This window comes from Euphorbia lathyris, chromosome 2 (genome assembly GCF_963576675.1).
Source record: "Euphorbia lathyris chromosome 2, ddEupLath1.1, whole genome shotgun sequence".
NCBI classification, from domain to species: Eukaryota; Viridiplantae; Streptophyta; class Magnoliopsida; order Malpighiales; family Euphorbiaceae; genus Euphorbia; species Euphorbia lathyris.
This window is the reverse complement of record NC_088911.1, coordinates 59391069-59463157: the sequence shown is the minus strand read 5'-3', so window position 1 is coordinate 59463157 and position 72089 is coordinate 59391069.

Here is a 72089-nt window from a genome sequence, read left to right as displayed (position 1 = left end):
AGTTTAACATAGTATTTATAAGGGAATTTGTGTGTTTTATTATGTCATTTGGTAAGAAATAAGGGCTAATTACTGTCCTTGTGCAGATAAGCAAAGAGAAATGCTAAACTCGCTGGAAACAGCTTGTTTTGCTAAAGCCAAGAGGAGTGGAGCTTTACTTGTATCCAGCGGTCAAACGCCGGATTATCCAATGACGGACAGCGACAGATCATGGTGGCAGTGGCAAAGAAAGCAACAGAGCGGCAGGTGAAAGTATGTGGTGATGGGATTGCCTAAAGAAGCAAGATGACTTGAAGTATCACCCCCTTGAGTGTTCAAGGGTTAATCAAAATTTAATCATTTTAGTTTATTTTAATCGTAGTTGGTAGTTGACTTATTTTGTAGAAAGGGTACGAAAGTTGTACCGATTTTGGCCTCTGTCTTTCCCTTTAAGTAGGTGAAGTAGAGAAAAGTTGAGGAGTTCGGATTTTTAGTATTTTTTTAGTAAGATAGAATAGAAGAAAGAGGAGAGCTCCCATGGAGTCTCAAGCTGTATCAAGAACCATCGAATACTCACTGCTTGATGTGAGTGAGTAGTCCATTTTGAACGGGCACGGCCTGGCCGACCCGGTAATGTAAATGTTACAATGTTTTAATGAATATTTCGTATTTTGCCAATGTTGTGGTCAATGAGGGTTTAACCTTCATGCTTAAGCATTTATGTATGTGTTAGATGAATGATAGGACACTGCTTTCATCTTCACTGATATCTCTATTGACCTCCCAACTTCGAAGCTGACAAGTTAGAAGGTTGTGTCAAGGGTTTTCTCATCTAGAAATGCAGTTTTGTTCTTAATGCTAGAAAGAACGTATCTTTAGGACGCTAAAGGTGTTAGTAAATCTTAGGAGTTTAAGAACACACGAAACTTGACTCAAACTCACTTCAAACTGAAACTTTGGCTTCATTGGCATTGTCTTGTATTCATGGAATGTTGTAAGACGTAGCACACCGTGTTCGGCTATGTCGAGCCTGTTCTATTCTCTAAAATCTTTGCAAAGTTATTTCATTTTCTTGTTTCATCAGTCTGCCTAAATTGTTAAGTAACCAACATCAAACAATCAACGATAAAAGAAGACACTGTTGTGACACACACTGTTTAGCAACGATTTCTAATATTGATTTGAATCACAATCCCTGTGGAGACGATACTCACTTATCACTTTATTACTTGTATCTAGTGCACTTGCTAGAGTCTAATTTGAGGACAACACCAGCTAACTGACGCAATATCATGGCTAAGTAAATCACAGGAATACATACTCAGCATGATCAGCGCATCTGTTCGAGTCCCCGGTTCAGTTCTGGATGATGGAGTCCCAGTGCTTGATGGGTTATTTGAAAGCACGAAACGTCTCAAGGCGTATTCGGTCAAGCTAACTCGTGTTGCTCTCAATGAAACCTTCATCCCTCCTCCGCCTAATGGTGGCAAAACGGGGGAGAAAGAACAAGCTGATGGAACTCAGCCAAAGGCAGGAGAAATTTCAGGCAGTCAGCAAAAGAGGAAAGACAAAGGCAAAGGGATAGCTCAAGTCAATAGAAAATAGATTAGCTTTAAATTGACTTGTGTATTTTGTATGCTGATCATTTATATCATCTTAAGCATCTTTTCATTCACATTGTTTTTCATAAGTGATGCTCACTATTATGCTGATCTGTCTAAAATTGAACAAACAAATAAATTCAAATTAAAAATATACTCAGTACACATTAACTCTGATACATCCACACATAAACTCTGATACCAAAACTATTCATGTATCAAACTGAGTAAACATTAAACTCTTCTGAAAATTGACCTAAGCTCATCTGAATTAGATCTTAGAAGGTCTATAATTGAACTAAGTCAGTATAAATATGTCTTCCCTTATTACTCAATTAAATCTTAGAAGGTTTAGGGTTAAGTTAAGACAATATATGCAACCCTTACGGGGGAGTAATTTCAGAAGAATAAAAAGTAATTCAATCATGGGAATTTCAATACTGAGTTCCATAAATTAAATATTTTGCCAACATCAAAATGGGGGAGTTTGTTGAAACACCTTTCCACAAGATTTTGATTTGACAAAATCATTTAAGTTTAATCCATGATTAAGAGACAATTAAATTTAAGTGCTTTGATTTAATTGTACTAATTCGTTTGTTCAATATTGAGTATAAACATAAATGCAAAAGGAAATAAAAATTAAGACAGGACAAAGTCAGCATGAGAACACAACACAAGCTGAGTGAAGAGCAACTCAGCACAAGAGAAGATAAGTCATCTTCAAAACAACAGCTTAAGAATGAAGCTGATCAAAGAAGCTGAGTGGAACGAAACTCAGCATAAAAGAAGTATGCTTCAGAACTAGATCTTGTAGAACGAAGCTGGCCATGGAAGCTAAGTGAAAAATAACTCAGTATAAGATTTGGTGACAATTAAAGACAATGACTATCGAAGTGAAGCTGAGTGATCTTCAGGACAGCATGAATGATCCGTTAGCTAAAAGACAAATCCGACAACTGTCTGCACCAATAATTGAAGCCTTGGAATTATGCAAAAGCCAAATTCCGAGATGCATGGGTCAACTGTTCGTTGCTATAAGACAAACTGCTTCAAGAAGACAAAGCCTGTAGGAAGAAGACAAGCTTGACATCTGAAGAAATCAGAAAACAAGATTGGCCTGCACATCTGAAGCTGACCAGAAGTTTGTCTCCCAAAAGAGCCGTTTTGGATTCAACGGACAAATCAAATTCAAATCATTTGATCCTCAAAATACAACTATAAAAGGACAAGCAATCCTCTTGGATCATTGTCGATTGACACAAGAAAATACAAGTGAGAAAGATATAAATTCAAAGCACTCAAAAACAAGAAAGAGATCTTACACCAACTTTCTATTCCTTGTGTAAATGCTAGATTGATTGTTTTGTAATCATCTAAAGTGTTCTTTATCTGAAAAAGAACAAGTTTGTTTTCAATTGTAATATTGAGAGTGTTGTGCCGAGTACTCGGTATTAAGTACTCAGTGGTGGAGAAATCTAGGTGCTGGGTTGTAGCACTTAGTAGGAGTTGAGTAGACGAATAGAGGAAGGTACTCTTGCATATTCAACTGCCTTGTAACCGGTTTGTGCTCTACCTTTAAAGAGCTCAGTATTGGATTCTAAAAGCCCAGAGGAATCTGGGGACTGGACGTAGGCAGAGAGGCCGAACCAGGATAAGTCATACTGAGTAATTTCTAACTCTCTTAATATATACATATGTGCATATGTTGCTTGTTATATTTACTCAGTATATAAAGTGTTAAAAGCTGACACTGAGTAAATTGGAGTGCTGAGTTGGAAGCTGACCACAAAAGTGTCAATTCCCAACTCATAAGTAAAACAGTCTTAGTCAACATCTGACTAAAGCTGTCTTACACTAAGATCGGCCAAGCTGACCTAAGCTGAGTTAATAAACTCACCAAAATTATCAAGTCAACAAGATCAATAAGCGAAAAAGTTACATTAGTTCCTAACCCCCTCCCCCCCCTTGAAACTAATCACACGGGACCAATATGTACGCGTCCTGATTTGACTCAAGCAGTTAGTGTGGTATGTCGTGGTCAAGAAAAACTCACTATAAAGTGGTGAAGTGGATATTGAGGTACTTGCGTGGAAAATCTCATCATTACCTTAAATATGGAAGATCTTCTAGTAGTTTCATTGGCTATTGCAATTTTGACTGTGCATAAGCATTGGATAAGAATATACCATTACAAGTTATGTATTTATCCAGTTGGAAGCCTTTCCTGCAACCTACATTTGTATCGTCAATAACAAAGGCATAGTACATGACATTGTCTAGAGCCACTGAAAGCAATATGGATGAAAAATTTGCTCTGTGAACTTTCAACAAAGAAAAAGGTTGTGTATGTTAATTGTGATAGCTGAAGCATGATACAATTGACAAAAAAAAATCAAATGTTTCATGAAAGAACAAAGCATATTAACATGCAGTAATTTTGTTCCGAAAGTTGTGAATGAGAGGTAAATTTTGGTGAAGAAAATTCACACTTCTGAAAATTCCAGAGAAAGAGGATTCTCTGAAATCATACCTACAAATGGTGAGAGACCTATTGGCTAAAGCTAAGTTTGAAGGATGAAGGGTAGAATTACAAAGAATTCCACGAGAGCAGAATGATAGAGCCAATTCACTAGCAAAAGTGACAGAATCCCCGAATGGTTCACGGGTTTGTACATGTTTCATAGAGCAAAAATCAAAACCTTGCATAGAAACGGACGAAATTATGATCATAGATAGCTCAATAGAATGGTTTCATCCAATATGGAAGTATGCCATGATAAGAGAACTTCCAACAAATAAAAATGAAAGAATCAAAGTAATAAGAAAAGCTGGAAGATATTCTACTGTCAGAGAAAATCTATACTAAAGGTCATATTCTCACCCCTAGCAAAAATGCATTGGCTTCAAGGAGGCACAATACATCCTCATATGTGGTGCACACGAATGAGGCAAGGCTTTAGCCAGGAAAGCACAGCTACAGGGATTCTATTGACCTCCAATGACCAAAGATGCAGTAGAATACGTGCAAAAATGTGATACATGCTAGAAGTTTGCCATTGTAATAAGATCCTCATCTTCAGCCATTAAGATAATCAGCCTTGCATGACCCTTCACCACATGGGGGATAGACTTTGTGGGTCCTTTTCCAAAAACCAAAAAGCAGTAAAAATACATTTTAGTTATTGTGGACCACTTCACCAAATGGGTGGAAGTTGAACCCATATCGGCTATCACAACGGTAGCAATCATCGACTTTATAAATAGACTCATCCTCACTAGATAAGAAATACCATATCCCAGCATAATAGACAATCGTACACAGTTCAACTCTGCAACTTTCAAAATTTATTGCACCAAGTCACAAACCAAGTTTTAGTTCACCTCTATAGCCTATCCTCAGATGAACGGCATGACAGAAATAATGAATCGAACCATTGTGCTAGGTTTATAAAAAAGATTAGAGCTCATAGAATCAAATTGGGTGATCAACTATCAAGCATATTATGGGCTTATCGAAATACTCTCAAGACAGCCATAGGAGAAACCTCTTTCTCCCTTTGCTATGGAACCAAAGCTTATATACCAATCGACATCAGAGCTACAAGCCCAAAAATGGCATTTTACTTCGAAAGCATATAATGAGGTAAATATGCGAAGGAAACTAGACATGTCTGAAGAAAGAAGAGAGAACGCAACAATAAAAATAGAGACCTACAGACAACATATGAAAGTAATTTATGATAAAAAAAAGTAAGGCCAAAACAATTCCAAATATGAGAGCTCATCTTCCGTAGTACGAGACATCATAAGCAGATGAAGGAAAAGGGAAGATGGGGAGATGATGGGAAGGCCCATTTTAGATAGCCGAATGCGTTAATACACACACCTATAAGCTAAAATAGATGAATGGGAAACTCGTGCCCATAACATGGAATGCGGTGGCGCTAAAGAAGTATTACCAATAAAAATGCTTATACTTTTTGTTGGTGTGCCCTAGTTCATAGGCATTGGTTCTTGTATTTCGTGTATATACACTACTTGTGTCACATTAATAAAGGCATTAATCTAGTTCATTTATATCTTGTGCTGTAATATGATTAGAGAATCTATTGATTGACAATCGTAAAACCATATCCCAAGTCTATTCTATAATAGGAATGATTAGGACCGCATACTTGTATTCAGTGACTATATGGTAGCAATCAATACTAACCATGATACTTGTTAAGTCAGTTGTGAATATAGGTACATGTTGCATACATGTGACTAGATTGATCCGCCTGAAAAAACTACATGGTGGTTGGGTCATAAGTTTTCTTAAGTAGGTCTCTAATTGTCTTCAGACCAGGTTTCATTCTAATATCAATGTGGAATCCAGTTCACTTTGACACATGCCTAACATAATAAGTATGTAACAGGATGCCAAATACGGGTGTGATTGGGTGAACATATTAGCATTGATAGTGAAGTGATGGAATTACCATGTAACAGTGAGATGATACCACATACCATTTGATAAGTGAGACTGATAAGTGTATGACCATACCCTGATAAGTAGTTTACTTGTCTTATTCACAAATCTACTTAAGATCAAGAACTATCATAAACTGCAGAGAGGATGACAGCCGCCAAGCCTCTAATTTATAATATCGATATCAAACGATAAAAAAAAATTGAGAGCTAACTACATGGTCTCTGCATCTTTGAACTGTTGATACGTTGTCTTAGTTGGGGCAGTAATTGTTTGCTAGAACCCACTTACTGTCTGTGTGTCGTGTGCCCACTACTAACTAAGGACAGACCTATATGATCATGCACATTGAACATCTGAGTTAGAACTTATAGAACGGTATATTGGAGAGATAAAATTAATCAATTAATTGATAATAAAATATCAAGGTAATTAATTGGTGGTTAATTAATTGATTAATTGATATTTTGTATCAAAGTAATTGATTAATGGATTTTTTTAAGCAAAAAGAAAATTTCATTAATGAAAGTCAGAATACAATATAGAACAAATAAAATCATGAGGTTTTAAGAACCATTCCATCAGTCCTGACATAGAGTAGGCAGCCCGAGCAAGATAATGTGCGACTAACGAAATTGACACTAACGTTATTTAAAGAACTTAACAGAGATTTGCACTCTTCTAATATAAAACCATAAGCAGACCTAAAAGGCCATTCCCTAAGATGATTAACTACTATAGCAGCATCCGATTCAATCTTGCATCTTCCCAAACCTTTATTTTTCAACCAACTCAGCGCTTCCCTTATGTCCATTGCTTCTCCATCTCTGACTTGATAGTTGCCTGTGAGAAGCTTAAAAAATGCACCACAGAACTGACCTTCACTATTGCGAAGCACATCCCCAACCCATAACAAACCAGAACCCAGAATTAGGGAAGCATCAACATTTAACTTGTGAACCTATGGAGGAGGTCTGCACCATCTATGTGCTGATGAATTTTGTCTCGAACCATTTCTACCATGATGCAAGGTTTATGTATCCTCCCATTCCTTCAAACCCAGACAAGCCATTTGGAAAACCACTAATTGATTAGTGGTTTTAGGTGTTGAGCATTTGATTGATTAATTAGTTTGCGGGATGTAATTAACTATTTTGTAAATTAATGAAATTACATTCGGTGAATAATTAATTAAACTAATACGTCAATTTATTAATTAGTGTTATTTATTTAATTGGGGTAATTAAATTTAATCTAATCAAAATTGATTGCATAAAATAAATATTATTGGTATTTATTTATATAATTAGATTGGGATTGGATTAGTTTTATAATTAACTAATTAACTCTAAACCAGTTAGGTTTAGGAATACACTGTATATATATAAATTGAAATATACTCTAACCTTAACAAGTAAATATCGGCTAGCCCCCTATTAGATAATAGGAGTTTCAGCCTAGCCATATACTCATCTCACCGTTTCGTTTCGTTCTTGTTCCGTTCTTCGGCTAGCACCGATTTTAGCTCGATAGCTATTCGTGCACCTAACTTTGGAGATTGACTACCTTGTGGATTCTTAGTCGCCTCTAGAAGAAACATAACAAGTATGTTTATATCCTTAAATGGATCAAAACTGTTTTATTCAATCAATGGTAAACGAGTAAAGATCAAACAATAAGGGATTATAAATAATTTTTAAACCACAATTCTGTTGCGCTACACTTGATTAACTGGCTATAATCCCTAACACTTTTTTTATTTTACCATTAGTTGTCATTTTTTTAAAGAAACTTCAAGCCATTCATAAAGGGTCATGTAAACATCTTTGCCCTCGGCAAACCCATACATTAATAAAGATATTTACAATTACATTCTACTTTATAAGTTACCTACTAGAATTCCTTAATCGATCATATTAAAGGTCAATCATATCCATGCTAAAAGGATTTCGATCAAATATCTTAAGTCGAAAAAATTCCAAAAAATACACTCTTTAAACACAAATTAAGAGTACTCTCACACAAGTATGCAAGGCCATTCGGTTCCAAAATATAAGTCCTATATAGTGAAAAAGAGTACTCTCTTGTTACAAAGGAAGTAAGTGAGGTTTCAATACTAATTGAAGGTTGGTTCAAAGAGGAATCAACATGAGGATCATCTGAAGGAAGGGTTACCAAAGGACCTTCCTCATCTGAATCAGAAGCATCCTTATGATAAGGCTCCACTAGTCCAGCTTCATCGTCATTCAACAAGGGGAAAGTATGATTAAATTTAGGGTAGTACACTTTGTCATCCGAAGGGAAAACTTTTACCCAAAACTTAAGATCAGCCTCCGGATACTGCTCATTGATAGTCCTTATCATCTTCACCTTATAACGATTTAACCTTCTCAAACTTACTCGTCGGGCCTCCTTCACAACTCATTTTCTCTGAAACGCCAGCTCCTTCAACTTAATCCTCAATTGAGCAAGATCTTTACCCTGTTGCTCAGTAAAAGGTATCAGCCTCTGGCACTCTTTATTTGCATATACCAGTTCAGCCTGTCAATACTTCAAATATGCCCGAGCACTAGAAAATTGGGTCGAAGTGAAAGCACAAGCATCCTCATTCTCAACTAGCAAATCATCATTCTCTTTTAGAAGATTTAGATGCTTCGAGGTTGCCTCTTAACTTTGGTCTGATCTCGCTCCACTTGAAGCTTCATCTCAGCCCCCTCAGCCTAACGTTGAGCAATCTTCATCGCCACAAACTCCTCATCGAAACGACTAATAGTGGATTAGGCGGTCTTATTTCTACCATATGTTGCCTTAGCAAATCGTCCTTCCTAACTAGCTCTTGGCGGAGGGCACCAACCTCATCCTCATGCTTGGCCAAGTCATCACGAGTTTTCCTCAAAGCTTCATCAACCTTAGAATTAATAGACGTCTAAGTTTCCTCTCCAATTGAGCAACCCTTCTGTTGGCAGATTCCAGCCATGCAGAAACCTCAGATTGTAATGATAAGGCATGTGGACATAAGTTAACCAATGGTAGAAGAAAAACATGGGAGAAAACATGAGGAATAAACAATTGTTAAACTTACCAAGGCATAACGATTGTTGTTCAAATCAATTATGGTCATTACTAGCCTAGGCAAAAAGAATCCTCTCCAAAGGCACTCTAGCCTACTAAGCAAGGCCCCGGGCAATCATAAAATACTCCACTCGGGGCCCTTCAGGGTACCTAGCCCTCTAGAGTTGCGACAAAAACACTTGAGTCATGCGATGTACAAGTGAAATACAAAAAAGAATGCAAACACTTAAGTAAAAAAACTTACGCTATAGGTGTTATACTTATTGTAAGTAGCCAGTTCCTCCAATAGTATAACCACAACATCAAGAAACCAATCCGGTCACATAGGAATAAGGGTCGGAATCCTTCCGAAACCCCGAGCAATATGGGAAGAGGAAGTTGGGAAGTAGTTGAAGTATTCTTCTTCCCAGCTTGAGCTCTTTGAGACTTCGGAGAAGAATTATTTTCTGCAACATTAGACTTATGTTTCTTTGCGGCAAGAGCTCCTTCAACTCCCTCCAAACCCTTTTTGAACCTATAGAGGGTTCGGTAACCTTCAACAGTCCTTGAGTCCCAGCCTTTATAGGTTCTCCATCACTTTTGGCATGTGTAGAGGCACTTTGCACAACCACATCTCCATCCACATCCACCTTATCAATTGACACCCTCACTTTCTTTAGACATTCCCTTTAAGTAGTTCCAGCTTTCACATAAAAAGGATCGTACGAGAATCATCAAGTACAAAAGTGGCCAGAGGAATAGGGTGTTGGTCCCATGTAATGTAATAGGATTAGTTCCAAAGGGGGGTTAGGAACTAATATAACTTTTTCGCTTAATAAGGCTGACTTAATTGAATGTTTGATAATTTAACTCAGCTTTAGGTCAGCAAGGCTGAGTGAAGTGTGAGACAACTTTAATCAGACACTGACTAGAGCCGTTTTAATTGTGAGTTGGGAGATAACACTTTAGGTCAGCTTCCAACTCAGCACTCTGATTACACAGCGTCGACTTTATATAAATTATATACTGAGCAATTTAAGCAAGCAACACATACATATATATATCAAGAGAAAGGGTTAGAGATTACTCAGCAGACTTATCCTGGTTCGCCCTCACCGCCTACGTCTAGTCCCCAGAATCCTTCCAGACTTTTTCAATGCACTACTGAGCTCTTTAAGGTAGAGCACAAACCGTTTACAAAGCAATTGAGTATGCAAGAGTACCGTCCTCTATTCGTCTACTCAACCCTACTGAGCGCTATAACCGAACACTCAGATTTTCTCTACCACTGATTACTAAAATCGAGTACTTAACACCACTCTTCTAACCTTTACAGTTGGTACAAGACTGTTCTCTCTAAATGAAGAACACTTTAGATGAATACAAATTCACTCTAGACTTTTACACATAGATTGGAATTGGGTGTAAGAACTTGCTTTTTCTTAATCAGACAGCTTCTCTTTTGGATTTTTTTAACTTAGTGAAGATCTTGCTTGTCTTTTTTCTTTTGTAATTCGGCTAAGGATCCAAGTGATGAACTTGTCCTTTTATAGCAAAATCTGAAGCTTCAATGATTTGAATTCGGACATATCCGTTGAATTCAAACGGTCTTCTTGCGTCATTCATTGGTCAGCATTCAGATTTGCAGGCCAATCCTGTCGTCTGAATTTAGCAGGTGTCAAGCTTGCCAGTTTCGTCTTCTAGCGTCAGGTTTCATCTTCTAGCGTCAGGTTTGTCTTCTTGCCAAACGCCAGTTGATCCATACGTCTCAAAAAGGCCTCTTGGTGTAATTTCGAGGCTTCTGAATTGGTGCAGACCTTTGTCGGACTTTGTCTCCTAGTCAACAGATCATTGGTGCTGTCCTGACGAACACTCAGCTTGATTGTTCGGCTTTGCCTTTAAGATTTCCTTTGACGAGGCTGAGTTACGTTCTACTCAGCTTCTTCGGTCGGCTTCGCCTTCAAGAATTATTCTGAAGAAGACTTTTCTCTTTAGAATGCTGAGTTTGTACTTTACTCAGCTTCTGTGGCTTATGATGACTTCATTTTGTCTTACTTTTAGTTCCTGTTCTTGTTAGTTAATAAACTCAACATTGAACAAGCATATTAGTACAATTAAATCAAAGCACTTAAATTTAATTGTCTTAATCATGAGATTAACTTCAATAATTTTGTCAAATCAAAATCATATGGAAAAGTGTTTCAACAAACTCCCCCATTTTGATGTTGACAAAAATATTTAATTAAGGAACTCAGTGTTGAGCATCCCTCATGATTGTTTACCTTTCTTATTCTTCTGAAGTTACTCCCCCGTAAGGGTTGCATCTATTGACTTAATTCAACTCTAAACCTTCTAAGATCTAATCGAGTAAAATTAAGACATGCCTTTACTGACTTAGTTCAATTATAGACCTTCCAAGATCTAATTCAGATAAGCCTAAGGTCAGTTTTCAGAAGTAGGTCAATGCTTGGAACATTTAGTTATTACTCAGTTTCAAATGTAGATATCAGAATTTATGCTGAGTATGTTTTACTTGTATATTCCTTATGTTCACAAGTTTTAATTTGTTATTCAATGAATAGTTAAGTATGACAGATCAGCATATAAGCACAGGTAAGCATCGCATAAACATAGTCAGTGTTGGATAAAAGGATGCATATATATTTAGATAGTCAGCTCAACAAAAATTAGAACACGCCAGATATGAAGTTACAAGTCATAAACTAAGACTATTTCTAATCTATCTTTTTATGTTGACTTGAACTTGGTTAGATTTGCCCTTGTCATTGGCTGTTCTTTGTTGCTGACTCTGATTTCCTGGGACAGCAGAAGTTGAACCAGGCTTCTGCTGTGTTCCAGTGGCTGACTGCTTGGCTGTCTCCCTTATTTTCTGCTGAGTTCCAGCTTGCTGCGTTTGTTCTTTCTCCCCCGTTTTGCCAGCATCATGTGAGGGAGGAGGAGGATAGAAAGTCCCTTGAAGAACAGCACGAGTCAGTTTCGAGGAATACAGTTGCATTTGACTCGTACTCTCTCTTAGACCTTGAAAGACCTGCATACCATCGACCATACTTGAAGCGGGGATTTTTATGTTGGCACTGAGCATACTGAGTAAATACTCTTGAGATTTCCCGATCCAAGTAATTGATTCTGTCATCCGGGCATAGGATTGATGGTACATCCTGAGCAGCGCATTATCATATGACTGAGATTGAAGATTTGTGTGTCGGACATGCGCAAGTGTGGATTGAGTGCATTGCATAATCTCATTGGTCTTGACCTGGTCAGTGTCCATCTCTTCTTTGCTTAAGTTGAGTAAGCGAATGGCTTTACCAATTTGTTCGATGGAGCATTGAGAAGAGGAGGAGATAAGGTCACGAGCTCCGGTCAGCTCAGAGGTCAGCTGGGAGAATAGATGATTGACCTCGGCAGAGGTTGCAGATGTTGGGTTCGTAGTTGATAAGGTATTGAGTTGACCTTGGATGGCATTCATGTGATTCACCATCATCAGCTGGAGTTCAGCCAGCTTCACTATGGACTCTTGCTTGGGCTGTTGAGATGCAAAAGATGTCATGACACTCATCAAATCTTTGAGACCCTTAATTTGGGTCAGAAGTTGAGTGACAGAGGATATTTGGGTTCGCTCAGTAGGAACAGACCCAGCAGCATCGTCATGAGACTGATGAATATCTTGAAGTAGAGCTTGAGCTGAGTCAATGATTTTCCTTCCAGACTCAGAGGCATTCAGATAAATGTAAGATTCATCAGTGTGTTGCTCAGCGGCCGTAATATTGTCAGCACCGGATGGAGGAGGTGTTTGGTGCTGTCCGGAAGTGGAGGTGCCAGCTTGGTCAGCAGCTACACTTTTATTCAGGTCAGCAGCTGGTGCTGACTAGTTTTCGTTCTGCTTAGTAGGAGTAGGAAGAGGTGGATCAGTAGAGTTGTTAACCTGCTTAGTGTTAGTCTGAGGCTGAGTAGAATTTGGAGGTTGAGGCAACTCAGAGCTGGTTTGAGCAGGAGGAGTTTCCTTTGCTAACTCGTTGGGTTGAGCAGCATGGACTTCGAGCACTTGCTCAGTGGAAGGATGAGCAGAAGTGTCGGCAGAAATTGGACCCTTAGAAGATTTCGGGTCGGCTTGTTCCTCAGCTCGAGAAACAGAGGCTTGCTTTTCCTTCACTTGTTCGAGAGAAGGTTCAACTATGTCTGTGAAGAACTGGAATTAAAGCCCAGTGAGATCAGTGATAGGGTCCCTCAGTAGAGATTCATCCAGTAAGTCTATGACTGGGGGTTTCAGAGCTTTGCGTTTGAACCGCTTTCCTGTGTTGTCCTTGTTGGTTTGAGGTGAGGGATCAACAGCAATAGAGTCAAGGGACTCCGAGGAAGAGTTGATTTCAAGTTCAGCATCAAGGCCTTCCACAACCTTGTCCTTCACTGGTGACTCAGCTTGGTTCTCAGCAGGTTGCTCAGCTGCACCTGTGTTACTTGGCTCAGTAGAACCCACTTTGTCAGCTTGAGGCTGATCCTCAGTATCACCCAGTTCTTCCTCCTGATCACAAGGAGTTTTCTCCAGATCAATTTCTTGACTTCGCACGAAGTGTGATTCCTTTGTAATCACGAAGTCAAGTGGGTTAGCGTCGATCGGCTTCAACCTAGAAGTTTTCTTCCTCTTTAAGGGCTGATTAGGGGTTTCCTCACTTTCTTCCTCAGGCTCAACTTGCCTTTTCTGTTTCTCCGCTGACTTAGGTTCCCCTTGAGCTTGCTCAGCAAGAGCAGCTTTCTTTGCACTGGATATTATCTTAAGCTTCTTCGGAGCTGAGTTAATGTCTTTGGTTGAGGATTGGCCAGCTTTCCTCTTTTTGTCCTGCCTAGTGCGCTCAGCAGGTTCCTTCACAACTTTCTTCCTTTTCTTGGTCAGCACATCCTGTGCTCCTTCAACCATATTATCCCCTTCAACCATATTATCCCCTTCCATTTCTTCCTCAGTGGGTTCTTCTTCAACCATAGTCCCCTTTCCTTTCTTGGGTTTTATAGGTTGGTTGTAGGCTAAGCCGAACAGCACTGCTGAGGTGATTTCCGTACCTGAAATCTCAATTTCCTCTACTAAGCTAACCTGGTGATCCTGCAGTATTCTGGTGATGAGAGAACCCATCCTGAGGGTCCCAGTACTGCGTTGGAAAGCGCCGATGAGAAAGACGGGCATGTTGAGCGGCTTGTAGTTCAGCATGTGCCAGATAAAACACAGCTCAAAATTGGAAGCTGAGGATGAGGCGTTGATCTTGGGGAACAGAAAGTTGGTCAGGATATAGTGGGCCATTTTCTGAGGCTGGCCCATGCAGGTGCTGGCTATTTCTCCTTTGTGGTTCTTTGGTTTACCGAACTCAACAGGGTAATCAATGCGCAGGTAGTCGTTCGTGCACCTGAGTTCTGATCCTTTTGCCTTCAACTTTAGCAATTTTGCAAGATAGGACGGAGTGATGGTGATGTCCTTGTTTTTTACCTTGGTGACTAAATGGTCAACATCATCGTCGGCAACCCTTAGATTTGCGTAAAATTCTGTTACCAACTGCGGGTAAGTGGTACCGGGGAGAGAGAAGAGGTCGGTCCAGCCATTTTTGGAGATCCACTCGCAGAAGGGTTTCTCAGCTTCTACGAATCCTTTGGAGAACCAACGGGAACGGAAGACTTTAAGATTTTTAACGTTTTTGTAGACTGGAAGGAACGTCCTTTCCTTAGTTTTCTCCTTCTTCTTTTTCGATGGAGTTGTTTGGTCCGCTTTAGGGTTTTTACGAGGCATGCTAACCTCGGGAGCAGATTGGCCATGCTGGCCGTGGGTTTGTTCTTGAGACTCTGTGGAAGTCTCTGGATATTCCTGCTCAGCAAGAGACGGAGGATTCAGATCGGAGCGATTGTCATCGTATTCTTGGCCGGAGTTGTTTTGGGAATCCCTAGACATGCTGTTCTTTAGGATTTGAGAAATGCAGAAGATTTGGGATTTTAGAGAGAGAGAAATCAAATGTCAAAGATTTCAAGTGTAAAGAGAAGTTAGTGGGAAATCGTCCACTATTTATAGTCGTTTCGAGTTGATCTGATAGGTCGGAATGGCAGTTTCACCTCGAGTTGATCAATCGACCGTTATCTCCGGCATTAATGACACATTCGACGCATGGTTTCCTAATTATTATGCTTACATCATCCTAGGTGGCTACTTAAATGCGCGTGCTAGCATTAATTGTGCAAGTGGCTTCACTCAGCATCTAGAATGCTAAACGTTTGAAGTTCTGAGTGCTCAGTTTTAGCATGCTTAGTAACTCAGCTCATAGTAATCACTCAATATGTATGTCTACTCAGCATAAGGTGATTTTATATCATTCATATTAGCTCAGCATACGATAGTTACTTATTAAGCAATACTCACTCGGCATATTATAATCACTAAACATTCATTTAGCCCAGAAAACTTATTGATGAGGATTAGACATACCGATAGCTTCCCTCAGTATGTTAAATTGCTCACGAGCCAAAGGCTTCGTAAAGATATCTGCAAGTTGTTCATCTGTTGGAACATAGGTCAGCTTGATCTCACCCTTGAGTACATGGTCTCTGATGAAGTGATGCCTAATGTTGACATGCTTCATCCTGCTATGTTGGATTGGATTTTTGGATAAGTCAATGGCACTCTTGTTGTCGCATTTGACTTCGATTGTTTTTGTTTGTACTCCATAATCCTCCAGCTGTTGCTTAATCCATAGGACTTGTGCCACACAGCTTCCAGCAGCAATGTACTCAGCTTCAGTGGTTGACAGGGCAACTGACGACTGCTTCTTGCTGAACCAAGACACTAGATAGCTTCCAAGGAAGTGACATCCTCCTGAGGTGCTTTTACGCTCCAGTTTGTCTCGTCCATAGTCAGCGTCAGTGTATCCAATGAGTGTGAAGTCATTTGTGTTTGGATACCATAAACCTGCATTTACTGAGCATTGCAAATATCTAAAAATTCTTTTCACAACTATATAGCGAGATTCCCTGGGGTCAGATTGATATCTCACACAGTACTATACTGAGTACTGAATGTCTAGCCTACTAGAAGTTAGATAAAGTAGAGAGCCAATCATACCTCGATATAACTTGCTGTCTACTTACTTACCTTTCTCATCAGCACAAAGCACAGTGTCAGTACCCATTGGGGTAGATATGGGCTTACATTCTTTCATATCAAATTTCTTCAATATTTCTTTGGCATACTTAGTCTGACTAATGAAGATGCCATTCTTTCCTTGTTTAATTTGGAGTCCAAGGAAGAAGTTGAGTTTGCCCATCATTGACATCTCAAACTCAGTTTGCATCTGTTTGCTAAATTCCTTGCACATAGATTCATTAGTAGCACCAAAGATAATATCATCTACGTATATTTGTGCCAGCAGAGTATCTTTACCCTTTTTCTTAATGAATAAGGTTGTGTCAGCTTTACCTCTGACATAGTTCCTGGTCAGCAGGAAACTGGTCAACCTTTCGTACCAAGCACGCGGTGCTTGTTTCAGGCCGTACAAGGCCTTTTCGAGTTTATAAACATGGTTTGGAAATTTTGGATCTTCAAACCCTGGAGGCTGACTAACATAAACCTCTTCGTTTATAACTCCATTAAGAAATGCACTTTTAACATCCATTTCGAACAACTTAACGTTCATAAAGCTAGCATATGCACATAATATTCTTATTGCCTCTAATCTAGCTACGGGTGCAAAGGTCTCACCATAGTCAATGCCTTCCTGCTGACTGTAGCCTTGAGCTACAAGTCTGGCTTTGTTCCTGACTACATTACCCTGCTCATCTAGCTTATTGCGGAAAACCCACTTTGTTCTTATGGTCTTTTGATTCCTAGGTTTTGGCACTAAATCCCATACCTCATTTCTCTTGAATTGATCAAGCTCTTCCTACATCGCATTGGTCCAGAATTCGTCGTGCTCATCTTCGGTGAAGTTCTTTGGTTTATGAACTGAGACAAACGCAACATTGCTGAGATATCTCCTGAGTTGATTTCTGGTCGTCAGGGTGTTCTCAGCAGCATCAAGAATAGACTTTTCTGAGTGTCCTCTTGGAATCTTGATCTCTTTGGGCAGTGTTGAGTTTTCAGGAGCAGGTGTTTCAACAATCTCTGCAGTTTTAGATTGGTCAGCAAAGGTAATTTCAGGTTCGTTTTTACCTTTGGTCAGCCCGTGTGGTAATGACTCAGCGGCTCCATTTTGGTCAGTGGAAGCTGAGCATGGGTCATCTTCGGTAGGCTGACTTATCTTCCTTACAGGGTCAGTTTCATCGAACTCAATATGTACAGACTCTTCTACGACCTGAGTTCATTTATTAAACACCCTATATGCTTTGCTATTAGTTGAGTACCCTAGAAAGATCGCTTCGTCAGCTTTAGAGTCAAACTTAGCAAGGTTGTCTCTCATATTTAGTATAAAACATTTACAACCAAAGGCACGAAAATATCCAATGTTGGGTTTTCGTCCTTTCCAAAGTTCATAGGGGGTTTTCTTAAGTATAGGTCTAACTAAAGCCCCATTGAGTATATAGCAAGCTGTGTTGACAGCTTCACCCCAGAAATACTTTGGAAGCATATGCTCACTCAGCATTGTCCTAGCTATTTCGACTAAGGTTCTGTTCTTCCTCTCAACTACCCCATTTTGTTGAGGAGTTCTTGGAGCAGAAAAATTATGGTCAATGCCGCTGACTTCACAGAATTCATCAAACTGTTGGTTTTTTAATTCTCCTCCATTATCACTTCGGATGTGAGCTAGTTTTAGGTCTTTGTCATTTTCAAGTTTTCTAATCAGTGTTGAAAACATCTCAAAGGCTTCATCCTTGCTACTCTGCAAGATGACCCAAGTATACCGAGAGAAATCATCTACAATGACCAAGGAAAATCTCTTACCACCCAAGCTCAGCGGCTGGACTGGTCCGAAAAGATCCAAATGTAGTAATTCCAATGGACGCTTGGTTGAGACTACATTTTTACTTTGAAAATACTTTTTGGTTTGTTTACTGTTAGACGAGGTGCCGCGGCCTAATCTCTCGGGCGGACCGGGGGGTGGACAACCTCATGGCACGTAAGCGGTGATTAGCACCGAAAGCAACCAATCGTGGAATCAAGCTGCTCGGCAGGACCGGAGCTCGGAGATATGGAAGAGTCGCCACCCACAAATGGGAAAATGAACACCGATCCCTTGCGGGAGACCGGTGTGGGTTCGGGAAACTTAGGTACGAGCCGAGAAGGCTAGCTCCTTTCCGGAGAAAGGCTACTAGGCACCCCGACATCGCCCGGTTATGAACCACCGGCCTCCTACTCAGCATGTTAGGCGATAACGGACTAATCGTATACTTCTTTAAGTTTAAAATTCATTTGAAACCCTTTTCTTTCTCTTTTTAGAAACCGTTTTGAGCATATATTATTAGAAAGCCATATTAGTAAGGAATCACCCATTTACGTTATACATACACAGAGAGGGGGGAGAAAGAAGTGATTTATTTACAACCGCATTTAAAGGTCATGTTGTGTGTTTATTCTACACTAACTTATTCCCCCAAAACGAGTTTATTTACATAGTTCGCACCTTAATCGCCGTTGGAACGATTTAGGTGCGTTTTAAAACCCCGTTTGATGAAGTTTACCCGAATCGCCGTTGGAACGACTCGAAGGTTTGAAAACATTGAGATAAAAACCTTTGATGAGAAAACGTGGTTAAACATACAAGTCAATTTTATTTTGTACAAATCATTTAAGAAAACGATTCAAAACTTTATTATTTACAATGAAAACGATTTTAATTACAATGATCCTTTAATCCTCCTTTGGAACGGATTAAGGTTTTAAAACGTGGTGTTTTGAAGACGATTTGAAATATTAACAAGAATGACTCTATTTATTTATATTAGAAATCTAAAAAAACTCATTAATTTAAATAATTCAATTGAAAACTCTCTTTTTTGTGATTTATTTTCCCCACTTATTTAATGGACTCTCTACCTATTATAATTACAATAATAAACCCCTTTAAACTAATATTCACACTCAAATAATACTCATTTGGAACATGGACCCATGAATGGGCCAAAAGAATAAAGAAAATAATTTAGACATATATATATATACATTTAAATCAAAAAAAGAAGATATGAAAGTAAGAGTTAACACAAAAGGAACTATATGTATACGAAAATAATAGGTACAATATATCTATACTTTAGAAATGTGAAAATAGTAAGTAAATCCTATTACTAAGAAAATAATTCTTATCCAAAAATGATTTTATTCAATAATCACTAAAATAACCCAAATGTTCCAAGACTATACATATACATACCTAATATAGTTTTAAATACCAAAAATACCAAATACTAATATATATTAATTATTTCCCAAAATACCAAATAACTAACATTTAAAACATAACCCAAATTAATAAAAAAAAGAATACATATATATACTTATACTTATATTGTAAAATGGAATAAAAAAACGGTATACTAATATTCTAAAATAATTATATATGCTAAAGATCTAAAATAATTTGAAAGACATATATTACATAACTATACATATATATATTAAGGATTAAAAGCTTAAAAGTTGAGAAAAAGGGACTGAAATGGTATTTTTTACGTTTTGGCAGATTTACCGACGGAAAATCCGTCGGTAAACAACATTTAGTGACAGAATTGGTAAATTACAGCAACACTCCTAAATGTTTCCAGATTTATTCAAAAGCTTTAAATTAAATCTAATTCAATCGTTTTGGATTTCCGAATTACCAAAAATGGATCATAGTCGAAAACGGAAATTCCTAAAACGATGTTTTTATTTTAAAACATTATTTAAAAATTTCTTTTAAATTAAAAACTTATAATTACAACGTTTTCGATACCCGAACTACCTTTTTATCGGATCACGGTTCGTATTGGGATATTCAAACGGGGTTTTTTATTTTAAAACAAAACCGAATTTTATTTAACACAAAATGAAAATTAAATAAATACGCTAATTAAATAAAGTGTGACAAAATAAATAAATAACTAAATGAATAAAAACTATAACATAAAAAAATAAATAGAAGAAGAGAATAAATTAAATAAAATAAAGAGTCTAGTCCTCGGATAATACCTTGAATTCGGTATCTGACCGTCGAAGCCGATTGATTCCACGAACCGCGAGCTCCCCTTTTTTTATGAAAATTTAGTAAAAATTGAACTTAGGAAATTTAGAGATTTTCAATTTTTAGGAAAAAAAAACGTTTTTTCCTAAAAAAATCAACTTCCTCTCTCTAGAAAAATATTCTAGTGTGAGAAGCTCTCCTTAAATTCCTCCTCCCTTTTTTGCATGGGGATCCGTGCCTTTTATAGGCAAACGGGTCCCCGGACCAATGGGCGACGCCCAAAGGAAATTGGGCGTCGCCCATTGGGGTTGGGCGGCCGCCCAACCTTGTGTTGGGCTACCGCCCAACCTTGTTGGGCGGCCGCCCAACATTTATTGGGCGATCGCCCAACAATCGTTGGGCGAGCGTCCAACGCAAAGTTGGGCGCCCGCGCCCGACCTTCGTCGGGCGTTCGCCCAACGGTCGTCGGGCGTTCGCCCGACGTGGTTGGGCGCCCGCCCGACGACCCTCGGGGCGTGCCTCGCGCCGTCGGGCGTGTGCACCCCGCGGCCGCCGAGCGCGCGTTCCGCGCCGCCGGACGTTCACACGTCGCGGCCGCCGAACGCGCGCTTCGTGCTACCGGGCGCGTGCGCTCAGCGGCCCACGAGAGCACGCACCGTGCCACCGGACCCGAGCATTGCTCGGACGTCGAGAGCGTGCCACTCGCGGTGCGTCCGACGGAGGTCGAGCGCACGTTCCGTGCCCCCGATTTTCCTTCGCTTATTATTTTTTATATATTTTTCAAAACTTCCGGAATCAATCGCTTCAACCGTCTTGTTTTCAGGTTTTCGTCACAGGTCCTCCGACTCGGTGTCTACAGTTGCCCCTACTTTTCTATTTTGACAGTGATGTATGTGTTTCGAAAACGTTTTTTGCTAACGCAACACATGCAATGTAAAACATATAAAAGTAAAAGACACGTAAAGAGTAGGAGGGAGCATACCTGACCTTCGCGTTGCGCGTTCCGGTGTCATCCTCTGATTCCTTCCATCGTCACCTTTGGAATGGCCATCGATGAATGTTATTTTCTCGGAATCTAGCGTACGTTGGTTATGGCTCAAAAGCAATTTCGGTGTACGACCGCTAATGGGATGGCTCAAAAGAAACTCAGGTCTGCGACCGCGAGTAAGATGGCTCAAAAGCGACCCTGGTCCACGACCGCGGGTAAAATGGCTCAAAATCAACTCAGGTCTGCGACCTTGAGTAAGATGGCTCAAAAGCAACTCTGGTCTACAACCGAGAGTAAGATGGCTCAAAAGCGACCCTAGTCCACGACCGCGGGTAAAATGGCTCAAAAGCAACTCCGGTCTGCGACCGTGAGTCAGATGGCTCAAAAGCAACTCTGGTCTACGACCGAGAGTAAGATGGCTCAAAAGCGACTCTGGTCTACGACCGAGAGTAAGATGGCTCAAAAGCGACCCTGGTCCACGACCGCGGGTAAGATGGCTCAAAAGCGACCCTGATCCACGACCGCGGGTACAATGGATCAGAAGCAACTCAGGTCTGCGACCTTGAGTCAGATGGCTCAAAAGCAACTCCGGTCTACGACCGTGAGTCAGATGGCTCAAAAGCAACTCCGGTCTGGGACCGTGAGTCAGATGGCTCAAAAGCAACTCTGGTCTGCAACCGTGAGTCAGATGGCTCAAAAGCAACTCCGGTCTGCGACCGTGAGTCAGATGGCTTAAAAGCTGGGATTGTTTCTGGATTTTCTTACGACACCGTTGTCTGTATCTTCTTACTGGAGCTATCATCTCGGAAGTTCAATGGGAATGTGTTTTAGTCTGAAATGATATAGACTAATGATCGTTTTTCTGTTAACTGTCATCTGTATTTTGACTGGTGTCACTGTTTTGTAAAAATTGACTGTTGTCTGGAGTTCATATCTTGGCAATGTTGGTCGTTGTCTGGGAGAAATGCAGGCTGAAACAGACTGCAAATCGGAGGTCTGTGCACCTAGTAATTAATTATTTACTTTTTACCTTTATGTCAAATCGTACTTTTTTCACTATTTACGGGAATGCCATTCCCTTTTCCTATATAAGGTGGTGGGGTTTCATTTCAACCCCACACCTTCTCTCTCTTCTTTCTCTCACTAGACTTCAATTTGGATTATTCTCGGGATGGATTTAGATGAATGGGATGGCACTAGAGGCATGGACGAGGTTTACGTAAACCTGGATAGAGTGGATACCTTCCACGACCCTACGACGCATTTGAGCAGGACACGCTGCAACGAGGTAAGTAATTTCTCACTTTTATTTGATTCGAACTCTAGGCTTTAGCATTCCTATCCGAACATGATTTGCATGCTAACTCTTAGACTGCCTTAGAGGACTTTAGCTAGAAAACGTGAATTCCTTTATTTACAAGTAGCACTTGTTTATTTTTGTAAGAACGCGCGTTATATGCATGTGAATAGTGACACTGCGAATTTATGCATGCTAACAGTAAAAAACAACGTGAATAGTGAAGACGTGGATAGTGCACGTGAATAGTGCACGTGAATAGTAAAAATGTGAATAGTGCACGTGAATAGTAAAAACTTAACTAATGCACGTGAATAGTAAAAACGTGAATAGTAAAAACTTAACTCATGCACGTGAATAGTAAAAACGTAAATAGTAAAAACTTAGCTAATGCACGTAAATAGTGAAACCTAAACTATGCTCCTCGTCCCCGCAGACGAGGGTGGATTAAAGAATTGACTAAACCCTACGTGAATGACCCTACAGGAGAGATTTTTACAGAAAATTGGTCCTAACTGACCGGATGTCTCTATGAAAGAATACCTAGTCTTAACGCGTTCTTATCAATTGCATGCTTTAGGAGCCGTATTTAAATTTTCTTGTCTTGTTCTTTTTAGTTCATTGAGATTTCGGGGACCACCGTCGAGATTCACTCGTGGTACGATAGGCTAGGTGCCACGGCGAGAGCCCGCGTGCGTGAGTTGGGCTTCGAGCCTTTTATTGCAGCGCTGCCCCGCACCAATAGGGTATGCGATCATTTTGGCCTACGGGCCTTATGTGAGCGGTGGGTTGACTCGACCCACACCTTCCACCTTTCCTTTGGGGAGATGACCATCTCGCCCCGAGATTTTTCGCTGCTGACAGGGTTGCGAGGGAGCAACACTCCCGTTCCTTTCCATTTCGATATGATGCGACCACGGGTCGACCTTGCTAGGCTCGCTGCCTTGATTGGACCGGGAGTTCATCTTTGCGCCAAATCTACTCCAGTGAAGTTTATTTCCACCGCGAGCCTCTTGAGTCGGCGAGATTTCTGCGAGACAGACGATACCGACTTGGCGGTTCGCAGTGAGTGAGACGATTTTCCGCACGAAGGGCGAAAAGGTACACGCAGGTCTCATTCAGGCGCTCAGCGATCTGGATGCAGCGGCTTCCTACGATTGGGCGGGGGCAGGCTTAGCCTTTCTCTACAAATTTTTGGATCTGACTTGCAGGAAGCGCAAGGATTTCGGTGGTTACACCTTTGCTCTGCTGGTACGTGACGCCTTCTTGACTTGCCCATCTTATCTTCTTTGCGTTTTTCACACTCCTAGTCCTTGTTTTTACCGCAGGTGTGGGCGTATGAGAGGCACATCCTTCCCAGTCGGTCTCGATCTCGACCGAGAGTACCGAGGCCGCCTTTCATGACTCGATGGAGGGATTTTGACTTGAGCGCCGAAAGGAGTCGGACGGTGCCATGGCTCCTAGATTGGATCGACTCACTGACCCTCACACAGGTAGATTTTGCCTAATCATGCTCGGTTTTTGTTTGAGTCTTTCTGACTTTCTCTTTGTGCATTTTTAGATTAAGTTCAGGTGGGACGACCTCGACTTCGGCCCCGATTATACATATGTATCGATGATCCAGGAGCAGCAGTGTGTGCTCACAGGCCCCTGCGTGCGGGCATGGTATTTAGGGGATCGAGGCATCACTGGAGTTAGGGACGCTCACTGGACACCGGGTGAGATCCCCGTCTCTATGTTCGCGGTGCGGACCATGCCCTTATCGATCGTTCGTCAGGACTTGACCCGTCGGTTTGTTGGTAGAGCGGTGTGGATTCACGCCGGGGGCCGTGAGCCTTACTTGTCTACTCTGCTGAGCGCGAGGGATGCCCCGGCGGCAGCGATGGAGGTGGATCCGGTGGCAGATGTATTTTCAAGGGAGGCTGTCGCGGCAGTCTTCTGTCAGGAGGAGGTCCCGGTAAGTGGTTCCATCCCCTTCTTATTTTACCTTTCATTCATGAGATGTTTAGGGGTTTTTATTGTGTTTTTTTTTCATGAGGGGTCCTGGAGGAGTGCCCATTTATCTGATTTCTTTGACGGTACTTGAGCTCAGACGCCTGTGTGCGAGCAGCCCTACTACGTCGGCGAGTCCTCCAGCGCTGCCCGACCGGAGAGGTCTTCCCTAGGAGTGCCCCTACCAGACTACGGGAGAGATTATGCCACGATTTGCTATGACGAGTCCGGGGCAGCTTATGCGGGATTCGAGGCGGCTCCTCCTATCTTCTCCTCGAGGGTCCCATTTGATCCCTCAGACGCTTCTCTGACCACGAGGGAGACTTGTACGGATTACGTGGGGCTGTCTGGTTACCTACGAGATCGCCTCAGCTTGCGCTGCACCGATCACCTGGTATGTATCATTACTTTACTTTATTGTAGTGGAATGTATGCATGTATGTATGATTTATGTTTTTGGCCTATGCTGCTTTTTATCTGTTCTTTTTTCTTCTTTTTCTGTAGATTGATCTGCATGCCCACGAGCGGAGGCAGAGCGAGTTGGTGCGGGAGGCCGACGCCCGGGTTGGTCAGGTGTATCAAGAGAGAAATGATCACTGGTCAGGGATGATGCGACGGGAGACTGAGGGTCACCTTGCCGTCGAGGAGAGGGCGCGTGATGAGTCGATCAGGCGCCTTGCTGCAGAGGAGAGAGCACGAGCTGCTGATGAGAGAGCACGCGCCTCTGATGAGAGAGCGCGAGTTTCTGATGAGAGAGCGCGTGCTGCCGAGGAGGCACTATCTGCGGAGCGGGCATCACACCTGAGAGATTTTGAGGACTATTGGGACTTCCCCCCGTATTAGGCTCGTTACGTATTGCTTTGTAGCTTTCATTATTGCTTTGTAGCTTTTATTAGAGTTTCCCCAATGTATAGCTGATGTATAGGGAGTGGGGTGGATAGTAGGTAGGCTTTTTGTGAAAAGTAGGATAGGAAATGTATAACTCGTGATTCATATTACCATGCATTCAGTAGATTATGATGATTCCAATCATTCTCGTCAAATATATTCATGCCTTTATTTATTTACAAACAACAGAAATACTTAGTCTCTTATACATTGTTTTTGTAATTGCTCAAGTCATAACTATTGTTACCAGGATCCACCTTTCGGTTTTCGGATCCCGGCGATTTTTCTCCTCTCCTTTTACTATCCCGGAATTTTTAAATGAGTGCCCTTTCGGGTTTTCACCCATTGGGATTTCCCTTATTGTTGCATAGGTCGCCCTTTGCGGGTTTTCAACCTATCGGGAATTTGTCTTTATTTTTCTTTATTTTTTTTTTTTACGAAAAGTATTTCTTAAGCCTATCCAGGTTGGTAGGTTCGGAGAATTCCATGCCGTCCATTGTGGTTAACTTCACCGCTCATTTGCTTAGTATCTTCTTCACGACGAGTGGTCCTTCCCAGTTAGGCCTGAACTTCCCTCTTGGGTCGGTGTGCGTCACACGGATCTGTTTCAGCACCAAATCTCCTTCTTTGATAGGACTGGTCTTGACCTTTTTATTGAAAGCCCGAGCCATCCTTCTTTGATATAACTGTACATGGTAAAGCGCTTCCATCCTTTTTTCGTCAACTAGAGCCAACTGCTCACATCGCTTCTTCGCCCATTCCGCCTCGGGAATTTCTGCCTCCACTGCGATTCTCAACGATCGCTTTTCGATCTCAATCGGCAAGACTGCTTCTGTTCCATACACCAAAGAGAATGGCGTTGCCCCAGTTGAGGTTCTAATTGTCATGCGATAAGCCCACAACACGAGTGGGAGGTGCTCATGCCAATTCCGATTCGATTCCACCGTTTTTACGAGAATCCTCTTAAGGTTCTTATTAGCTGCTTCTACTGCTCCATTAGCCTGTGGACGGTACGAAGAAGACCTGTGATGTTCAATGCCATATTCTCGGAAAAGATTTCTTACTTCCCCCTGAAACTGGACCCCGTTATCCGTAATCATGTGATGAGGCACTCCAAACCTGGTGATCAAGTGTTTTTCAATGAACTTTCTCATCTGCTTGGATCCCAGTTTGCTAAACGACTCTGCTTCTACCCACTTGGTGAAGTAATCGATGGCGACAGCAATAAACTTATGTCCATTTGAAGCGTTAGGCCTTACTTCGGCGATGATGTCAATGCCCCACGCAGCGAATGGCCAAATAGGTGCTAGCACATGTAGTTCCATGGCCGGAAGATGACTGCAATCACCGTGGATTTGACAATCATGGCATTTCTTTGCATACTCGTTACAATCTCTTTCCATGGTGAACCAATAGAAGCCTTGCCTAATAATTTTCTTAGCTAGTACTGCTCCCCCCATATGGGCTCCACAAATTCCTGAATATACTGATTCCATTGCCTCGCGGGCTTCTCCCGCATCCAAGCATCTTAATTGTAATCCGTCAATGTGCCTTTTGTAAAGCAAGTCGTTATGGATGACGAACTGACGAGCTAGCCTTCTAATCACAGCTTGATCCCTCGGTTCTGACTCTGCCGGATATGTTCCATGCTTCATGAAGTTCACGATATCGAAATATCATGGTTTTTCATCTGCCTCTAACAGCATTACGTACTCGTAGCATGGTTTGTGAGATCGTCTCAATACCAACGGTTTCGAAGCAAGGTTTCGGGGGTTGTCCCAAACTGACACCAAAGTGGCCAAAGCGTCTGCCGCCTGGTTCTGTGCTCGAGGAATATGATAGAAACAGCATTCTTTGAATCTTTGTGCCAACCCTTCTAGCTGATCGAGGTACGGACGTGGTCTTTCTTCTCTTACCTCCCAGTTTCCTTGTGCTTGTTCGATGATTAACTTTGAGTCACCCCAAATTTCGACATATGACGCTCCCAGTGCCGCTAATGACTCTAAACCATAAATGCACGCTTCATACTCGGCCATATTATTGGTGAGAGGGAAGGATAACTTCTTGGCCATCGGGATCCTTTCTCCTTCCGGTGAGGTAAGTAGTACTCCTACTCCGGCTCCATTCGAATTAACTGCTCCATCGAAGAACATTTTCCACGGTATAACTTCGATTGCGTTCAAGTGCTCATCGGGGAAATCATAGCTTACTTCTTCCTCTTCTGCATTCAGGGGTTGGTTAGCCAGAAACTCTGCCACGGCCCTCCCTTTGATAACCTTCTTCGTCACATATTCAATGTCAAACTCGGATAAAAGCAACAACCATCTGGCTAACTTCCCCGTCAAGGATGGAGTTCGGTATAGATACTTCACGGGGTCCATCCGAGAAATAATGATCACTTTATACGATTGGAAATAGTGCCGCAGTTTCTTTGTCAACCACACCACTGCCACACATGTCTTTTCGATCATGTTGTACTTGAGCTCATACTCCAGGAATTTCTTACTCAAATAATACACCGCGTGCTCCACACCGGTGTCTCCCTCTTGAGCCAACATTGCCCCAATAGATCGCTCCTCAATTGCTACGTAGAGGAGAAGCGGCTTTCCCAGTTTAGGCGGTCTCAGCACTGGCGGATTAGACAAATAGCTACGGACGCTCTCCAAAGCTTGCTGACACTTATCATTCCAAACAGCGGGTTGGTCTTTCCTTAGCAACTTAAAGATTGGCTCATAGATTGCGGTGAGTCTTGCTATGAACCGACTGATATATTGAACCTGCCCCAGAAACCCTCTCACTTCTTTCTCATTTTTCGGCGCCGGCATCTCCTGTATAGCCTTCACTTTATCAGGATCCACCTCGATTCCCTTATTTCCGATTACATAGCCTAAGATTTTCCCCAACGAAACGCCGAAAAAGCACTTCTTCGGGTTTAACCTTAGCTTGAATTCTGCAATTCGGGCCAAAAACTTCTCGAGCGCGGCAAAATGCCTTTCTCTTGTCTCTGATTTGACCATCATATCGTCCACGTAGACTTCTACCTCCTTGTGTATCATATCATGGAACAGTGCTGTAGCCATTCGCTGGTAAGTTGCCCCGGCATTCTTCAAACCAAACGGCATTACTCTGTAACAGTATGTCCCCCACTCAGTTGTGAACGAGGTTTTTGCTTTGTGATTTTCGGCCATCTGGACTTGCATGTAGCCCATGAAACCATCCACATTCGTGTGTACTACACTTGATGCTGCACTGTCGATCAATACGTCGATGTGAATCAATGCGAACTCATCCTTGGGGCATGCCTTGTCAAGATCTCTGTAATCAACGCACATCCTCACTTTGCCGTCCTTTTTCGCAATTGGCACCACATTTGCGACCCAAGGGGGATAGTCGATCACTTCGATGAATCCTGCTTCTAACTGCTTCTTCACCTCCTCCCTGATCTTATCTGCCCATTCGGGTCTCATACGTCGGAGCTTCTGCTTTACGGGCTTTGCTTCGGGATAAGTTGGAATGCGGTGAGTTACGATAGATTGATCAATTCCAGGCATGTCTTCGTATGTCCAAGCAAACACTATTTCGTATTTTTAATTATTCTCTCAAATTCTTTCCTCTCTTCAATAGTTAATTCTTGAGCAATTTGTATAAGTTTAGGATTTTCATCCGTACCAAGATTGAAAGTTGACATTTCTATTGCATTGATTTCAAATGTAGGCATGTTATATGAATGAGAATGCATGGAATGATCACGATCAACATCAAGCAAGTAAGCAAAATCAGAATTCATTTCATTGATAGCATGGGTGATTACATCATCTGATTCAAACAAAGCGGTAATACAATTTTCATCATCAGGGTTCTCGGGCTCCTCATGAACCTTGGAGGTACTGGGCTCGTCCACCGCTCTCGCAGTTGTTTCAATGGTGATGACTTGCTCCTCGACATTCAAATCCAGCATCATAATCTCCTCGACAAAGCAGCTCGCTTTTCCACTGCCCCAGTCGGCAACATCATTGAAGATTTCGAACCCCGGCAGAATCTTCCCTTCTATGCTAGTCCATGCCTCGGGGGTCCCTGAATACGCCTTTCCATGCCCCTCATTCACGAAGTACTTCCTCAAGCCCACTTTTCCTTCGCCACTTGCGTTGGACGGACCTCCCTGCTCATATCCCAAACCCCTCCGGGTTTTCTGACTCTTAAAATCTGGAAATTCTGGCAACCCCTGATGGTGTGCTCCTAAGCCCATTCCTGGGATGAAACCTCCCTTCATCATCTTCACCACGTCGGTGGTCATGCTTGATTCGTAAATCCCGGAGACTTGGAATCCAGGGAAAAGTTGAGGCTCAATTCCCAATGCTGCCACCGAGCTCAATTTCTCAGCTCTAATTGTCACTATCTCCTCCCGAAGGGGAATTTAATCATTTGGTGGAGCGTGGAGGGCACACCTCCCAGCTTATGGAACCAAGGGCGTCCCAACAGTACATCAAAGGTTACAGGTATATCCAGCACGGTGAACTCAGTTTCTTCTTCATGCGGCCCCACTTTCAACTTGGCCTTAAAGACCCCTTCAATATGCCTACGGCTATCATCATATGCTCTAATCACAGTTTCAGAGGCTGTCAAGTCTCCCCTCTCCACTCCCAACTTCGATAAGAGTTTCAACGGACAAACATTGATAGCCGATCCATCATCGACCATCACACAGCTAGTCTTCTTTCCGTTGATTTCCGCTCGGATATACAAAGGCTTATTGTGAGCCTTCCCTTCTTCTGGGAGATACTCGTCAGTAAATGTGATTTCAGCCTTCTTTCGGGCCATAATTGCTCCCACTAGCGCTGCCGGCTCAGTATCGGTGGAAATAACCAGATTCTGCAACTCTTTCATCAGGTTCTCATGATGGTACTTAGAATGGCATAAGACTTCCCAGACTGTGGACTTAGCTTGCGTCTTCTTCAATTGCTCAAGAACTTGGTCATCGGGCTTAGGAGCCGACCCTTCTCCTATCTCAGTCTCAACCATAGGTGCCTTTCCCTCGGCCACACGACCTGATCTCGTCATTACCGCAATTTCCGGCTCATCATCCGATTCGTCCCAAATGTTAATAGGAACCCTCCGATTGGCATCTTCCTTGTCCGAAGAACTCTCCCAAATGTCCACAACCATTAAATCCATGACGTGAGGAACATTCGGATTCAAGTAAAAAGGATCCGCCGATCCATACAAGGCCCAACCTATCAACTCATCATAATCCCGGAGGGACACTCTGCTCATCCTTATGGCGGCCAACGGAATAGCACCTCGTTGTATGCACATAAGCTGCACCTTATCGCTCATTGTTTCATGACACTGCTCATAACGGTGCCTCCACCTTCTAACATAATCCACAAACGGTTCCTCGGGGAATTGCCTAATCCTGTCCAGATCGTCCAGGGATCCCGTCCACGGAATGTACATTTCATATCTTGACACAAAGGCACTTCTGAGCGGTATCCAATGACCCATCTTCTCCTCTGATAGACCCTGATACCACAATAAGGCTTCACCCATCAAGGTTTCCGGAAAATGTTCATGCAACTCACATTGCGGAAATCCGGCGTCATACATATGATTGCGGAATAACCTCGCGTGCTCCACAGGATACTGGTATCCACTAGGTATTGCTAACACCGCATCAGGTGTTTGGTAAGATGGAGAATCAGGGGTTTGCTCTGCTAGCATCCATACTGTATACTCCTTAATAAATCTCTTCGTCATTGCTGCCCAATTGGTCTTAACATACATTGGCAACGACATGTACCACATTAACGGTTCACCCATCAACGAATTGCAAAACAAGCTAGTGATCTCTTCCTCTTTAAAACCCAAAGGCGCCATAGCCGACAAGTAGAAGTGAAGGTGCTCCATAGGGTCCTTGTTGCCATTATATTTGCTAACCCTCGGTAGCGGACGCTTGATAGGTCCAATCTGCATTGCGAAGCGCTCTGCGGCCCTGTCCTCGGCTCTTTGGTACTTTTCTAAGAATAAATCCGATAATTGATCCCAATCATGCTTGCAAGAGTCGGGTAATGAATGGAACCATTCCAAAGGCTCGCCTATCAGTGAATGGTGAAATCACTGGGCAATTTCATCTACTTCGAAGGATTCAATGAACATGTCGTGCATATATTCACGCAAGTGCACCTCGGGGTTTTCTCCACCACTAAACAGGCCCAATTCTGGCACAATAGTCCGAGACGACCCTTCCCCGGTCTCTTCGGCACTATCTTCATCATACGGTGCTCCACCGTCCGACCCTTCATCCATTAGTTCATTCTCCTGTTCTTCGCCAAGGAAGGACACATATAGACCATTTCCCACATTGTTCTTTTCGTCGGAGTCCAACAACTCCTCTACATTCTCCTCGAAGGATTCCATCACTACACGTTCTGTCAAACCCATTCCGATCATGCTTACCCTATGATTAGGCAATGGATTACGCCTAGTGGAAGGGTTCGCTGACGAAGGATCAGCTATCTTTTTCTCCTCGATTAAATCCTGGATTTCGTGTTTCAGCCTCTCACAATTCTCAATTGTATGCCCATAACTGCTATGGAATTCACAATACCCTCTAGCCTGTATCTGCGGAGTAGGTTGAGCTTTGTTATACGGGGTAAGGGCTTTCAACAATCCCTTTTTCTGCAGACGCTCAAAAACCTTTGCGTAGGTCTGATCGAACTTGGCGAACCGCCTCTTTTCAATAGCATTAAGATCAACCACTTTCACTGCTGCGGATTCCGTACTCGCACTAGGCCCTCCGGCACTATATCCAGACTTTGTCCACTTGGTATAAGCTTTCTTTGGCTCCCCATCCCCTTCAACAGTCAAGGCACAACTATACATCTGATTGAAATCAGTAAATGGCATATACCGCAACTCATTTTTGATATACGACAACGTGTTGCCAACCACCATTCGGATCTGATCCTGCTCGAGCGGCTTTTGTTTCATCACTGCAGCCTTAGCCCTCCATCTTTTCACAAAATCGGAAAAGGATTCCCCAGCCTGTTGCTTACTGCTCTCTTTAATCTTTCAAAGTGACCTCAAGCATGGTGTTAAAGCTATACTGAGCGATGAATGACTTCGCTAATTCCTTCCAATCCCTCTTTGTCACCACCGGCAATGCATGGAACCATGTGAGGGCAGCCCCCTCTAGGTAGGTGTTAAACAGCCCTAGGACTTGATCCTCAGTCAGGATCGTGTGCTTCATCACAGCAACATACTGATTCATGTGAGCAGTGGGATCCCCCGTTCCATCGAACTTTTTCATGTCAGGGAGACGAAATTTCAGAGGCAAAGCTGTTGCCGATAAACAATTCTTCAAGTTATAAAAGTCCTGACTCCCGGAACTTCCTCCACGCAAGTCTTGCACTTCCTGTGTGATGTGTTGCTTCCACTCCTCTTCCTTAGCTTTCTCTTTCTCTAACTGTTTTCGAATATAATCCTGATAATCCTCCTCATTCCCAAAGCGAGGACCATCGTTCACCTCATTCTCAGCACGCTTACTACCACTCTTGTTGTCCTTCAGTGCTAACTCAGCTAACTGGGCCAAAATTGCGGCCAGCTGATCATTGATATTGTTCACAGAATTTTCCAATTCAGCCACTTTCTCGTCGGTCGCAGACATACTGACGGAAGACTGAGTATACCCAGACGAAGATGATTCAGAAGCCACAACTACTGATTCGGAATTGTCTACTCGTAGCTGATCAAACTGTCTGACAAGCCGATTACTCTCGCGAAACCACAACCGCTTAATGATGACGTCTGTGCGAACGGTATCCATTAGTATGTATGCATGATTTTATATGCATGATTCGTGGTGTGTGCGTTTATTTATTTACGGATATATAAGATAAGAAGAACAAACATTAGTCTAATTACACGTATCACAACATCTCTCTTCCACCCTTATTCCTCCACACACTCGTCGGTCCAGGTCTCTTTCCTAGGATTTTGGTTTTTGGCTCACATTGCGGTCCAGGGGACGCGTGATGCCATCGATTATTGCGGTAAATTAAATCATCCATCAGACAATACGGTTCGTTTTGACGTATCCACGTTCGGTGACTAAGAAACCGACCAAGTTGGATTGTCCTTTCAGAGTAACTCGTCTTTTGTCCTTTCGCGAGACGCATTAGTTCGGGTTTTGACTCCCTTTGAGCGCATCTCAGTTTTTAGACGTGGTACGAGTTATTCTTCTAGTCCAATCGTTCGTTATTGTCAATGATTCGTTCCCTTTTGTTCGCGTGGGTTCGTGTCTCGATTTTTGGATTACAACGGGATCTTTTAGATCTATCGAGAGACGTAACCACGTGTTTACTTAGTGATGGAATCACTTTTGGATTTTATTTTAGGGAACGGACTCATCGCGTAACACATTTGTTCTTAGCGTCGAGGATCCGTTTGCTCATTTTAGCTACGTGAAAAGACGGCGAGTCTTGAGCGCACAGTAACCTTTCGGCTAGCAACAGTTCGTTGTTCTTCTCAATCCTACGAGATATATCATCTTAGTGTGGTTATAGAAAACCTACCTTTCGTTAAATCGCGTGTTTGTTCAAAGCGAGGATACCACCGTTTTCTTTCCTTTAGGCGCGAATTTAAGCAAACACGTATATCGGGCCATATTTCTTGCAGTTTTGGTAACGGTCGAAATGATCGAGTCGTTAGTCAAAACCCGCAGTCTCGTCCATATGGCGCAATTATATGGTTTGGCTTAATTCGGCTTCGAGATTTTAAACGGGGTATACACTCGTTCGAGGCACGTATTCAACGGCATTGGTTTATTTTCTTTAACTACTCTCGGGATTGATATATATCGTAGTCTCGGAATGATTTTGGTCGATTAGTTCATTTTTCTTTTCTTTTATTTTCTTAGTCACCTTTGCGGACACATCCATTTCTCTTAAGAACGACACGAGGCATAACATAAAAGCTCGTCTTTTATTCGGAAGGGACAGGCTACTTGTGCGAAACTTTTTACGTTACGACAGGGTCGTTCAAGACAGAAATGTTCTTCGTTTTCGTTTCGTCATGATCTCGTTTTATCCCAATTTATCTAAAGAATGTGAATAACGGCTACCGTTAATATAGTCTTTTGTATCGAAATGTAACTATCCTTAACACCGATCCGATTCATACTAATACGTGCTTACGTTATAACGTATTTCCTGAACACGTGCCTTCGTCGGGACACCGAAAGGGACAAGGCGGGTCGCACATGTTCATACATACGAGATAACTAAGTCGTCTTTAGTTCAAATCGTTTCGATGTTTTAGGGTAATTAGTATGTCGATTCATGAGTATATATTAACGCATCGTCTCATTTTCTTTACATACTTTAGGATTAGACACGTATCATGGCGGTTTGAAAACACGAACTGATTCATTTATCACATCAAAAATAGTAACGGGTGATCCTATGGAAACTTCTAAGGCTACTATATGCTGACATGGCTGACCGCGGGACCTCACAAGACCGCACAGATTCGCCCCTAACGAATGGATGGGGACCCTCTGGCACCTTACTGTAAGGGGGAACTTACGCTAGCCTCTTTCGAGCGACGAATGGACTCTCGCTAGAGGTTTCAGGGAAATTACCCAAAGGGTTTGCAATAATGCACATGAATGCATACGAAAAGAAGTAAAACGATCCGTCCCCGTTAAGGGCTTAATACACGCCTTCCGAAATCAAATTTCTCGCTTCCCCAGCAGAGTCGCCACTTGTTAGACGAGGTGCCGCGGCCTAATCTCCCGGGCAGACCGGGGGGTGGACAACCTCATGGCGACGTAAGCGGTGATTGGCGCCGAAAGCAACCAATCGTGGAATCAAGCTGCTCGGCAGGACCGGAGCTCGGAGATATGGAAGAGTCGCCACCCACAAATGGGAAAATGAACACCGATCCCTTGCGGGAGACCGGTGTGGGTTCGGGAAACTTAGGTACGAGCCGAGAAGGCTAGCTCCTTTCCGGAGAAAGGCTACTAGGCACCCCGACATCGCCCGGTTATGAACCACCGGCCTCCTACTCAGCATGTTAGGCGATAACGGACTAATCGTATACTTCTTTAAGTTTAAAATTCATTTGAAACCCTTTTCTTTCTCTTTTTAGAAACCGTTTTGAGCATATATTATTGGAAAGCCATATTAGTAAGGAATCACCCATTTACGTTATACATACACAGAGAGGGGGGAGAAAGAAGTGATTTATTTACAACCGCATTTAAAGGTCATGTTGTGTGTTTATTCTACACTAACTTATTCCCCCAAAACGAGTTTATTTACATGGTTCGCACCTTAATCGCCGTTGGAACGATTTAGGTGCGTTTTAAAACCCCGTTTGATGAAGTTTACCCGAATCGTCGTTGGAACGACTCGAGGGTTTGAAAACATTGAGATAAAAACCTTTGATGAGAAAACGTGGTTAAACATACAAGTCAATTTTATTTTGTACAAATCATTTAAGAAAACGATTCAAAACTCTATTATTTACAATGAAAACGATTTTAATTACAATGATCCTTTAATCCGCCTTTGGAACGGATTAAGGTTTTAAAACGTGGTGTTTTGAAGACGATTTGAAATATTAACAAGAATGACTCTATTTATTTACATTAGAAATCTAAAAAAAACTCATTAATTTAAATAATTCAATTGAAAACTCTTTTTTTTGTGATTTATTTTCCCCACTTATTTAATGGACTCTCTACCTATTATAATTACAATAATAAACCCCTTTAAACTAATATTCACACTCAAATAATACTCATTTGGAACATGGACCCATGAATGGGCCAAAAGAATAAAGAAAATAATTTAGACATATATATATATACATTTAAATCAAAAAAAGAAGATATGAAAGTAAGAGTTAACACAAAAGGAACTATATGTATACGAAAATAATAGGTACAATATATCTATACTTTAGAAATGTGAAAATAGTAAGTAAATCCTATAACTAAGAAAATAATTCTTATCCAAAAATGATTTTATTCAATAATCACTAAAATAACCCAAATGTTCCAAGACTATACATATACATACCTAATATAGTTTTAAATACCAAAAATACCAAATACTAATATATATTAATTATTTCCCAAAATACCAAATAACTAACATTTAAAACATAACCCAAATTAATAAAAAAAAGAATACATATATATACTTATACTTATATTGTAAAATGGAATAAAAAAATGGTATACTAATATTCTAAAATAATTATATATGCTAAAGATCTAAAATAATTTGAAAGACATATATTACATAACTATACATATATATACTAAGGATTAAAAGCTTAAAAGTTGAGAAAAAGGGACTGAAATGGTATTTTTTACGTTTTGGCAGATTTACCGATGGAAAATCCGTCGTAAACAGCATTTAGTGACAGAATTGGTAAATTACAGCAACACTCCTAAATGTTTCCAGATTTATTCAAAAGCTTTAAATTAAATCTAATTAAATCGTTTTGGATTTCCGAACTACCAAAAATGGATCATAGTCGAAAACGGAAATTCCTAAAACGATGTTTTTATTTTAAAACATTATTTGAAAATTTCTTTTAAATTAAAAACTTATAATTACAACGTTTTCGATACCCGAACTACCTTTTCATCGGACCACGGTTCGTATTGGGATATTCAAATGAGGTTTTTTATTTTAAAACAAAACCAAATTTTATTTAACACAAAACGAAAATTAAATAAATACGCTAATTAAATAAAGTGTGACAAAATAAATAAATAACTAAATGAATAAAAACTATAACATAAAAAAATAAATAGAAGAAGAGAATAAATTAAATAAAATAAAGAGTCTAGTCCTCGGATAATACCTTGAATTCGGTATCTGACCGTCGAAGCCGATTGATTCCACGAACCGCGAGCTCCCCTTTTTTTATGAAAATTTAGTAAAAATTGAACTTAGGAAATTTAGAGATTTTCAATTTTTAGGAAAAAAAAAACGTTTTTTCCTAAAAAAATCAACTTCCTCTCTCTAGAAAAATATTCTAGTGTGAGAAGCTCTCCTTAAATTCCTCCTCCCTTTTTTGCATGGGGATCCGTGCCTTTTATAGGCAAACGGGTCCCCGGACCAATGGGCGACGCCCAAAGGAAATTGGGCGTCGCCCATTGGGGTTGGGCGGCCGCCCAACAATGTTGGGCGGCCGCCCAACATTTGTTGGGCGATCGCCCAACAATCGTTGGGCGCCCGCGCCCGACCTTCGTCGGGCGTTCGCCCAACGGTCGTCGGGCATTCGCTCGACGTGGTTGGGCGCCCGCCCGACGACCCTCGGGGCGTGCCTCGCGCCGTCGGGCGTGCGCACCCCGCGGCCGCCGGACGTTCACACATCGCGGCCGCCGAACGCGCGCTTCGCGCTACCGGGCGCGTGCGCTCAGCGGCCCACGAGAGCGCGCACCGTGCCACCGGACCCGGGCATTGCTCGGACGTCGAGAGCGTGCCACTCGCGGTGCGTCCGACGGACGCCGAGCGCACGTCCCGTGCCGTCGATTTTCCTTCGCTTATTATTTTTTATATATTTTTCAAAACTTTCGGAATCAATCGCTTCAACTGTCTTGTTTTCAGGTTTTCGTCACAGGTCCTCCGACTCGGTGTCTACATTTACCTTGCTGACAAGCATTGCATAATTTATCATTCTCAAATCTAAGTTTTGGCAAACCCTCAACTAATTGCTTTCTTGCTAATTTGGCAAGGAGGTCCATGCTTACATGACCAAGTCTCCTATGCCATAGCCAGGAATTATCTTCCTTTGACACTAAGCATATGTTTTTCAAAAACTTCTTTTCTAAACTCAACATGAAAACATTGTCAACATGAGGGGCAGTTAAAATTAATTCATTTGTTTTACCCTCGAGTATCCGACACTCAGTGGCATCAAATACGACCTTTCTACCACTGTCACACAGCTGAGCAACGCTCAATAGGTTATTTGAGACCCCTGACTAGGGAGACTGACTCAATAGTAGGGGTTCCTCTGATAGTACCTGGTCCCACTATCTTACCCTTTTTGTTGTCTCCGAAACTTACATTTCCTCCTCGTTTATGCACAAGTGTGATGAAGTGAGTTTCATCACCAGTCATATGCCTCGAGCATGCGCTGTCAATATACCATAGCTTTGATTTCTCAGCACATCTCAGGTTCACCTGCAATTTAAACTAGTCATCTTTAGGTACCCAATTCTTTTTGGGTCTTCGTTGGTTAGCATTAACAGGTGAAGCATCATACTTTATTTTGTGACGGCATACATTTATGGTGTGACCATCTTTACCACAATAGTCACAAAATACTACCCTTTGAGGTTATTTCCACTTTTGGTCAGCACGATGGTGCTGAGGATACCAACACACATTTATGGTGTGTCCTCTTTTTCCACAACAGTCACACTGACTGTTCTGCTGAGTGTACTGTCTATGCTGACCAGTACCTTGATACTCAGCATTTGGATAGAACCTTTTCTTAGCCGATGTACTCCGCTGGTTCTGTATTAAAGTGATGTCCTTTCTCAGTTTCTTAGAATCTGATTGGACTTCCGAGACAAACCGATGCATGATTTTTAGATTTTCATCTTGCCTAGTGTTGTCTTGGAGCAGATGTCGGAGGTCACTGAGTTTGACCTCTTCAATCTCATCACATCGCCTGTTGAGTGCTCATATTTTCTTATTACACTTTTTGGTCAGTGTATAGAGATCACTCAGGGCATTAACCATTTCATTTCTGAGCAAAAGAAGAGATGTTACCTCATTGGAATGTTCCTCTTGGTCAGATCCATCTGAGAGGTCAGCTTGCTCAGATCGACAGTGGTCAGCAGATTTGTCAGCCATAAAACATATGTTTGCTGACTCAGTGGCATCAGCTTCTGATGAGGTTGACTCATCACTATCATGTTGGAGTTTAGTGTTCTAAAGACAATTGTTTTATGATATAAATATTAATGAATAAATTGTTTATTTAGTCATTTGTTTAATCAGATATATAGCATTAATATGTAACTATATATAAGGCACAAATCTTTCATAAAGAAAGTAATCCTATGTTTGTTTAATAATTATAAAGTGTTCATACAAGCATGAAGTGAGACTGAACTTTATAACAAGATCAATAAACTTAAAATCAACCCAAGTCAAGTGATATGTTATAGGGGTTGGCATATCACTGTTGAGACTTGCATGTAACAGTGTTTTCTGTCGAGATAGAAAGCTGATCTCACAAGCTTTAGATATGGAGATGTCTAGACAGTTACATGGATCCAGTGAAGGAGTTCATTAGGATTGGGACCCGACTAGAGATAACAGTATGGATTAATTTATCTAAATGTGTCAAATGTTCATCTCATTGGTATTAGTAGGTATAACTAATCATCAGACTTAAACATTCATTAATTAGTGATTCTGGATCATGAAATGTGATGCTTAGATTCTATGCGAGCACGATCCACTACAGGTGGGAGCCTGGGGTGTGTGAGAGCAGGGTTGGGTACACATGAAGTGATTGCAGAATAGTTAATGTCAGATTAAGCATTCATCGCTCCTAATAAATGGGAGATATATCCAAATGGCCGCTTATGGTGAATTAACTGAAATCCTTGCAAGGTGATAAAGTTAAGAGTAGAAATAGAAATTTCACTTAACTTATCTTTCAGAGTGAATTCAACCTGTACAAGTAAAACAGACTCTTCGTTATATGTAACCTTGACACGTTCCATGGTTATAAGGAATTGACCAACAGGATATAATTGATGATGGATCGTATTATACTGTACCTAATGCAGAAAGGTTAACGTCAGTTATCAACCTGACTTCTTAATTGCTCTGGAGGAATATCATAGGTTCTGCTAGTAACAGCTCGCGACGGTATTCCGTTATATATGTGTTGAAATAAATCGTGATGGTTTAATTTCAAAGGATATATACGACTAGTAGCAATAAAGGACCTAATGGGTCGCATATGTGACTTGGAACCAGAGGACGAAAATGTAATTAGCCAAACACTACATATGGGCTGAAATTCATATAGTAATTAGGGATAAATTAATTTGATTATTAATTATAATTGGATTATAGTTGTAAATTAGATTAATGGATTATGTGATAATATTAATTAGAGATTTTAATGAGATTGAAACTCTAAATTAATTATCCCTAACAATAATTGAATTACTAATTTGATTAGTAATATTATCTAAATATAATTAGTTATTGATTAAGATAATAATAATAAGTGTCTATTTAATTATCTAATTAGTAATCCTATTCTGAATAAGATTCTAATTAATTAATTAACTAACACAACAAGGATTAGGGTTTTGAGGAGTCTATAAATAGACCCTCTATACCTAAATTTCGGCCAACACTAAAAGAAGAGGAAGAGGAACCGTTCCGTCTCCATCTCGGCTAATTCACATTCTTTCTAACTCTCTCTTTGATCTCGTATCGATTCCGTTAGAGACAATCATTGCGATTGTTTATTATTAAGGTTGATTACTAATCGGTTATTGTTTTCTGTGTTGAACAAACCATTCGTGGATCTCGGATTTGATAAAAGAAGTTGTGGGCACTTCGTTTGCAACTGTAGATAGAACTTCAGAAAAGGTATTTCCTTCTATCCCTCCTTATATGAAATAACGATTAACAGATCTTGGAAAAAGGGAAATAGATAAAATTTTATTATTCCGCTACACCTAGGCTTGTCTACTTTCCTACATTGGTATCAGAGACAGGTTAATCTCTTATTTCATATATGAAAATAAAAGAGTTTTAATCAAGGGATAGTTACACAAATATTCACTTTTTAATAAATAAATACAAGTTTCTACAACTTGTTAAATTAATTTTTATTTTGTCAGATCTCTACAAAATATATATTTCCTGTATTTTAATCCTAACTGTTTTTATGACAAAAGCAAAATAAAAAAACTACTTATTTGATAATAGATGAATTTCTTGTGTTTTATTGATAAAAACCCAAAAACAATTTATATAACTGTAAAATAATATTCAAACTTGAATTATCATGTAATTTTCTCTTTAATCAAACCAGATGAATATTTATAGTTAGGTTAATTAATTAATTGGTTAGTTTAATTAATCTAAAGACAAATAAGTTTTGATTACTTGATAATTAAAGCTAGTTATGCACAGTTCTTAATTATATTTGTTTGATAATCGTTGAAACGATAATAAAAGTTTTATAGTTGGATTAATAAAACGTTTTGGTTATATTGAATCTAAAAGATAAAACAAAGTTTAAAAGTTTTGATATTCTAAAAACTGTTTTGAAAACATATATATATATATATATATATATATATATATATATATATATATATATATAATTAAAAAAAATGTATGTCGGGGTCGCTGCCGCGAGGCAGCAACCCCGAACCCGAACCCTGCAGGTCGCTGCCCTACGGCAGCAACCCGCAGCGGCGGGATTGCTGCTGCCGCAAACGGCAACAGTATCACAAGTGTTCGTTTTATAAAATTGTTTTATTGAAAACAAAATTTTAAATATATGTATATATATATACACGTTTCAGAATATTAAAAGTTTTGTTTGATTATCAAAATCAATTTATTTAAAAGTTTGTTTTACCTAAATATTTGATATAAGTAATTCAAAGCGTTAAATGAATTATACAAATTAATTAGGATATGCATAATACTATTTTGTACATGTTATATTAATCTAATATGTACTTGCTACAATTTGATTAGATTAAATGTAAAGGGTAAAAAATTGATAAGAATAAAATTGGATGTAAATTAATTTAAGTTGTTAATTCAATTAACTCAAATATTACATAAATAGTTTGTGTAACCAACCAATTAAATTTAATTTAATTGAGTATATGCATGTTTGGCGTTATGGACATATTAGGCTCTCTATAATAGTTATTTAGTCTTTTGGTAATTTTGAAATAGGGTATGCGTGTCATGCCTCTCTTACTCTCTATTGTATTTCTCTTCTCATCCAAATCCCTTCAAGTAAATTGAAGTTTCTTTGAAATTGAATATTGTTGTAATCGAGGCGCCAAGGAGAAGACAGAGGACCCAAAAGAAATATGTAATAGTTAATATTTCCCTAGGGTTGACTATTTATTCCGTTTCTGGCTCAACGGAATAAAACTTAGGAATATGTCCATAATTGTCAATGTTGAATGTATGAGTGTCTGATGTATGCTAAAGCAAATTAAGACTAGGTTAGATTATGAGACAGTAAAATTAAAATCCCTCACTAATCAAAAGGTTAAGTCAATAAACAAGTTATTAGTAATATAAGTTGCCCCCCTATTATTATAATTCAGCTAGCGGTATTTGGGGACCTTTGGGCGACTGAGAGTCTCAGGGCCTGGGGTCTTATGGGTAACACCTGAATTATCGAAAAGTGTTTTCATGAATAAATGAGGTAAATGACTTAAAATGGCTGAGAGTAATTAGGCGAGTCGTCTAGATTATTTGAAGCCGTTGGGCAAAATGGTTGGGATTAATGTCAAAAGCATTAGTTACTAATGTGGTTAGTAACCCAACATACCTAGGAATCACATGGTTGATGTGATTGATTACATGAATCTACCTATTAAAGGGAGTGAACTTGTTTGAGTCATTCAAGGTAAGCTTCACGAGATAGGATCCTAGCTCACTAAGGAATTTATATTAGATTCTTCGAATTAATATAGAGGGTTATTAATTTGGTAAAATAGTGGGAGCAATTTAAAATGAATAAAGTCCTATTACTTAAATTGTATAAGAATTAAACAAATGAATAACATTCGTCACCTTTTCTCACTCTCAGGTTATAAATCAAAATCTTACTCTAAACAATCATATCGAAAACCGATTTAAGAAATATCCTTACCGATAACAAACTAAATGGTTCAAACTTCGCCGACTGGTTTCGTAACCTCAAAATCGTTTTGAAGTTCGAAAAGATTGGGTATGTATTGGATACGTCGATACCCGAGGCTCCGGCTGATGATGCACCCGTTGAAGAGATAGATGTTTATCAGAAGCATCGATCTGATGATGAGCATGCAGGATGCATCATACTTGCATCGATGACACCAGAATTGCAAAGGCAACATGAGGAGATGGATGCCTATTCTATAGTCATGCATTTGAAAGAGCTGTTCGGGAAACAGACTCGCCGTGAACGTTTTGAGATATCAAAACTGTTGTTTCGCTGCAGGATGCAAGAGGGTACATCTATTATGACACATTGTGTCAAACTGATTGGCTACATTACCAAACTTTCTAGTATTGGCTTTGCGATGGATCATGAACTAATTGTCGACTTACTTCTCACATCCCTCCTAGAAAGTTATTCTCAGTTCATGATGAACTATCATATGAATGACTTACAAACCTCTCTTGAAGAGCTCGCTAATATGCTTAAGACTGTTGAGCCCAATATGAAGAAAGATAAGGCAATTTCCGCACTTGTCATCGAGGGGTCAAAGAAGAGGAAAGGGAATTTTCCCAACCCTAAATATCCCAAGAAGAACAAGGGAGCCAAGTCAGCCCAAGCCAAAGGGAAGCAAGTTAAGAAGCCCAAAGGGGAATTCCACTTCTGTGGTAAAGACGGGCATTGGAGGAGGAACTGCAAGAAGTACCTAGCTTCTCTCAAGAAGGGAAAGAACGGTGCTTCAACTTCTGGTATGTTCTATATTGAAATTAATTCAATTTCACAGTCTGAATCTTGGGTATTAGATACCGGATGTGGATCTCATATTTGTACGAATATGTAGGAACTAAAACGGACTAAGGACTTGAAGAAAGGAGACATAAATCTGCGAGTTGGAAATGGAGCAAGGGTTGCCGCACTCGCAATTGGAAATTATGTTTTGCGTTTACCATCAGGACTTGTAATAGAATTAAGGAACTGTTTGTATGTTCCAGAGATGTCTCGTAACATTATTTCTATTAGTTGTCTAGTTAATGATGGTTTTCATATTTCAATTAGGAACAATAATTGCGAATTTTATAGAAACACCGTTTTCTATTTTTCAGGAATATCGTTAAATGGGATTTATATTTTGAATGATGATATTTCTGCTTACACAATTGATACCAAAAGACTTAGGTTAGATAATCCAACTTACTTGTGGCATTGTCGTTTAGGCCATATAAACCAGAGACGCATGCTTAAGCTACATCAAGATGGGCTTATAGACTCGATTGATTGTGAATCAATGGGAACATGTGAGTCATGTTTAAAAGGTAAAATGACAAAGACACCCTTTAGCAATAAAGGTCAGCGTGTATCAGACACTCTAGGATTAATACATTCAGATGTATGTGGTCCTATGTCAGTCCAAGTAAGAGGAGGATTCAGATACTTCATTAGCTTCATAGATGATCATACTAGATATGGTTATATCTATTTGATGAAGCACAAGTCAGAAGCTTTTGAGAAGTTCAAATGCTTTAAGAATGAAGTTGAAAATCAAACTGGAAAGACTATTAAAATACTTCGATCTGATCGAGGTGGGGAATATCTTTCAGAAGAGTTTATGAATTATCTAAATGAATGTGGAATATGCTCACAATGGACACGTCCTTATACACCACATCACAATGGAGTATCAAAAAGGAGAAATCGAACCCTATTGGATATGGTACGATCCATGATGAGCACCGCATCTCTCCCAAAGACATTCTGGGGCTATGCCTTGGAAACAGCTCTCTTTACCTTGAATCGAGTACCCATGAAATCCGCCAGTGCCACTCCATTCGAACTGTTCATTGGAAAGAAGCTTGTTTTCTCTTTCATGAGAATATGGGGATGTTCAGCATGTGTTAAAAGAATAGTGTCAGATAAGTTGGATTCTAAATCTGATAAATGCTTCTTCAATGGATATCCTAAGGAAATCATAGGATATTACTTTTATCATCCGGATGATTAGAAAGTAATAGTATCCAGGAATGCAGTGTTTCTAGAGGAAACACAGAATGGAAGCGCAGTCGAACTTGAGGAAGTTCAAGATGAAACACATGCTGAGACGGCGAAAGAAGAAGTTGAACCCAAATCTGTTTCACTAGATGAAACACAAGTGTCATATCCCACACGTAGGTCTCAGAGAGTTCGTGAACTCCCAGTTAGATATGGTTTTCTAGTGGGAGATAACGAACTAGTTCCCGTGTTAGACAACGAACCTAAAACCTACAAAGAAGCTCTTACTAGTCCAGAATCTGAAGCTTGGCTCGAGGCCATGAATTCTGAAATGGACTCCATATATACCAACCAAGTGTGGAATTTGGTTGATCCACCCGAAGGGATAAAACCCATTGGGTGCAGGTGGATCTTTAAGAGAAAGACAGACATGGATGGAAAGGTTAGTACCTACAAAGCTAGGTTGGTAGCGAAAGGATATCGTCAAAAGCAACGAGTTGACTATGACGAGACTTTCTCTCCTATAGCCATGTTCAAATCCATCAGACTATTGCTTGCAATTGCCGCTCATTTTGATTATGAAATTTGGCAAATGGATGTGAAAACAGCTTTCATAAATAGAAACCTGCTTGAGGATGTATACATGATGCAACCTGAAGGTTTCACGTCGACGGATGCAACCAAGGTTTGCAAACTTCGAAGGTCCATTTATGGACTCAAGCAAGCATCTAGAAGCTGGAACAAACGTTTTGATAAAACCATAAAACAATTTGGTTTTGAACAAAACTCTGAAGAGGCTTGTGTTTACAAGAAGATAAGTGGGAGCTCAGTCGTTTTCCTAATACTATATGTCGACGATATACTACTTATGGGAAATGATGTTGCAAACGGTAAAAGTTTGGTTATCTGGTAATTTCTCCATGAAAGACTTGGGAGAAGCAGCTTACGTCTTGGGGATTAAGATCTATAGGGATAGATCGAGAAGACTGCTTGGACTATCCCAGTCTACATATATTGACAAAGTCCTAAAGCGTTTTGACATGCATGAATCGAAAAGGGGTAACTTGCCAATGGTCCATGGTGTCAAGTTATCAAACTATCAATGTCCGAAAATGGACGATGATAAGAAACGCATGGCTGTAATTCCTTACTCCAGTGCGGTTGGTTCGATCATGTATGCGATGCTTTGCACTAGACCTGATGTGGCGTTCGCATTGAGTATGACGAGCCGCTATCAAGGGAATCCAGGATTTGATCACTGGATTGCTGTCAAGAACATTCTTAAGTACCTAAGAAGGACTAAAGACATGTTCCTTGTTTATGGACACGGAGAATTGAAAATCGAAGGATATTCAAATGCTAGCCATCTGACTGATGAAAATGATTACAGATCCCAATCAGGATACCAGTTTATCTTGAATGGAGGTTCAGTTAGTTGGAAGAGTTCCAAGCAAGGAAGTGTTGCTTTCTCATCGACTGAATCAGAGTACATCGCAGCTGCAGAAGCAGCAAAGGAGGCAGTTTGGATTAGGAAGTTCATAACAGAACTAGGAGTGGTGCCTGACATTGTGAATCCCATTACTTTGTACTGTGATAACAATGGAGCCATTGCACAAGCAAAGGAACCACGGTCTCATAATGCATCCAAGCATTACCTCAAGCGATATCATCTCATTAGGGAGATCATAGCTAGGGGAGATGTGAGAATAGAAAAGGTGCCCACTGAAGACAACGTTGCAGATCCCTTGACCAAGCCATTACCACAAAGAGCTCACGATAGACATCTTAGTTCTTCTGGTATTAGTTACAAGAACAATTGGCTTTAGTCCAAGTGGGAGAATGTTGGAGTTTAGTGTCCTAAAGACAATTGTTTAGGATATAAATATTAATGAATAAATTGTTTATTTAGTCATTTGTTTAATAAGATATATAGCATTAATATGTAACTATATATAAGGCACAAATCTTTCATAAAGAAAGTAATCCTAAGTTTGTTTAATAATTATAAAGTGTTCATACAAGCATGAAGTGAGACTGAACTTTATAACAAGATCAATAAACTTAAAATCAACCCAAGTCAAGTGATATGTTATAGGGGTTGGCATATCACTGTTGAGACTTGCATGTAACAGTGTTTTCTGTCGAGACAGAAAGCTGATCTCACAAGCTTTAGATATGGAGATGTCTAGACAGTTACATGGATCCAGTGAAGGAGTTCATTAGGATTGGGACCCGACTTGAGATAACAGTATGTATTAATTTATCTAAATGTGTCAACTGTTCATCTCATTGGTATTAGTAGGTATAACTAATCCTCAGACTTAAACATTCATTAATTAGTGATTCTGGATCATGAAATGTGATGCTTAGATTCTATGCGAGCACGATCCACTACAGGTGGGAGCCTGGGGTGTGTGAGAGCAGGGTTGGGTATCACATGAAGTGATTGCAGAATAGTTAATGTCAGATTAAGCATTCATCGCTCCTAATAAATGGGAGATATATCCAAATGGCCGCTTGTGGTGAATTAACTGAAATCCTTGCAAGGTGATAGAGTTAAGAGTAGAAATAGAAATTTCACTTAACTTATCTTTTAGAGTGAATTCAACCTGTACAAGTAAAACAGACTCTTCGTTATATGTAACCTTGACACGTTCCATGGTTATAAGGAATTGACCAATAGGATATAGTTGATGAAGGATCGTATTATACTGTACCTAATGCATAAAGGTTAACGTCAGTTATCAACCTGACTTCTTAATTGCTCTGGAGGAATATCATAGGTTCTGCTAGTAACAGCTCGCGACGGTATTCCGTTATATATGTGTTGAAATAAATCGTGATGGTTTAATTTCAAAGGATATATACGGCTAGTAGCAATAAAGGACCTAATGGGTCGCATATGGGACTTGGAACCAGATGACGAAAATGTAATTAGCCAAACACTACATATGGGCCGAAATTCATATAGTAATTAGGGATAAATTAATTTAATTATTAATTATAGTTGGATTATAGTTGTAAATTAGATTAATGGATTATGTGATAATATTAATTAGAGATTTTAATGAGATTGAAACTCTAAATTAATTATCCCTAACAATAATTGAATTACTAATTTGATTAGTAATATTATCTAAATATAATTAGTTATTGATTAAGATAATAATAAGTGTTTATTTAATTATCTAATTAGTAATCATATTCTGAATAAGATTCTAATTAATTAATTAATTAACTAACACAACAAGGATTAGGGTTTTGAGGAGTCTATAAATAGACCCTCTATACCTAAATTTCAGCCAACACTAAAAGAAGAGGAAAAGGAACCGTTCCGTCTCCATATCACAAAGAACACAATTCTTAACAACAGACACGACTCTTTTCCAACGAATACGTCTTTTCACAAAAGGACATATCACTTCAATCACAACCCTTCAACATCTATAAATAAAGAGTTGATGTTGAGAAAAATGCAATGTAATGTTATGTAATATAGATATAGAATCAGAGCGTAGAACTAATGTATAAGTTCTAAGTAAAAACAATTCGAGAGTTAGAAATTAGATTCTGTACAAAACAAGATGAGGTACACATATTGTTTATAGTTTAATTACAAACACAGTAGCGTTTAGACATTGTTCCAGTTTTAGTTTGCATTTTGGTAGAGGCCGACCGAATCCCTATTACGAAGTTACAGCGAGAAGATTGAGTAAAGTGTTCGCCCCTGAGCCTGACAACCTCTAAGGAAACCCAAGGAAAGGACTGATCAGCCGTTCACTTGCACGCCCTCGAAGAACTCGATGCTCCATGTTCTCTGTAAACTTGTATCAATTTATATTTCATCTAATAAAGTCCGTTCTATTCGATAAATCGTTATGCAGCACTTATGGTAACCAACCCACTAAAGTGATTGCTGGTGTTTTCATTAAAACGTAGTTAATTCAAAATCATTACAAGGAAACTTTGTTGAACACTTAGGCAAATTATTATCTCGGTAGAGTTTTAATTTGGTTAAGGGCATTATGCCGGCTAAAGGGTTTTGCCACGTTCAAAGCCAATTAATTAGAGGTTCCGTCATTTATTTCATCATCATAATTAATACAAAGTTTAAGTTGTTTTCTTTGCTCAATGCAAACGAATACATTTATTTGTTTTTCTAAAAGTTCTAAATGTTCCTGTTTTGTAAAATTCATCCCTAAATTAGAAAACTTTTCTAACGATCGATATATTCTAATATAAAATCTTATTCTAGCATTTTCAAATACTCAAAGTCCACACACTCAATTAAACAATTATTTTTCCTAAATTCAATTAGACAAATTTCACTTTTCATTAACATTCAATAGTAAATCTAACAAGTTCGAAATTTACAGATTCAAAAATAAGTTTTTCGTTAAAAAACGTATCCCTGTGGGATCGATATTTTTTATTACTACAAGCGAAACCGTGCACTTGCGGAAATCGCTCAACAGTATTTCCTTCTATCCCTCCTTATATGAAATAACGATTAATAGATCTTGGAAAAAGGGAAATAGATAAAATAGATAAAATTTTATTATTCCGCTACGCCCAGGCTTGTCTATTTTCCTACATATCACTCCATGTTGCCACCATTGCTTTTCTGCTTCCTTTCTTTTCTTTCTTCAGAGTGGGACATCTTGATTTAATGTGCCCAGTTTGATGGCATTCGAAGCAAGTGACAGGCTTCGAGTTGTCCTTCTTGTATCTGCTATCGCTGGACTCAACTTTGTATTTATCGCTTCTTTTGTATGGTCTTTTGCTGTTCTTGTCACTCTTTCTAAACAGCTTCTTCATCTTTCTGGTGAACATAGCCATCTCCTCATCATCTGATGAGTCAGCTTCCGTTGAGTCAGCTTTCATGACAAGAGATTTTTGCTTCTTGTCCTCAGACTTTTCTTTAGCCTCAAAATTCTTCATGGAGATCTCGTGGGTCAGCAGAGATCCAATCAGCTCATCATATTTGTACGTGGTCAAGTCCTGAGCTTCTTCCACAGCTGTCTTCTTAGCTTGCCAGCTCTTGGGGAGACTTCTTAAGATTTTCTTCACTTGTTCTTCTTTTGTGAAGTTCTTGCCGAGTCTCTTGAGTTCATTTATGATATTGGTGAACCTTGAGTTCATCTCAGAGATGTCTTCGTTTTCGTTCATCTCAAACAGCTCGTATAGTCTCATGTGTTGATTCACCTTGGACTCCTTGACCTTGCTTGTTCCTTCATAGGTCACCTCCAGCTTCTTCCAGATTTCCTGTGCTGACTCACAAGCTGAAATTTTGTTGTACTCTGCAGCATCTAACGCACAGTGAAGCATATTGATAGCCGAAACATTATTTTGCGATTTTTTAAGGTCATCCTCTGACCACTTAGACTCACTCTTGACAGACTTTACTCCGTCAACAATTTCATAGGGAACAAACGGGCCTTGGACTATTGCCAACCATGCACTCATGTTTGTTGCCTGAATGAAGTTTTTCACCCTGTTCTTCCAAAATGTATAATTTGACCCGAAGAACAAGGGAGGCTGACTAATAGATAATCCCTCGGGGAGTATTTGTGTTGTTTGATTTCCTAGAAGGAAACGAGTGCTGTTCTCAGCCATTTACAGGGATCAGCTCAAGATAGTTTTATCTTGAATAGTGAGCTACTGTGCTCTGATACCACTTGTTGGTCCCGTGTAATGTAATAGGATTGTTGGTCCCTTGTAAGGTTGCAAGTATAGTTCCAAGGGGGGGTTAGGAACTATTCAAACTTTTTTCACAATTAGGGCAAACTTCTTTTTCTAAGGAAAAAGGTTTTAACAGCGGCGCTGAGTAAACAGCAAGATACTGGCTTAGTCAGCTGGTGACTAGGTCAGTTTCTTAGCTTGAGTCAGGAGATAGCACTTAGAGTCTATTCCTGAGCTCAGATGTTCAACACACACAACTCAACTTGACCTCTTTACTTGGTCAGTTTTTGGTTATTTTAAGCAAGCAATATATATAAGGAGTTAAAGGTAAGAAATACTTTACTCAGCAGATTTATCCAGGTTCGGCTTCTTCTAAGCCTACGTCCTGTCCCCGGAACACGTTCTGAGATTTCGAATCCTCTACTGAGCTCTTTAAAGGTAGAGCCTCAAACCTTTTACAATCTTAGCAACTGAGTATGACAAGAGTACCTTCCTCTATACCTCTACTCAATCCTAATCTCTTGCTGAGTACTATAACCGAGTACTCAGCCTCTCCTTTCTATTTTCTAGAAATGATAAGTGTTTTGTCCTATACAATGATTTGCTAAGACACTTTAGACGATTGAAATAATCACTCTAGACTTTTACACAAATGTATGAATTGTAGTGTAAGATTTGCTTTGCTTCTTGCTTGCAGAACTTGTGTAGAAATTTGGTCAGCGTAATGGCTTGATCAAGTTCTGTGTTGAATGAAGCTTCTGATGGCCCTATTTATAGAGACGTCTGGGCATCGGTCATTTCGAATTTCGAAATAACCGTTGGAGGGAAACGGCTTCCTGTCGTTGTCATCCTGAATTGCTCAGAGCTCTCGACCAATCAGATTTGTGTATCTTCTGTCCTCGGTCAGCTCAACAGACTGTCTCTCCTTTTATGGTAAAGTCAACTAGACAGCATACTGTGTCGTCTGAACTTCACCCAAAGTAGAAATACTTTGTCTGGAAGTTTTCCTTAGCCAGCTGCTGTCTTGTACGCTTTGTCGAATCTACTCAGCAGCTTCATCTTGAAGTTGTTCCCGAAGGTCTTCTAGATCCTTCTTTCGCTGAGTTGCGTTTTGTCCAAAGTGACAACGTTTTGACAAACGCGGGCCGAGTTGTACTGAGTTGTTTGACTTGGGCCTTGACTTCCGTATTGGGCTTGGGCCTTTTAATTCTTGTGTCTTATAAACAATTTTAACTCAACATTGAACAAACACATTAGTAGAATAAATCAAAGCATTTAAACTTAGTGTGTTTAGAATATGTATTTCAATTATACTTAAACAATTTTGTCAAATCAAAATTATGTGGAAAGGTGTTTCAACAAACTCCCCCATTTTGATGTTGGCAAAACTATTCAGCGAGGAACTCAGTATTGAGCTCCCCCATGATAGTTGACCTAGTATAACTTAGCAAACTCCCCCGTAAGGGATGAGCTACTGACTTAGTTTTACTCTAAACATTTAACGGTTTGATCGAGTAAGTCTAAGGTCAGTTTTCAGATATAGGTCAGCTTATTCAACATATTCTAATTACTCGGTATTAAGCGGAAGGTTTAATCATTTAGAGTGCGCTGAGTAATTTGTTGTTCAATGAGTTCTTAACATACAATGTTTTATAAACACATAGGTCAATGTCAAACATGTTATCATCATTTGATTCAGTCAATAAGATTTATAAGTATTAAACATAGCTGATTTAATTGAAGATACATAATGACTCAGTACACAGTAACGTATATCATAACTCAGGAATAGAATTAAAGATGCAGATATGATATATTGATAGTAGTCAGTGTTTACACAACAAAACTTATAGATAAGGCATATAGATTACATCTGACTTAGTTTATACTGAGCTAGCCTATCTATTTCTTTTTCTTGTGTTGAGACTGACTTCGCTCATGCTGAGCTTTAGCTGCTTGTTCTTTCTCCCTCGTTTTGTCAGCATCAGGAGGAGGAAGTCTGAAGGCATCAGTTAAGACAGCTCGAGTCAGTTCTTGGGACAGCGCCTTAAGTTTCTCAGCGCTTTCATTTACGCCGTCAAAAATTGCAACTCCATCAGTGGATACCTCTTCGGGTATGTTGAGTTCAGCAGCACTGATCATGTTGACATTAAACGCCTAAGCTTTGCCTTGCCAGATGAGTGCTTCAGTAAGACCAGCAAAGACTTGGTGAAAGGTCTTTAAAAGGGCGGTGTCGTAATACTGACGTTGAATATTGGTATGACGAATGTGGTTGAAGGTTTGGCGTGTGATAGACAGCATCTCATTCTGTTTTATTGCGTCAGTATCCACCTCTTGCTTATTCAGATTTAGCAAGCGAATAGCCTCACCAATTTGCTCCACTGAGCACTGATCGTAAGAAACCATTTGCTCATTTGTCTTGAGTTGCTCGGTGTGAAGCTGAGCAAAGAGCATCTTGATTTCAGATGAAGTGGCATAGTCGGTGTTCACAGCTGACAATTTCTGAACTTGTTGTTGTAAAGAGGTCAAGTGTTGCACAGTTGTCAGCTGGATCTCAGCCAGCTTGGCGATTGAATCCTGCTTAGCTTGCTGTGCTTGAAAAGAAATGATGACGTTCAGCAAGTCCTTGAGTCCCTTAACTTCGTTGAGAAGCTGAGTGACCTGGGAGAGCTGAGTAGTCTCAATAGATGAAGACCCAGCAACAGGAGGAGTGGAATGTTGAAGGTCTCTGATCAACGCTTGCACTGAGTCAATGAGCTTTTTGCCGGACTCAGTGGCATTCAGATAGCTTTGAGAGCCTTCAGGGACATTAGTGTGACCGGAAGGAAGAGGAGTGAAAGGAGTGACCTGGTCAGTGACTGGAATAGCATTTTCAATCTGCACTTGAGTTTTAGGTATAGTTGATTGATCGGCAGATAGATGAGTTGGGGAAGTAGTAATACGAATACTGTCTGTGCTGACGGGGGCGGAAATGCTTGGAGTCAGCACCATGCTTGGAGTAATAGCATTAACAGTAATCGGCTCAACCTGACTTATTGAGGTGGCAGAGGCATTTTGGTCGGCATGTTCCTGTTGAGAAGAAACAGAGGCTTGCTTTTCTAAGGACGCTGAAGCAGTAGAGGTTTGTTGGCGTTTGAAAAATTTCAGCTTAACTGTAGAGGGGTCCTTAGTTGGCTTTGAAATGACAAAGTCAGGAAGAGTTGGTGGTGGCACAGGAGGTTCACTGACAGGCTTCTCACTGGCCTTAACCAACTTTTTTCTTCTATGAGGTGGAGTGACAGTTTGACTAGGATCTCCTGAGTGAGAAGGAGAAGATTCTTGTTGCTCATCATGAGGTTGGTCAGCTTGCACTTGGACTTGATCATCATTGTGTTGGTCAAGTACTTGCTGATAGGGGTCAAAAACCCCTATCTTTGGGTACGGTTTTAGGACGGGTTTTAGCATTATTTAGTTAATAAGCGAGCATTTCTCGCATTTAAATGCTTTTGTGTGAGTTAGTTAGAAATTGGAAACGTTTTATTCACTTTTCGTTGTTTAGGCTCGTTTTATGATCAATTTAGGGAAATACGGCCAAAATGGCATGCATATTATAATTCCGTTATCTTTTGAACCTAATTGATCTGTCAAAAGTCGCACCAAACGAAGCGTTTGCTCAAATAAGCGATTGGCGGGTCAATTTAGCCCTTGGACTAATGTTGTTTGGAGTTTATGTGCGTGTGCAGGTTAAAACATGATCAATTTCAGGCAAAAAGCGTGTCTCAGGGACCCCCGGCAGTCGCTCGACGAATTGAGCATCGGCACGCAGCCCGGGCGCTGCTCGGCAAGCAGCCCAGGCACTGCCCAGGCACCACCCAGGCACTGCCCAGGCACTGTGCCTGCTCGCCGAGCAGGCCGCCAGAGGCCTGCTCGCCGAGCAGGGCGCTGCTCGTCGCGAGTAGCGCCTGCTCGTCGCGAGTAGCGCCTGCTCGCCGAGCAGCTCGCCCTGCTCGCCGAGCAGACCTGCGGGAATTGGTCAAAAAGACCAATTCCGCCCCCACGACTTCCTACCTGCATAAGGACACGAAAATAGGTCAAAAGAGGGCCGAGCCACGCCTATAAATAGAGTTTTTCAAATGTAAATTAGTATCTTTCAATTTTGTAAATTATCTTAGCTTTCCCCTTGTAATTCCTCTCCATCTCCTCCATCTTCTTCAAACCTCCATTGAAGCTCCTTCAAAGTTTTTCTCGAGGAATTATCGAGGTTCGTCCTTAAGATTAGGTCGCCGGCTGCAGAGTAAACAGGTTCCCTGAAAGGGATTTTTGTATCTCCTTTTATCTTTCCTTGTTTGTACTCTTTGATACAGTTGCCGAACTTAACTTATTATATCTTGTGACATTTATCTTCGCCTTTAATAATAATTTAGCTCTTGTTTTGTTCTATGATTATTTGTCTAATCTCTGTCTTACGCTTTATTCAATTGGTTTAACTCATTCAAAAGCCCCAACATTTAGTAGGCACATATTGCGAGCTGAATCTGACCTAGTCAGAGCCTAGGAGATTGACGACCTCTTAGTTGATTAAACGCCAATTTACTGAGCCTTAGACCTAGTTTCAGCCTTAGGGAATCACGCGCTAGGAACTTCAGGAGGGTAAGTAGGGTTAATCGCCTTGAATACAAGTGACTCAGATTAGGTTTTTATTCAATAGACCTAATAATCTATCTTTATTATTATCGTTCATACCATGTTCCTTCGGATAATTGCATTAGTGAAAGATCAATTAGGAGTAGTTTAACTTAATTAGGGGTAGAGTAACTTAATTAGGCGTAGAATAACTTAGTTAGAATCAGATAACTTAGCTAGGATTAGTATAATTCAACCTAGGAGTAGATTAACTTAAACAAACAAACTCAAAACCCCCTAAGCCTAGATAACACCTGAAACCGAGTAGCTCGATACTTGCAGAAATAAATCCTGTGGACGATAACCTGGACTTAACCAGAAATTTATTACTTGATAACGGCGGGGTACACTTATCCCTCAGATCGGGTTCTTCGCGGAATCCGCATCAAGTTTTTGGCGCCGTTGCCGGGGATTTATTTCTTCTGCAATATCGAACCAAAGGTCGATTTGTTAGTTTAGGCATTCCTTTGTGAATATCTCTGTGAATATCATCTATACTTGTTTATCTATACTTGTTTATAACTGTTAATACTTGTTTATATTTATACTTGTTCATATTTATACCTATTTATACATATACTTGCTTATACATACACTTGTTTATATACGATTCTTTTTGTAAATATCCTTGTTTATATCGTTTATACTTGTTTATACATATACCTGTTTATACATACACTTGTTTATATATGATTCTTTTTGTGAATATCCTTGTTTATATCGCTTATACTTGTTTATACATAATTCTTTATACTTAGTCTCTATACTTGTTGATATATAATTTCTTTATACTTTTCTATACTTGTTCATATATGTATACTGTTACTTATCAACTTTTGTGCTAGAACTTCACTTTTTCTCAGCATTCTCTGATCAATGAATTGGCAAGAAAAAGTCGAGTGGCAAGCTCAAAAGTTTACTATCCCATCAAGACAATACATTCATGCCCTGGAGAATGAGGCTCCCAATCCCTCCATGGCCGATTTAAATGAGAAAATGGATATCTTGATGGCGAAACTGAGCCTCAACACCAATGAAAGTGTAAGTTTTGTGGGTAATCACCAAAGGTATAATTCTAACCCCAATGCTTACAGCTTTTATGGTAGTGATTGGAGGAGACCTCAACACTCAAATCTGTCCTACGGGAACCCTAACATGTTGAGGTTGTTCAGAAGTTTCCTCAATTGCAGGCTCACCTTGCCTGCTTCGTTTCTCCGCTGACTTCTGCCTTTTAGCTGGAGACTCAACATTTTTGGAAGGAGTCTCAGCAGTTTTTCTTTTTCGGGAAGCTGGGGCCTTAGTCCTTTTCCCTTTATTTGGCACAGCAGTTCCCTCAGCTTGCTATTCAGCAGCAGCAGCTTTACCTTTCTTCAAAGGCTGTCCGAATTTTAATGCTCTCAGCGAAGCCGCTGTGATCTCAGATCCTCGAGTCTTCTCTTCACCTTCGAGATCAACTTTGTGGTCTATCAGGATTCTGGTGATGATCGATCCTAGCCTCAGCGTACCAGAGCTGCGTAGGAAGCCAGCGACAAGAAAAACTGGCATATTGATTGGTTTATACGTCAGCATATGCCAGATGAAGCATTGTTCGAAGTTCGTTGCTGAGGTAGTGCAGTTGATCTTTGGGTAGATGAAATAGGTCAGCAGATAATGAGCCATCTTCTGGTGCTGACCCATAGATGAAGCTGAGACTTCTCCTGAGTGACCCTCAGGTTTGCAGAAGTTGACCTCGTACCCAGTACCATCCTGATCTCCAGATCTTCTCAGCCTTGCTCCCTCAGTTTTTAATTTGAGCAGATTTCCTAAGTAGAGATCGAGCTACTTTCTTCCATGATCCACATGTGAAAAGTGAGCTATTTTTCGCACAAAACCGAGCGACGACCCTTCCACTCGGCACCGTCGGATCACTAAGGCCATGCCGCGTGGAGGTAGAAGGCCTACGGGTCGTGAACTTCTTTTCCCGGAGGGTTGATGAAGGTGGTTTTCTCTTTCACCACTGTACACAGATAGTCAGTATTGTCATTTGCAACGCGGAAGTTGTGGTAAAAATCCCTTACCAGGTCAGGGTAGGTGTCATCCCTAATCGAAAACAGCTCCGTCCAGCCATTTTATGAAATCCACTCGCAGAAGGGTTGTTCATTTTGTACGAAGGTTTCAGATACCCATCTTGAGGGCTCAACTTTCCATTCACGGACGTTTTCGAAAACCTTTGAGTAGGTTCTGACTTTTACAGGCTTTTCCTGACCAGTTTTTCCTTTGCTGGGTGTTGGAGGATTTTTTGTAGGTTCATCGGAGCTAGGTTTAGAGTGACCAGCGCCGGAGATGTTGAGAGAAATCCTAGTCATTGTTGAAGATTTGAGAGCTTAGAGGGGTTTTTAGAGAGAAAGAATTTCTTTGCCAGAGAGTTCGATAAGCGTAAAGAATAAAAATGGGGAATTACCCATTATTTATAGAGGTGAGGAATGGATCTTATCGAATCCATGTGTCAGTTTTGCCTCGGGATTGTGAACCGACAATAATCCTGGCATTTATGACACATTCGGTGCGTACGTCATCCTAGGTGGCTATACGCGTGCTTTTGCAATTATTCTAACGGATATGACACTCAGCGTTTAGAATGCCAAGCGTTTGATATTCTGAGTGGTCAGTATTGCATAAGGGATGATTTCTAAGTTTAAGTTTAAACTAACTTACTCAGTGTGCAAGTTTACTCAGTATTTGCTGTTTAATTAATTTCAATGAGTACACAGCAAAAACAATCATTCAGCATAGTAATTCACTCAGCATGCATATTCATTTAGTTCAGGAATTTACTGAAGAGGATTAAACATACCAATAGCTTCTCTTAGTATGCTGAACTGCTCACGGGCCAGTGGCTTCGTGAAGATATCCGCAAGCTGCTCGTCCGTTGGGACAAAGGTCAGCTTGATTTCACCATTGAGTACATGGTCTCTAATGAAGTGATGTCTGATGCTGACATGCTTCATTCTGCTGTGTTGAATTGGGTTCTTTGAAAGATCAATTGCACTTTTGTTGTCACATTTGACTTCAATTGTCTTCGTTTGAACACCATAGTCTTCAAGCTGTTGCTTAATCCATAGGACTTGAGCAACACAATGACCAGCAGCAATGTACGCAGCTTCAGTGGTAGACAAGGCTACTGGCACCTGCTTTTTGCTGAACCAGGATACAAGATAGCTTCCTAAGAAGTGACATCCTCCAGAGGTGCTTTTACGTTCCAGCTTATCCCGTCCATAGTCAGCGTCAGTGTATCCGATGAGTGTGAAATCATGAGTATTGGGATACCATAAACCTGCGTTCACTGAGCTTTGCAAATATCTAAGGATTCTTTTTACATCAATGTAATGAGATTCCTTAGGGTTAGATTGATATCTAGCACAGTAGCATACTGAAAACTGAATGTCCAGTCTACTGGCTGTTAAGTAAAGTAGAGAGCCTATCATACCTCGATATAATTTGCTGTCTACTAACTTACCATTCTCATCAGCGCAGAGGACAGTGTCAGTGCCCATAGGAGTGGATATTGGCTTGCAATTTTCCAAGTCATATTTCTTTAATATCTCCTTGGCATATTTGGCTTGACTGATGAAGATGCCATTCTTTCCTTGTTTAATTTGAAGACCGAGGAAAAAGTTGAGTTCTCCCATCATGGACATTTCAAACTCAGTCTGCATTTGTTTGCTAAACTCCTTGCACATTGATTCGTTAGTTGCACCAAATATTATATCATCAACATAAATTTGGGCCAGCAGGGTATCTTTACCCTTTCTCTTAATGAATAAGGTTGTATCAGCTTTGCCCCTGACGTAATTTCTAGTCAGCAGGAAACTGGTCAGTCTTTCATACCAAGCACGTGGTGCTTGTTTGAGGCCGTACAGAGCCTTTTTGAGTTTGTAAACGTGGTTTGGGAATTTAGGGTCCTCAAAACCTGGAGGTTGATTAACATAAACCTCCTCGTTTATAACTCCATTAACAAATGCACTTTTGACATCCATTTGGAATAATTTAAAGTTCATGTAAGATGCATATGCACATAGAATTCTAATTGCCTCTAGCCTTGCCACTGGGTCAAAGGTCTCACCATAGTCAATACCTTCTTGCTGACTGTAGCCCTGAGCTACAAGCCTTGCTTTGTTCCTGACTACATTCCCTTGTTCATCCATCTTGTTCCTGAAGACCCATCTTGTTCCAATGGTCTTTTGATTCTTTGGATGAGGCACTAGCTCCCATACATCGTTTCTTCTGAATTGATCGAGCTCCTCTTGCATTGCGTTCATCCATAATTCATCTTCCTCAGCATCAACGAAGTTCTTAGGTTCCTGTACTGAGATGAAGGCTACATTGCTGAGGTACTTCCTGAGTTGATTCCTCGTCATCAGGGTATTCCCAGCAGAATCAAGGATTGCACTTTCTGAGTGCCCTCTTGGAATCCTTATCTCTTTAGGTAGATTCATGTCTTGTGCTGTCTGTGTTTCAACAATCTCTGCAGAAGTAGATGGGTCAGTAAAAGTAATCTTAGATTCACTCTTACTCTTAGTCAGCCTTTTAGTGAATGACTCAGTAGCTGGTTCTTGGTCAGCGGTGGTTACTGAGTGTGGATCATCTTCGGTCAGCGGCTGGTATCTACCTGCAGGGTTAGTTTCGTCGAACTCTACATGTACTGACTCTTCTAAAACTTGAGTTCGCTTATTAAAAACTCTGTATGCTTTGCTGTTTGTTGAGTAGCCCAAAAAGATAGCCTCATCAGCTTTTGAGTCAAACTTTGCTAAGCTATCTTTGGTATTTAAAATAAAACATTTACAGCCAAAGGCACGAAAGTATCCAATATTGGGCTTTCGACCTTTCCAAAGTTCATAGGGGGTTTTCTTGAGTATAGGTCTAACTAGAGCCCTATTAAGAATATAGCACACTGTGTTAACAGCCTCTCCCCAAAAATACTTTGGAAGTCTGTGCTCATCCAGCATTGTCCTGGCTATTTCAACCAGAGTTCTGTTCTTCCTTTCAACAACCCCATTTTGTTGAGGTGTTCTAGGAGCAGAAAAATTATGGTCAATGCCGCTGGCTTCACAGAATTCAACAAACTTTTGGTTTTTGAATTCTCCACCATTATCGCTCTAGATGTGAGCTAATTTTAGGTCTTTATCATTTTCAATTTTTCTAACCAAATTTGAAAATGTCTCAAAGGTCTCATCCTTGCTGGTCAGCAAGATGACCCACGTATACCGAGAGAAGTCATCTACAATGACCAAGAAAAATCTTCTTCCACCCAGACTCAGCGGCTGGACTGGACCAAAGAGATCCAAGTGTAGTAACTCTAACGGACGCTTAGTTGAGACAATATTTTTGCTGTGAAAAGATTGTTTGGTTTGTTTTCCAGCTTGGCAAGCGTGGCATAATTGATCTTTTTCAAATTTAAGTTCAGGCAGTCCCTCAACCAATTGCTTTCTTGCTAGTTTGGCCAGGAGGTCCATGCTTACATGACCAAGTCTCCTGTGCCATAGCCAGGAATTCTCTTCCTTTGATACTAAGCACACAGTTTTTGAAAACTTTTTCTCTAAGTCTAGCATAAAGACATTATCTATGCGAGGGGCAGTTAAGATTAACTCATTTGTTTTACCCTCGTATATTTTACATCCAGTAGCATCAAATATAACTTTTCTCCCATTATCACATAGCTGAGCTACGCTGAGTAAGTTATATTTGAGTCCGCTGACTAGGGAGACAGATTCAATAATAGGATTACCTCCGATGTTTCCTGATCCTACTATCTTACCCTTCTTGTTGTCTCCAAAACTTACGCTCCCTCCTCGTTTACGCTCAAACGTGATGAACTGAGTTTCATCACCCGTCATATGCCTTGAGCATGCGCTGTCAACATACCACATCTTTGACTTCTCAGCACATCTCAGGCTTACCTGCATTGTAACTAGTTACTTTTAGGTACCCAATTCTTTTTAGGTCCTTGCTTGTTAGGTGCAACAGGTAAAGCATCATATTTTATTTTATGGCGGCATACATGGACAGTATGGCCATTCTTTCCACAGAAGTCACAACTGACCTTCTGTTTAGGATGTTTCACTGACTTATCAGCACCCCAGTGCTGAGCGTGCCAGCACACCTTAGTGGTGTGTCCTTTCTTCCCACAAAAGTCACACTAGACTTTTCGCTGGGGATTCCATCTCTGCTGAGTACCTTGGTACTGAGTTCTCAGAGGAATGTTTCTTTTATTTGGAACCTTTAGTTGGTTCTGGATAGTTGTGACGTCCTTTCTCAGTTTCAATGAAACTGATTGGACTTTAGAGACAGACTCATGTATGATCTTCATGTTATCATGTAGAGTTGAATTGTCCTGAAGAAGGAATCTGAGGTCACTCAGTTTGACCTCTTCCACTTCATCACAGCGCTTGCTGAGTGCTCTAACTTTCTTATTACACTTCTTGACAAGTGTGTAGAGATCACTCAGGGCATTAACCATATCGTTTCTGAGTTGGGGAAGAGTAATTACCTCATTTGATTATTCTTCGTCATCTGACGCGACGGATAGGTCAGCATGCTCAGAGACGCACGACTCAGCAAGTTCGTCAGCCATGAAGCATATCTTCGCTGACTCGGTGGCCTCAGTTTCTGTAGATGAAGACTCATCACTGTCGCTCCATGTAGCCACCATTGCCTTTTTATCGTTCTTCTTGTCTTTCCTCAGTGTGGGGCAGCTTGACTTAATATGGCCGGTTTGATGGCACTCAAAGCATGTAATGGGCTTTGAGCTGTCCTTTTTGTATTTGCTGTCGCTTGAGTCAGCTTTATACTTATCAAACTTTCTGTAAGGCTTCTTAGAATATTTGTCATTTTTCCTGAATAGCCTTTTCATCTTCCTTGTGAACATAGCCATCTCCTCATCATCAGTTGAGCTCCCGTCAGTGGAGTCAGCTTTCATGACAAGGGATTTCTGCTTCTTGTCTTCAGATTTTTCCTTCACCTCGAAGTTCTTCATAGATATCTCATGGGTCAGCAACGAGCCGATGAGTTCGTCATATTTGTAGGTGGTTAAATCCTGAGCTTCCTCAACATCTGTCTTCTTTGCTTGCCAGTCTTTAGGAAGACTCCTGAGTATCTTTTTGACTTGTTCTTCCTCAGTGAAGATTTTTCCAAGTCTCTTGAGCTCATTAATGATGTTGGTAAACCTTGCATTCATGTCTGAGATGCCCTCATCATTGTTCATCTCGAACAGCTCGTACAGTCTTATCTGCTGATTCACCTTGGACTCCTTTACTTTATTGGTTCCCTCGTAGGTGACTTCCAGCTTTTTCCAGATCTCTTGTGCCGACTCACAACCTGAGATTTTATTATATTCTGCAGCATCGAGCGCACAGTGAAGCATATTGATAGCCGAAGCGTGATTTTGAAGCTTCTTAAGATCATCCTCTGTCCATTTGGCCTCAGCTTTTACAACTGTTTGGCTAGCCACAACTTCGACAGGTACAAATGGGCCTTGGACTATAGATAGCCAGGCACTCATGTTTGTAGCCTGAATGAAATTTTTCATCCTATTCTTCCAGAAGGTATAGTTTGACCCGAAGAATAGGGGAGGCCTAGTAATGGACAACCCCTCAGGCAATATCTGAGTTGTTTGGTTTCCAGGGAGAAACCGAGTGCTATTTTCGCCCATGGTAGGGATCAGCTCAAGGTTGTTAGACCTTTTACAATGAGCTTTTAAGCTCTGATACCACTTGTTGGTCCCTTGTAAGGTTGCAAGTATAGTTCCAAGGGGGGGTTAGGAACTATTCAAACTTTTTTCACAATTAGGGCAGACTTCTTTTTCTAAGGAAAAAGGTTTTAACAGCGGCGCTGAGTAAACAGCTAGATACTGGCTTAGTCAGCTGGTGACTAGGTCAGTTTCTTAGCTTGAGTCAGGAGATAGCACTTAGAGTCTATTCCTGAGCTCAGATGTTCAACACGCACAACTCAACTTGACCTCTTTACTTGGTCAGTTTTTGGTTATTTTAAGCAAGCAATATATATAAGGAGTTAAAGGTAAGAAATACTTTACTTAGCAGATTTATCCAGGTTCGGCTTCTTCTAAGCCTACGTCCTGTCCCCGGAACACGTTCCGAGATTTCGAATCCTCTACTGAGCTCTTTAAAGGTAGAGCCTCAAACCTTTTATAATCTTAGCAACTGAGTATGACAAGAGTACCTTCCTTTATACCTCTACTCAATCCTAATCTCTTGCTGAGTACTATAACCGAGTACTTAGCCTTTCCTTTCTATTCTCTAGAAATGATAAGTGTTTTGTCCTATACAATGATTTTCTAAGACACTTTAGACGATTGAAATAATCACTCTAGACTTTTACACAAATGTATGAATTGTAGTGTAAGATTTGCTTTGCTTCTTGCTTGCAGAACTTGTGTAGAAATTTGGTCAGCGTAATGGCTTGATCAAGTTCTGTGTTGAATGAAGCTTCTGATGGCCCTATTTATAGAGACGTCTGGGCATCAGTCATTTCGAATTTCGAAATAACCGTTGGAGGGAAATGGTTTCCTGTCATTGTCATCCTGACTTGCTCAGAGCTCTCGGCCAATCAGATTTGTGTATCTTCTGTCCTCGGTCAGCTCAGCAGACTGTCTCTCCTTTTATGGTAAAGTCAACTAGACAGCATACTGTGTCGTCTGAACTTTACCCAAAGTAGAAATACTTTGTCTGGAAGTTTTCCTTAGCCAGCTGCTGTCTTGTACGCTTTGTCGAATCTACTCAGCAGCTTCATCTTGAAGTTGTTCCCGAAGGTCTTCTAGATCCTTCTTTCACTGAGTTGCGTTTTGTCCAAAGTGACAACGTTTTGACAAACGTGGGCCGAGTTGTACTGAGTTGTTTGACTTGGGCCTTGACTTCCGTATTGGGCTTGGGCCTTTTAATTCTTGTGTCTTATAAACAATTTTAACTCAACATTGAACAAACACATTAGTAGAATAAATCAAAGCATTTAAACTTAGTGTGTTTAGAATATGTATTTCAATTATACTTAAACAATTTTGTCAAATCAAAATTATGTGGAAAGGTGTTTCAACAAGGATTAGTTCCAAGGGGGGGGGGGGGGGTTAGGAACTAATATAACCTTTTCGCTTAATAAGGCTGACTTAATTGAATGTTTGATAATTTAACTCAGCTTTAGGTCAACAAGGCTGAGTGAAGTGTTAGACAACTTTAATCAAACACTAACTAGAGCTGTTTCAATTGTGAGTTGGGAGATAACACTTTAGGTCAGCTTCCAACTCAGCACTCTGATTACACAGCGTCGACTTTATACAAATTATATACTGAGAAATTTAAGCAAGCAACACATACATATATATATCAAGAGAAAGGGTTAGAGATTACTCAGCAGACTTATCCTGGTTCGGCCTCACCGCCTACGTCCAGTCCCCAGAATCCTTCCGGGCTTTTTTAATCCACTACTGAGCTCTTTAAAGGTAGAGCACAAACCGTTTACAAAGCAATTGAGTATGCAAGAGTATCGTCCTCTATTCGTCTACTCAACCCTACTGAGCGCTATAACCGAACACTCAGATTTTCTCTACCACTGAGTACTGAAACCGAGTACTCAGCACCACTCTTCTAACCTTTACAGTTGGTACAAGACTGTTCTCTCTAAATGAAGAACACTTTAGATGAATACAAATTCACTCTAGACTTTTACACAAAGATTGGAATTGGGTGTAAGAACTTGCTTTTTCTTAATCAGACAGCTTCTCTTTTGGATTTTTTAACTTAGTGAAGATCTTGCTTGTCTTTTTTCTTTTGTAATTCGGATAAGGATCCAAGTGATGAACTTGTCCTTTTATAGCAAAATCCGAAGCTTCAATGATTTGAATTCGGACATATCCGTTGAATTCAAACGGTCTTCTTGCGTCATTCATTGGTCAGCATTCAGATTTGCAGGCCAATCCTGTCGTCTGAATTTAGCAGGCGTCAGGCTTGCCAGTTTCATCTTCTAGCATCATGTTTCATCTTCTAGCGTCGGGTTTGTCTTCTTGCCAAATGCCAGTTGATCCATACGTCTCGAAAAGACCTCTTGGTGTAATTCTGAGGCTTCTGAATTGGTGCAGACCTTTGTCGGACTTTGTCTCCTAGTCAACGGATCATTGGTGCTGTCCTGACGAACACTCAGCTTGATTGTTCGGCTTTTCCTTTAAGATTTCCTTTGACGAGGCTGAGTTACGTTCTACTCAGCTTCTTCGGTCGGCTTCGCCTTCAAGCATTATTCTGAATAAGACTTTTCTCTTTAGAATGCTGAGTTTGTACTTTACTCAGCTTCTGTGGCTTATGCTGACTTCGTTCTGTCTTACTTTTAGTTCATGTTCTCGTTAGTTAATAAACTCAACATTGAACAAGCATATTAGTACAATTAAATCAAAACACTTAAATTTAATTGTCTTAATCATGGGATTAACTTAAATAATTTTGTCAAATCAAAATCATGTGGAAAGGTGTTTCAACATAGGGGAAGTACGCACCTCTTGGTGCTTAGAAGGTGCAACTTGATCTATAAAATCTTGTTGAAGCACCTTTATATAATCCAAGTAAAATGGGAGGTTAGAAGAGCCAAAAAATGAAGAGGAAACCTCAAATTAGATTAACAGAAGTACCTGTAGCATGATCTTCAGCTTCGTGAGACGACACCCCCAAAGAGCTTGATACGAGGGGAGTGGAGCCAATACCATGAGGGGGGGGGGGGATGAGGTTAATCCTTCAGGAAGGGAGGAAGAAAAATACATATTCCCTCCCCTCCCAAGGGTTTTAGCTTTCTGCTTCTCTTCAGTAATAGTCTGTTCGACTGCTTGACGAGCTAACTTTTTGGTGAATAAAAGGCATGTTAGATCCTGTAAGAAGAGTAAAAACACGAAAGAAATACCTTCAAGTAAAGCTTCGTAGCCATATGAGATTTTGAAATAAATCTCCCCTTCGGGAGATCGAAAAAGAAATGGGACGCCACGACCGATGTAGTCCAGTAGGTCCTCTTTGGTGAACGATAAATCCAACTTCACAACAAAATGACAAATAGTCTTCTTATCCTTCAGAGAAAGGATTTAGAAGAGGACACTTCAACTTGTTCACAAGATCATTGTTCCATGATGTCCTAAAAGAAAATTGATGTGTCCATATTTATATACATCTATCTTTATATCTTAATTCTCTTTAGTTTAGTGTTAGTTTTACTTTATTAGTGCTTATTTACCTTGTTTTGTGTTTTTATAGGTGTTTTTGGAGATCAATTCAAATTGGAGATTAAAATGCTAATTTTATGAAGCTTAAAGTGAAATTGGAGAAAGTTGATTTGTCCTAACCTATGCACATGGGTAAAGACCAGTCCGAATTTAAGAGTTAAATTATGATTGGAAGACTTCTATTTTATGATTTTTACTATTTGTAATTTTCATTATTAATTTTAATTATGTTAAGACATTATTATAGGATATAATTATATTCGGATTTCAAAATACATAATCCTAATGGGATTTTAATTCTATATAGGATTTTTATTGTTAGATTTTTATATGCAGTTATTTAGTTTTCTCTTGAGAGAAAAACGTGGAAGGTGGAAGAGTGAGTTTTACGTTTTTAAAGAGGCAAGCAAGGACATTGAAGGGGCATCATCTTTTGTTCCAGGAATATCGATTCTTCATCTTTCTTCTTCTTCCATGGTGAACTAATTCCTACCTTCTAGCTAGAGGTTTTTAGGTATTGAACAATCAATTGTGAGATCATTTTGTATTTCGTACTTTTCATCTATCTCAAGTAATTGATTTATATTCTGTTTTTATTCGTATTGCATGGTCTAATTGAATCCTTGATTTGATTATTTACTTGTAATTGTTTCACTAATTAGATTTTTAAATATGTAATAGTTTAATTCATCTAATACAAGTAACAAATAACATAGTTAATTGTGGATAAGCTTTTAACCTATGTTGTGAATGTAATTGATATGCTTTAAATAATCATGCTTTAGTGATTATTGAGTAGAATTAGTATCCCTTTCATACTTTAATGCTTTCAATTAAATTAAATTCTAAAGCTTATTTAGAACTGTTTAATTGATTAGAGGTTATTAGTGAACGTTTCCTTATTATCTAAACGGTAAGAAGAGATAGGTTGTTAATACTTTTTAATAACCATAGCTAATTTATTTGAAGCGTTGAATTTTATATTTTCTATGATCGATGATCAATTGGTTCAATTCAAGACTCGAACCTAACCTCTAGCTGGAATCTTTCTCGTACATATTTCTCATTTATTTAATTAATTATATTTAATTATTACTTGTTATTATATATTCAATTCATTCCTCAAACCGAACCCCTTTTTTACTTTTAATTGTTACTTTCAAAAAGTTATAATTCGACCAGTCTTTGTGAATTCGACCCTACTCCACATTTACTACCTTTTGTTCATTTTCATTGGTTCTGATTGATATTAATTATTCTACTCACTTAATACCTTTTAATTTTGATATTTCCCTCTTTCAGTTTTCTGGCTTTTCCTTTTAGCTGAGATTAAAGAAGTGAGAAAGTGAAAAAGAAGGGGAGCGAGAAGATGGAAGAAGTGACGGTTTGAGAGAGCTTGAGATTAAGAGTGGTGAAGAAATATGTAGGGGAGTTGTTTGGTAAAAAGAGAAAGGAAGGGTAAAACGAGAATTTTAGGTTTTAGAAGAGTGGGAGGAGAGAGACAGCCGATCAAAAAGGGAGTCAAAGGTTGAAAAAGGCTGGTCAACGGTTACAGTGGCTACCGGTGTAACAAAGTGTAAAATTCAATGACCATACCGGGAAGAATTGAAGTTCAGCGGTTACAATGTTAAAATGGGTATAATTCAGTGGTCATAGGTGTAATTTACCCTATTTGAAAATCGGGTCGAATAACGAAACCAAATTATTTTGGTTCGGTTACAGGTTATCAGTCGATTTTGCTTAACTCTATTTATGATAGGTCCAAGTATAAGTTTAGAATACCAAAAGACATAATGTGACAAATTTAAATATAATTATGTATTAAACCTTTTAATTGTGAATTCTACCTCATGCAAGTATTTTCTCTAAATTTTTATTACAAAAGAGGAAATAAAATGTTGGAGTGCTTATTCTTTGATAAAAAAAACATAATGTTGATACAAAATTAATTAAGTAAAAATAAAATTATAGGAACAATGGTTCTGTTTAGCAAATAGTTGTTAGTTGTTAGCTGATAGTTGATTACTTTTTTGGTTAGCTGATTTGACTAGCTGATTGTGTAAACATGTTTGGTAAAACTTAGTTGATTGCTAATAGCTGTTTGGGTAAATGACAAATTATTAGAAGCACCCGGTTCTCCATGTCAAATGGAGGACCTTCCATATATATTTTGACACATTTAACATGGACTCACGTATATTATAAGATGCCCCACTATTTTAATTATTACGTGAGGTCACAATACAAGTGTCCAAATATGAATTGGGGTCCTCCAAGTTACATGGAAGATCCGGTGCTTAATATAAGAACTCCAAATAAAGACATGTGATGGAACAATAAGGTAATTGAAAAAGCTTATAAAATGAGTTTTTTCGACCCAATAAATTATTTCAAAGCTCTCTTTACCATACATAATTATTAGAGGTTTGACTAGTCAAAACCTCTAAACTTGTTCAAACCTCTAATTTAAAAAAAAAAAAAAAAAAAAAAAAAAAACTCCATATTTTTATATAGGAGTAGTATATAAATGTGGGACTTGAACACTGCATTTAAGATGTAGTTGAATACAGTAATTTGTATTTTGTTAAGTAATAAATTGGTGAAGAGGAGGATGTGAAATTATGAAAATAAACATGTTGAAGCGATAAGAGCAATGAAGCCATTAATTAGCCGAATAGCTCGGTTTCTTTCCTTTTTAGTAGATGATTGAAGCAGTGTTTGTTTGTGTTTGTCATTTTTTCTAAATAAATATCCATATAGGAAAATGGGGAATGTCTGTCCGTCTGTCCAGGGACAACCCCAACCCAACCAATCGTTTTCAGGAACTAGGGACAAAACTAACCCAATTAAAATAATTCACATTATTATGGACTCATGTACCATTCTAATTGCTCCATGCATGCTTAAGTTCGTCCAATTAGGGATTTAAATTAGCCGAACCATTATGAGTGGTTAGGCATTTGGTTCGATAAATGTTTAATCATGTCCAATTCGATTTTTAAATGAGTCGAGTTTGAACATGGAGAAGCTCAGCTCTAAAACTCGCGAACATAGATTTATGGATAAATTTATAAGCAAACTCGATTATAATATTTATGAACATGTTCATAAGTAAGCTTAATTTTATTATTATTTTAATAATAATATTTCTACAAAGGAAAAAAATTTAAAAAACGTATAGTTTTGTGTTAAAAATATTTCAAATCAATATAATTAATGAACATAATTAATAAGTTGTTCGCGAGTGAAGTTCATGAACTGAATTAACGACCTACTCGCGAGCAAAACTTGTTAACAAGCTCGCAAACAGCTCATGAACAGAATGTTGAGCCCGAGTTCATCAATTTTCTGAAGAGCAATCCAAAGCTCAACCCGGCTCGATTACAGTCCTACGGCTAACCATTTTCTTATTGGAAAAAATGAATTCATCTTATCGTACTAAACTTAAAATAAAGCTTTAAAAAAAAAATCTTCAAATTAGAGCAAAATACATCAACTATTAACTTGAGGACAAATTGATACATATATTTTAAGAGGTAAAGTCTTAAAAAATATTTATGGTTTTCTTGATTTGTAAGTAATTATGTGGTTTGAAAACTTATAAATAATAATTTGAGATTTGTGAATTTTGCCGTTGTTAGCGATATTTTCGAAATATGTTAATTTCAACCTTGATTTTGTGAGCGTGTCAAGAAAACTGATTCCTAAATTAACTTTTACGCTTTTGTGATTTTCTGACTTCTAAAAACAAACAATTGACGAAAGATTCAAGGGTTGAAAGATCTTTCTTAGGTTCTTAACTCCGCTAAATTTTTTTTAACTAACTTAAATAATGGTCACCAGATTAAAAACAAACAAAGGTCTAATAAATTTTTTATTTTTTATTAATTGTGAAAATTTTAGAGGGTGAGCATTGGCCCAACTTGGATCAATGGGATAAAATAATAACCTTGCTAAATGCATAAGATAATAATTTAAAAAAAATTCATTGAGACCCACTGAAAATATAAAATAATAATTGATTAAATACATATGAAAATTACACATATAATTTATAAAATAAAACACTTACTAAACAATTTTTATTTCATTTTTTATGCTTTCTTAAATTTTGTACCTATAGTAAATTGTTTCTTCTCTTTCATGAACTCAATTTCATCTTTAATTTCTATATTGTATACTTGAAACAATTCACAACACTTTATATTCTAATACTTTGTATTCTAATGTACGTGTACATGTATTTTTTTTAATCACGTCAACCCAAAATTAATAAACTTAAATACAATGCACCATCATTAACCAATTGTTTATTTATTTATTTTCTTTTCGTAGTTACCGAAAAAAATTAATTGTTTAATTTGAGAAATAGAATGTACAAAATAAAAATTACACTATAAATTAATAAATATGGTCTCTCAAGATCCCTTACCGTATCAAGAGCTTCCTTTGGCTGGGTATCAAAGACAGGCTCCTTACGAATGCGGATAGGCACAGAAGGCACTTGACTGAGTCTAGTGCCTGTAGTAGATGCAGAGGCAATGTGGAAACCTTGTGCCATGCCTTGAGGGATTGCCCAAATAGTAAGAAGATCTGGGAAGGGATCCTCCCTCATCACATCCTCCCTTCCTTCATGGCCTTTTCTAAAAGGGACTGGTTCTCTCAAGGAGCCAAGGGGAACTTGCTGGCCAACATGGAGCACGGTGCCATCCTCTTTGCTATTACTTGTCACCAAATCTGGAAGTGGAGGAATGAAGAATTATTTGCGGGCAAGGCTGTCCTTATTCCTGATTTACTGTTTTTCTTCTCGAAGAAGCTCTTTGTTATTACTAAAAGCTTTGAAAGAGATTCCCTTGTTCGCCCCTCCCCGGATAAAGAGATCCTGCTAGTTGGCTGGAGTAAGCCTAGAGAAGGGTTTGCTAAGTTGAATACTGATGGCTCCTGCCTTAGCAATGGCAGAATTGCTGCTGGAGGAGTTCTTCGGGATGCTGGTGGCAATTGGATGGCGGGGTTTACCCATAACTTGGGGACGGGCTCCTCCTTTTCTGCGGAGCTCTGGGGTATCTTGTCAGGTATTAAACTCGCCATTCGCATGGGTGTTAAAAAGCTCTCGGTGGAATCTGATAATCTGGAGGCTAT